At 45.4% G+C, this 66,710-nt stretch overlaps 14 protein-coding genes across 15 annotated transcripts; 7 read left to right on the forward strand and 7 right to left on the reverse strand.

Moving 5' to 3' along the window:
* Positions 1-391: 391 nt before the first annotated feature.
* On the reverse strand, positions 392-1,224 carry LOC142083326 (histone H2A-like). The gene has a single exon (XM_075152578.1). The coding sequence runs from the start codon at positions 1,084-1,086 to the stop codon at positions 697-699; it is 390 nt and encodes a 129-aa protein (XP_075008679.1). The 5' UTR covers positions 1,087-1,224; the 3' UTR covers positions 392-696.
* Positions 1,225-1,345: 121 nt separating this feature from the next.
* LOC142083331 (histone H2B 8) lies at positions 1,346-1,910 on the forward strand. The gene has a single exon (XM_075152607.1). The coding sequence runs from the start codon at positions 1,453-1,455 to the stop codon at positions 1,831-1,833; it is 381 nt and encodes a 126-aa protein (XP_075008708.1). The 5' UTR covers positions 1,346-1,452; the 3' UTR covers positions 1,834-1,910.
* Positions 1,911-2,117: 207 nt separating this feature from the next.
* Positions 2,118-13,573, forward strand: LOC142083324 (histone H3). Its single transcript, XM_075152562.1, has 4 exons — positions 2,118-3,706; positions 10,316-10,389; positions 10,750-10,842; positions 13,434-13,573. Exon 1 carries the CDS (start codon positions 3,129-3,131, stop codon positions 3,537-3,539), a length of 411 nt encoding a protein of 136 aa, XP_075008663.1. The 5' UTR covers positions 2,118-3,128; the 3' UTR covers positions 3,540-3,706; positions 10,316-10,389; positions 10,750-10,842; positions 13,434-13,573.
* Positions 13,574-21,840: 8,267 nt separating this feature from the next.
* Positions 21,841-22,278, forward strand: LOC142083348 (histone H4). The gene has a single exon (XM_075152644.1). It carries the CDS (start codon positions 21,884-21,886, stop codon positions 22,193-22,195), a length of 312 nt encoding a protein of 103 aa, XP_075008745.1. The 5' UTR covers positions 21,841-21,883; the 3' UTR covers positions 22,196-22,278.
* Positions 22,279-22,570: 292 nt separating this feature from the next.
* LOC142083317 (histone H2B 7-like) lies at positions 22,571-23,282 on the forward strand. The gene has a single exon (XM_075152548.1). It carries the CDS (start codon positions 22,632-22,634, stop codon positions 23,124-23,126), a length of 495 nt encoding a protein of 164 aa, XP_075008649.1. The 5' UTR covers positions 22,571-22,631; the 3' UTR covers positions 23,127-23,282.
* A 41-nt stretch (positions 23,283-23,323) lies between these two features.
* LOC142083345 (histone H4) lies at positions 23,324-23,779 on the reverse strand. The gene has a single exon (XM_075152628.1). The coding sequence runs from the start codon at positions 23,725-23,727 to the stop codon at positions 23,416-23,418; it is 312 nt and encodes a 103-aa protein (XP_075008729.1). The 5' UTR covers positions 23,728-23,779; the 3' UTR covers positions 23,324-23,415.
* Positions 23,780-29,083: 5,304 nt separating this feature from the next.
* On the reverse strand, positions 29,084-29,827 carry LOC142083328 (histone H2A.J). Its single transcript, XM_075152593.1, has one exon. The coding sequence runs from the start codon at positions 29,758-29,760 to the stop codon at positions 29,371-29,373; it is 390 nt and encodes a 129-aa protein (XP_075008694.1). The 5' UTR covers positions 29,761-29,827; the 3' UTR covers positions 29,084-29,370.
* Positions 29,828-30,065: 238 nt separating this feature from the next.
* LOC142083338 (histone H2B 1/2/3/4/6) lies at positions 30,066-30,542 on the forward strand. The gene has a single exon (XM_075152618.1). It carries the CDS (start codon positions 30,090-30,092, stop codon positions 30,468-30,470), a length of 381 nt encoding a protein of 126 aa, XP_075008719.1. The 5' UTR covers positions 30,066-30,089; the 3' UTR covers positions 30,471-30,542.
* A 1,185-nt stretch (positions 30,543-31,727) lies between these two features.
* On the reverse strand, positions 31,728-32,946 carry LOC142083351 (histone H1.01-like). Its single transcript, XM_075152656.1, has one exon. It carries the CDS (start codon positions 32,630-32,632, stop codon positions 31,967-31,969), a length of 666 nt encoding a protein of 221 aa, XP_075008757.1. The 5' UTR covers positions 32,633-32,946; the 3' UTR covers positions 31,728-31,966.
* Positions 32,947-43,727: 10,781 nt separating this feature from the next.
* On the forward strand, positions 43,728-44,102 carry LOC142085831 (histone H4). The gene has a single exon (XM_075158264.1). The coding sequence runs from the start codon at positions 43,735-43,737 to the stop codon at positions 44,044-44,046; it is 312 nt and encodes a 103-aa protein (XP_075014365.1). The 5' UTR covers positions 43,728-43,734; the 3' UTR covers positions 44,047-44,102.
* A 1,511-nt stretch (positions 44,103-45,613) lies between these two features.
* On the forward strand, positions 45,614-47,436 carry LOC142083355 (histone H3). Of its 2 annotated transcripts, none has more exons than XM_075152668.1 (2): positions 45,614-46,211; positions 46,966-47,422. In XM_075152668.1, the coding sequence occupies exon 1, from the start codon at positions 45,646-45,648 to the stop codon at positions 46,054-46,056; it is 411 nt and encodes a 136-aa protein (XP_075008769.1). In that variant the 5' UTR covers positions 45,614-45,645; the 3' UTR covers positions 46,057-46,211; positions 46,966-47,422. The 2 variants fall into 2 exon arrangements, 1 of the variants encoding a protein (XP_075008769.1); XR_012674031.1 differs by lacking the exon at positions 45,614-46,211 and adding an exon at positions 46,223-46,496 and having other exon boundaries at positions 46,966-47,436.
* A 3,213-nt stretch (positions 47,437-50,649) lies between these two features.
* On the reverse strand, positions 50,650-51,250 carry LOC142085875 (histone H3). The gene has a single exon (XM_075158401.1). It carries the CDS (start codon positions 51,224-51,226, stop codon positions 50,816-50,818), a length of 411 nt encoding a protein of 136 aa, XP_075014502.1. The 5' UTR covers positions 51,227-51,250; the 3' UTR covers positions 50,650-50,815.
* Positions 51,251-52,387: 1,137 nt separating this feature from the next.
* On the reverse strand, positions 52,388-53,285 carry LOC142083365 (histone H4). Its single transcript, XM_075152684.1, has one exon. The coding sequence runs from the start codon at positions 53,245-53,247 to the stop codon at positions 52,936-52,938; it is 312 nt and encodes a 103-aa protein (XP_075008785.1). The 5' UTR covers positions 53,248-53,285; the 3' UTR covers positions 52,388-52,935.
* Positions 53,286-62,661: 9,376 nt separating this feature from the next.
* LOC142083369 (histone H1.01-like) lies at positions 62,662-66,260 on the reverse strand. The gene is made up of 2 exons (XM_075152698.1): positions 64,667-66,260; positions 62,662-62,862 (listed from the first exon to the last, which is right to left on the reverse strand). Exon 1 carries the CDS (start codon positions 65,360-65,362, stop codon positions 64,670-64,672), a length of 693 nt encoding a protein of 230 aa, XP_075008799.1. The 5' UTR covers positions 65,363-66,260; the 3' UTR covers positions 62,662-62,862; positions 64,667-64,669.
* Between the last annotated feature and the right edge of the window lie 450 nt (positions 66,261-66,710).

Consider the following 66,710-nt stretch of genomic DNA (forward strand, 5'->3'; position numbering starts at 1 on the left):
TGTCACTGTTGCCTGAAAGCTATAGGCGGCAAACAAGCGAAGAAAGAAACCTCATAAGGCAGAAAAACAAAGCAACTGCTACGCACAAGGCGCTTGGACTCCTTTTCCACCCGCGAAATAGGGGCAGCAGCGGCTGCGCCGGGAGGAAAGCGCGCCCCACCCCGCCCTGGGTTTGAAAACCGCGCGCTCCCCCCGGATTGGCCTGCGGCGACCTCGCCCCTCGCCATGGGTGGGCACGGAAACCCCGCCCCCTGCCCCCACCCCACCCCCCCCCCACCTCCGGCAGGATTAAGGGTGCTACCCCCCGCTGAAGGCATGCAGCGGGGAGCACCGAGCTCACCCTTGCCGTGTTCTCATCTACTCTCCTTGCACCACGCTGCGGTGACTGATCTCAATCTTAAATGCTGCCTTTTATTGATTTTTGAGAAAAGTGGAGCTGAGAGGTTTACACAAGCATGTTAACTTCTTAGAGAAAGAAGAATGCAGGGACCTACACCGATCAGCAAAACAGAATTGAAACTGTATACAGAAGGAAGTTATATTTCAGAAACCTTCCCTCTACATCTAAAAAGTTTCCAGATACCAAAATACAGTTTCCAGAGAAGCGAGTATTTGGAGGCGCGTGTGTTCCTGCTCTTTCTGGGAAGAGGTGGGTGGCCCTGAAAAGAGCCTTTGGGTTGTTTGTTGAAAAGAGTTTTACTTGGTTTTAGCCTTGTGGCTGTCGGTCTTCTTGGGCAGCAGCACGGCCTGGATGTTGGGCAGCACCCCGCCCTGCGCGATGGTCACCTTGCCCAGCAGCTTGTTGAGCTCCTCGTCGTTGCGGATGGCCAGCTGCAGGTGGCGGGGGATGATGCGCGTCTTCTTGTTGTCGCGGGCCGCGTTGCCCGCCAGCTCCAGGATCTCGGCCGTCAGGTACTCCAGCACGGCCGCCAGGTACACCGGGGCGCCGGCGCCCACCCGCTCCGCGTAGTTGCCCTTGCGCAGCAGCCGGTGCACGCGGCCCACGGGGAACTGCAGCCCGGCCCGCGACGAGCGCGACTTGGCCTTGGCCCGCGCCTTCCCGCCCTGCTTCCCGCGGCCGGACATGTCTCAGATTATTTTAAAAAAAAAAAAAAAAAAAAAAAAAAAAGCTTACGTAAAAAATAATAAAAGCTGCGAAAACGGAAGAAATGCAGTGAGAGCTGCCACCCTGCCTTTTTATCCCTTCTTTCTGGGGTTCGGTGGGACTCCTGATTGGCGGAGGCTGCGATTGTGAAGTTAACCAATGGAAAGAGAGATGAAATAACGACCAATCGAAGGTGCTGAGTGTTTTGACATCACGAACTCGCATTGTCCAATAGGCAAGAACAGCCTTGAGTCATCTCATTTGCATACCGTCCCTATAAATACGGGGGCCGCCGCTATTGTATTTACGTCGTTCCTGCAGTAGACAGGTAGTGACAGACTTGTAAAATGCCGGAACCAGCTAAATCCGCTCCTGCTCCAAAGAAGGGCTCCAAGAAAGCCGTCACCAAGACGCAGAAGAAGGGCGACAAGAAACGTAGAAAGACTAGGAAGGAGAGCTACTCGATCTACGTGTACAAGGTGCTGAAGCAGGTGCACCCCGACACGGGCATCTCGTCCAAGGCCATGGGCATCATGAACTCCTTCGTCAACGACATCTTCGAGCGCATCGCCGGCGAGGCCTCGCGCCTGGCGCACTACAACAAGCGCTCCACCATCACCTCGCGGGAGATCCAGACGGCCGTGCGGCTCCTGCTGCCCGGCGAGCTGGCCAAGCACGCCGTCTCCGAGGGCACCAAGGCTGTGACCAAGTACACCAGCTCCAAGTAGAGCGTCGCAGATCGTCAGTTTTAACCCAAAGGCTCTTTTAAGAGCCACCCACGTACTCAGTAAAAGAGTCGTTCACACTGATTCGGTTCGGTGAGTGGTACTTGTATTTAGTGCTCTTTCAGTTCCCAGACCAGGGCGTACTGCTTAATAGTAGGGAAAATGTTTGTCACGTTAAAGTACTGGGAATGATTTGGATCGTCTTATATGGGCCCCACCCCGACTGTTCATTGGGCAAGTCTATAAAAAGAACGTTAAGCGCCTAATCTAAGCTCTAAAGCTATTAAAGTTTTCTTCCTTGTTTTAGAGTAATTAGCTCTTAGTTTTTTAGTAAGTACAGAGAAATATACACAATAGTGCTTAGGGTGTTTTGTTTTTTCCTGCCGTTCGGATATGAAATAAAGCAGTTTTTTTTTCTTACAATAGCAGCTTTATTCCAATGCAGTTCATGACTTTTCTAATAAAATGTCGTCGTTCTCTTTAAACATTAGCTGTCATTCTCGAACGACTTGGCCGCAAGCCAGAGCAGCTTGTTTACTCAGAGAGCTCCATAGGAATTAGTCTGTGTATGTGTGATATTTGGAAGACAGTGTTTCATGAAATTTATCACGCCGTGCACAGCGGAAGTGAAATGGTATAGCGAAAAATAATTTTGTTAGTCTCAGAGATGTCATATGGAAGTGGCGTAGTTTTTTTCTGTCGTCTCTTTAATTGAGAAAAAGCACGGCAGAATAAAGCGGTTCCTCAAAACTCTTTAAGTGACAACGTAATATAAGAATACAAATAAAAAATGGGATGCTTAAGGGATGCTTAAAAAAAAGTGAATGAGAGCGCTTTAGGGAACTTCAGGTAGCGCAGGATGTGCAGGGAAGGCTGTTTTTTTGAAAAAGCCTTTTGCAAGGGGGCTGAAATCCCGGCCGCCCCCGACAGAGGCGGTGATAAAAGCGTCTGCTGCGGGGCCGGAGTAAAACCTCCGCTGCCGGTAGCAGGTTACCGCTGTGGCAGAGCGCGTTGCTGCGGCTGCCGGCCCCGATCGGCGGGGCAGAGCTGAGGGATGAAAGAAACGAGAAGCGCCACCGCCTCCAGTGGGGGAGGTGCCTGCGGAGCGGGAAGCGGCCGTTACCCCCCCCGCTCCCCCGCACCGGACGGCGGGCTTTTCAAATCCTTCCCCTTGTCCAATAGAATTTGTCCCTTCCCGCTGGCCAATCACAGGGCGATGATGGCTATAAATAGCGGGCCCCACGGCTGCCTTTCGCACAGACACTGGTCGCTCGGTGCTAGGGAGCTGTTTCAGGAAGATGGCGCGCACGAAGCAGACGGCGCGCAAGTCGACGGGCGGGAAGGCGCCCCGCAAGCAGCTGGCCACCAAGGCGGCCCGCAAGAGCGCGCCGGCCACGGGCGGCGTGAAGAAGCCGCACCGCTACCGGCCCGGCACGGTGGCGCTGCGCGAGATCCGGCGCTACCAGAAGTCGACGGAGCTGCTGATCCGCAAGCTGCCCTTCCAGCGCCTGGTGCGCGAGATCGCGCAGGACTTCAAGACCGACCTGCGCTTCCAGAGCTCGGCCGTGATGGCGCTGCAGGAGGCGAGCGAGGCCTACCTGGTGGGGCTCTTCGAGGACACCAACCTCTGCGCCATCCACGCCAAGCGCGTCACCATCATGCCCAAGGACATCCAGCTGGCCCGCCGCATCCGCGGCGAGCGCGCTTAAGCTTCTAGCAAACGAATCTTTCAGACTATCGAAAACCCAAAGGCTCTTTTAAGAGCCACCACATGGCCACTAAAGAGAGCTGTGAACTCTTGGTCCTGTGTAGGAAGTGATGTTTCCCTGTGCTTTTCGGGCAGCTTTACAGTACCCGAGGGCCCGTATTTCATCGAGTAAGTACCAGACAAAATAGCTAAATCATGTTTCAAATACGGTTGAAAAGGATCCTGACCGTAGCGAAACAGTACGGTGTGGTAAATTCCTGTTGAGGTGATCGTGCTGGGACAAATCTCCCTTTAAGGCGAAAAAACTATATGTTTTTCTCAGATGACTTACCTTTTAGCTGTTAAGGAAAAATTGGCAATCGTGGGCTTTACTTTTCTGAAGGAGAAGACATCAGCTCTAAAAGATTTGGTGTTTTTTTCTGTTTGGCTGTGTGTCTTAAAAGCATTTGTACAAAATCCTTGAATTCGTAAAGGTGACCTCTACAGAAGTCTGCGTTCTCGATTAGAGAAGGTGTATTCAGAGGTAAGTATATCGTAAACGCCTCTTGCTATGCTGCGTTTACTTTATATTCTTATGGTAACAACATTACTGTTTATTGTCTCGAGAAATATATTGTTTTCCTTTCCAAACTCTTCTTTTTTTGTCTTTTTTTGGGGGGGGAAGGAAGCGTTTTGTTTCTGTTGGCGCAAGAAGTCCTTTCCCGCCCTTCCAGGAAAGGCTCGGTCGGTAGTTTTCAGTGCTTTATCACTCGCGGTCTGATTGTCCTTGTGAGCGACGTCCCCCGGGCATCTTCAGCCCTTCTCAAGCCCTTCTAGTTTATTCCTAAGATAAATGTTGTATTTCCAGACAGAGCTTAGGGTAGGGTGGTGGCAAGGGTAATTTCTGTGACTCCCGTTTTCAAATGAGGTGTGCTTTCTGCTGGTGGTGTCTCTGGGACACACTTGTAGCATCCTTGATCGTTCTGGGTATCCTGTCTGAATGATTAGAGACGCCAATTTGGATAAATTTTTTCTATCTGTGTTTAGGTTCCCGGAAATATTTGCTGAACTGAGTTCAGAGGAAGGGTTTTCAAAAGAGGATTAGTGATTAAAAACTTGACATAGATATCAGAATTATTGTTAAACGGAGACTCTTCCATATTTGTCCTATTCAGTGATTTTTGTGAACCTGGAAAACGGGTTTTTTCCCTGACTGTAAGTTTAGCTGCACAACCCCTTGCCCTCCTACTCAATAGATCCCTAATTGGTGCCTGAAATTTCCAAATTGGTGCCTGAAATTTCCAAAATTATCTCTGACTTCCCGTCGCCTTTAAATTTTTTTTTTATATACCGCACGCTGTTTGATGTAATTTGGGGAGCTTGGTGTTCCACTGAAGTACTGGCAATAATGTCTTTTTGGTTCTTAAATGCTACAAATGAGTAGCTGTGCCTTTAAGAAGCGGTTGGACTGAGTTGAATACAGCCTTCATTTAAACTTGGAAACAAGGAGCCAGAAAGAATTGCTTAGAGAAAACATTTCGTTTGGAAAGCCTAAAACTGTAAGACTCTTGCTTTTCTGTTAATTGCTGATACGCTTAATCTTAGGAAATCTTCCTTTCTCTCTGTCGGGAACTTGGACTCTGCAGCAAAATCTGACCAATCAAGTGCCTCGATACACCATTTTCTTTCCCTTGTTTTTCTCACTTTCAGCCATTTTCTGTTACTTAACCTCGGAGGGGTAAAAGGGAGGGGGGAAGGTATCGGGAATAGCACTTTAGGAATTAAGATAGTCTACGTGATTTATCTCCCCCCCTCCCCCATTTGTTCATTGATACAGGATTTGTTTTTCAGAACAGATTTTTTTTTTTTTTGCAGTAGATGATTACCGGTATGATTGCAGAAATGAGTTTTAGTGAAAGCAAAGTAATCTCCTATTACTGTCTGTGACACTGAGAGATCTATTTATTTATCTAAATCTGTTTACATATGTTTATGATAAAATTATTAATAATTAAATCACGTAAAATAGCTGTTTTTAATATTTCACATAGTGGATATTTAATACCTTATATAAGCCAAGGGTCAGAATACATTCCAGCAGAAGTTTGGGTCAAAAATGATGCTTTTTTGCATGTGCAAGAAATAAATGATTTTTGAGGAGTGAGAAAGGGAAACAGTTTTTATTGGTCTTGATCTCTACTATTTTTCTTTGTCTTTTGAAGACCTTGGACTGTTTTAATAAATATAGTATTACTTGGACTTATTCTGAGAGTTGCATGCTTCAGTCATAAAAAGCACTAACGCTCCATTAGCTAAGAAGGAAACATATGTGTAAGGTTTTTTGCAGGACAGGTGAGCTTATATGAACCCTAAATTATAATTCCTGAGTCTGAAGTAGTTTTGAAAGGACACCAAAAAAACCTTATCATAGCTTGTCCTAGTGGACCAGGCTAGCAATTCGGAAGAATTAACTGTGTGGATTTTGAAGTCTGTAACAGCTGTAGATGGTTGTAGTAGTGATATGGGGAACATGGTAGACTGACTATAGCTTATACAGTAGACTTTCCTCTTCCCTCCTTACACAAATGATAAATCCTATCTGGAACTCTTATCAGTTTGCAAATGGCGTTGAATCATTTAACTATAAAAGAGCGACAACAAAAATCCTAAATCAGATGTAGGTTGGGGGGAAAAAATCTTTCATAAGGCATCAATAAGAGCGGATATCAAGAATGTTTAAGTTGGGTTTTTTGAGCAAAAATAAATTACTTAAGGAATTGATAGACATCTTGCATGTGCTTTAAAATTCAGAGAAAACCTGAATATTGGTGAAGTCTGATACAGAATAGATCCTGGAAGGTATTTGCTAAAACAGAAAACCCAAACACACCATGAATGAGAAATAAAACTGATTTTTCCATAGACAGTTTATCTGATGTAACATTTCTTTAGTCCAAGACACACACAGGTGACTTAGTGCAAGATTTCCGAACTCAAAGTGAGAGTAAAAGTGTGGAGGCTCCTCTGGTACTAGCAAGGTCCAGCAGCATTTCTGTGCTTTTTGCAGGACAGCCTGAGCTAATGAATGCTGCCAGGTAGGAGCTGGCTGTGCACAAGACCAATGTGCTGACTAGGTGAGGACTGGCTTGCAAACAGCTGGTGCTTTGCCCTGTGTGGCTGTTGGTAATCACATAAGGTGTGCTTTTGCGGGTGACTTTAGGTGCTTAGTGAGACATTTGGCTAAGATTGTTCCTGGGTGTTTAGCTATCCTCCATGAGTGATCTGGCATTGTGTTTGTATGATCTGGCTCAAATCACTGCTTAAAAGAATGTACTTCCTATCAGCCCAATGGGTAAGGCAGAGCATAACCACTGAGGTCCTGGTGAAATACTTCCATTCGTCAGAAATATATAAAAGAAGGTCTGATGAAAGCATCTTTCTAGAACAAAAATACTTGAATCAGCCCTACTTGATACTTTCTGAAGTGAACTCTACTAGTTTCTGAAAAATTCTGAACAGGTATATCCATGTGAAAAAACAGGTGAGGTTTTCATTTGAATTAACTATTATAATGTAAAAACTTTGTAAAGGTGATACGGTGGCTTCCATACAAGCCAGTATGTAAAGATAAATCCTAAACATGCTATCACATTCTTTTCATTTGCAAATCTCTCTTCAGTGCTGCCTCACAAGTGAATCACCTGTTGATTACAGTCTTCAGTAATCACAAAAAGTGAAGTCTGAGCTGAACCAGCCTCAGCTTTCCTACCAGCCTGGGCAGTACTGCCTTGCTGCATCCTCTCATCTCTTGTCTCACAATGTGACTCGAAAGTGGATCTTCAGCTGGGTATAAGCATCTTTCAGACTGTAGATGTACAAGCATCACTGCCACTGTAGACTAATCAAATCCATATGTTTGGCTTAGTGTTTAGGTTATCTTGACATTGTTTATTGTAGGGATTAGATGCACTAAGGATGATGGATTCCAGGAAGGCTTTGAAGGAAGAGAAGAGCCATAGGTCAACATAGAATGATAATGTACATCCTTGAAACTAGGTAAGTGTTACCAACTAACCACGTTGTTTGTGAAAACTCAGCAAGTTCCTCTAAAGTAGTGTCCTAAAAACGAACGATTCTAATTATCATAGTTAAAAACCCACCCCCAGGCAGGAAAGCCCGCTACCCAACAAAGCCCCTTCCCCACTGAATATGCGCAATAAGAAGAGAGGACACTGTGACTTTAAGTGAAGACGAGGCACTGCAAGAACCAATAGAGGTAAGGATGACTGAGTGTAAACGTAAAAAGGACTGATAACTGTTGCTCGGAATGTATGTTTACCGTGTGTTAACTGAGCTGTGCTAGCTTTGTGGAGTTACCACCTAGCACCCATCTCTGCACAGATATGAAATAAACAAATATCTCGACTCTGTGTGTGAGACTGGCTTATTGCACACCGGGTAACGGACCCTGTTTGAGGGACAACAGCACAACCGTATGAATGTTTACAGAGTTTCATATCCTATATAGGTGAGCTTTAGGAAATACTGTTTGTCAGCTACTACGAAATTATATTCAAATGGGAAGCTCTATTCTCAGCAAAGCTCTTACTGAAGGAAAAAAAAGACTAATAATAAAAAGGCAACCTATTCAAGGAACGTAATATATACACCAATGCAAACCAAAACCATATTTGATAAAAACAGCTGGTAGTTGAAAACTGTAAGCTTAATTTGATACTTTGGCTTTAAGAGGTAAATTCTAACTATAAAATGGTGATGTTAGTGTTCTGTGTATTATAAAAGATGTGTTGCCCTAGAAGTTCTGAAACTGGGTCCAACAAGCATTTCCACGCCTTTTGAAAAGTTAGGAAAAATATAACGGTATAGACCACAAAGAACTGTAGCAGGTACTGCTTGCCAGCACATGAAGTTCTTTGTAATATGAAAGTCCAGGAGGTGAGACATTTCTAGCCTCTTTAATCTCCTTTATCCATGGACAGTTATTGCTTATAGGACAGCACTGTGGCAAAGTCCCTAAGCACCCAGGTTGCAGTCGGTGTGAAAACTCTCACCTCCCACTGTAGAAGTGTCCTAATGTCCTAGGTGATGGTACAGAGCTGCAGCGTGCAGCAGCGTTACAAAGGACACCTTCCTGATTTTTGGTGAACATTTCACTATTCTGTAACTGCTAAACTCCGAAGCCTTAACCTCTCAGAAAAGAGTCGTGGCCTTTACCACTCTGGTGAGTACTCATATAACATTAATAACTGAAATAGTGAGATGTGAAAAAATTCACGTTGATCCAGAAATGTGAAAAAACTGCACACATTCCCAGAACTCTGGAAACAGGTAGTATATGCAAGCACCAGAAAGAAGAGCAGAAGAATAGCTGTAAGTATGGAGGGTGTCAATTGCACCTAGATAGGAGGTAATCAAGATCCTAAAATATCTACCTGCAGCTTGTCGGGGACATACAGGCTGTGAAAAAGCACAGCATAAAACAAGGAACAGTATAAACTAAAGCAATTGAGAGAAGATGAGAGGAAGATAATGATTTGTCTTGAATCAATAAGGCATTCAGCTACAGAGACAACGGTGAGTAAATTCTAATGGTCACAGAAGTATTAGAGGTTGGAGAGACAGAAGAATAGAATTGCTGTTAGCTTCTAAACTGCACAAGAGGCCATTCAAAGACGAGCACGTTGTAGCCAACACCTCCCCCTCCCTGGAAGCCCGCTGAGGGCTCATAGCAAGCATTCCTTGTCCTGCCTCTCCCTGCAAGTAATACTGGCCTGCCCACTCGGAAACTTACCTGATGTTTTGAATGTGTGTGCGTGTTTTAGGATGCATGAGTGGAATCACTTTTGCTTTAAAATAAAAATGCCTTCCCTTCCTTGTATATTCTTGAGCTTTGTGGCAGCACATCAGTGTTGTGGTGGTGGTGGGGTGGGTTTTGTTGGTGGTGTTGGTTGTTTTTTTTCCTTCCTCTCCTTTTTCTTAACATCAGTTAATAGTTAAACATAGAGAAAGAACTATTTGTGTTACCCAGCTTTCAGGCAGTGGTAGCATATGGCTTCAGTTCCAGAACTGATTCCATGTCTTGTAGGTTGTTTTACCCCCAAGCACTGTGACAAGTTGCTAGCACAGGACTGTGAAGATGCTAAGGAAAATGTGTTACTGGGCTTGATCACCCCATCTTTATATGTGAGCAAAGACTGTGCTATACTGGGCTGTGTCTTCTGTTCTGAAGCCACTGATGCACATATGGAGATTAAATATAATTGAGATATTAAAGTTGCTCAAATCTGCTGTGTATCCTTTTCACTGCTATTTGCCCTTTATCTGGACCAATCGTTACACATCTCTGAAGACCTTCCAACATTTCCTTGCATGCCTGCCCCATATAATGAATATTTGAGATAGTTATATAATGAATATTTGAGATAGTTATGAACATCCCCTTTCTCTCTGCACCTCCATTTTTGTATGTTATCCTAAGCACACCACTCTGATCCATCAGGGATGGACCAGTAAAGCTATACAGGATGATGGCCTGTAATAGCTTCAATATGTGGGGCCATTAAGTTGGAGGAAATTTTTCCATAGGACATGTGCGATAATTTTCAGTAAGTGTTCAGTATGGTCCCATGGATTTTTAGCACAGTATGCCGATGTTGTAATGTACATCTGGATACATGATGTAAGAAGCATGATTGAAAAGAGAAGAAGGATAGTTTCTGTGATACAGCCTTTCATGAACAGCCAAAAATCAAATGCAAAACTTTCTATGTGTTTCAGATGCCAATTACAATGAGCTGAGCTCTGAACATTTTCAGAATTAATTCAGACTATTGATAGTCCATGAAAAGCAGGTAAGATCCCCACTGTACGAATGCATTGATAAGTAGCATTTGAGAATTTCTGTATGCTTTGCTGCAGTCAACCAGCTCATTGTCAAAATCACTGTCACACTGAAATTAAAGGACTTCTAAGCAAAGAACCACACTGGCTACAATTCAAGTTAGTTGTATAGTGAAATAAAACATTAAGGAAGCTTTTTTTCCCCCTCTCTCTCTCCCCCCCCCACCCCCCGCCCTTCTCCTAAATGAAGTATGGTGCTGGTTGTTGAAATTGAATGTTATTTTCCTTAGTTGTGCTAGTTTTGATCTTCCCATCAGTTCTCCCAAGCAGGTTACCTGACAGATTTGTTTTGTTGTTTCTTTTGTTTCTAGGGGAAAAGAACATGTCCAGAAAAAAAATGAAGCTCACTTACATGGATATGGACTAGTCCACTTCCAGGAGACATGATTTTAAAAGTCTAAGCGGTAACTATACAGAGACCGAAGAAAATGCGAGGGATGTCAAAGTAGCACTCTTAGGCTACTTTGGTAATCTCAGTCTAGGCCAATATAATACAAAAGTTTCACCAGACCAAACGTGTCATCCCACCTCATCCCATTTCATCCAATGCCTGAAAACTGTCACAGTGTCAGCAGCATTGTCAGGCCAGTTCTTGCTGTTTCACTGGTTGTTTAGGCACATGTGTGCAGAGTTTGAGTTCACCTTGCCGCAGCACAAGTGCGGTCTACGCAGAAATAAAATGAACAGCCAGTTTAATGTGAAGTAGTCGATACTGATTACATGTAATGAGGACTGAATAGCAATTGTTATATGTATATATGTGTGTGTACATGTGTATATGCAGTTATTATATATTTTCAGATATCTGTAACTTCTGGGGTCTTTAGACTTAGCCTAAATAAAAAGTCCTTAACTTACCCTACAAAATTTTTCTGGCTGGATGGCCCTGGAATGAATGGCACTAAGACAACATTAGAAGTATTTCAAAAAACATTGTATTTTATGAACACTTGTATATATTGTATTTTATAAACATTTCCAGACATTGTATTTTAAGAACACTTCCAAATACTGATACTTTGTATCCTCAAGAGTTTTTGGGGGTTTGTTTTTTATTAGTTTTTTTTTTAACACATTAGAAATAACGTTTAAGAGTTACTATTTATCAGCTATTTAACTAAAAGTGCAGTTTAACGTTCCTGCTAATTCACCGCACTGTCCCAGTATAGATGCAGAACTCTTCTAGTATACGATATAGCATAGCCACCCTCACCCATGTCCCCCAGAAATGTAAAGCAGAGCTCCCAGAGATTCCCTGAGACTCTTCTGGGTGTTTGCTGTTGCAAAAGGCGTGGGTTTGTACCCTTTCTCCTCCTTGAGATACCTTTCCATAACTGTTTCATTTATCCATCAATGCTGTGGATGAGTTTACTTAACATTCTGATTTGGGTTTTGGAGTTGCTAATTGCTTTTGCTTTGTAAATGTAAGAGGCTTATCTGACTGGAGGCTGACACACACATGCTAATGGATCTATTACTTAATTGTAGAAGACTCTAGTTTAAATGTAGGAATCATATAGGAAACTGACTGGTGGTGTTTATAAGGTGACTAAGCAGAAAAGCCAAGAGGGCCTCATATCAAGGGGGAAAAAAAAAATCAAATGGGCTATTACACTTCCCTGGATTCTGTAGTCACAATTCCAAATTCAGGTGGTTGCCTGAATTATAAAATAGATTCCATCAACAGATTTACACAATTTCATAAAAGAAGGCTGAAGAGTTTTAAACAAGCTTATGTCTGGTGAGGAGGGAAATGGAAGAAGAGCTAAAAGATAAGAGGTTTAAAGAAAACACTCTGCTGCCTTATGTTTCTGTGTTTGGAAAAAGTAATATATATATATAAAGATATATATAAATATATATATCTTCTGAAAGGATAGCAATTTCCTTTTTGCACATGTATCTAGTACACTTTCTAGGGGATGAGGGAGGGGTGGTAAAGGGAAAGAACTAGGTAAATTTCCTGCCCTAAAAATGGGTAAGCCATTTTGATTAATAAATAAGAAAGATGCAGAGGGGTGGGGGGCTTGCTACTGAAACAATTTTTTTTTCTGTTTTCCAAAGAAGTGACAGTGAAGATCTTTTATAATGATATGAGTTCTCAGAATATGAAGACTAAATGCAAATTAAAACAGAAACCACACCAAAACAAAATCCTTGAAAAGTTCTCCAGTAAATTCTAATTTTCACACTTCTTGAAGACGTATTTCTGTTTATTTCAATATTTCTCTATTGAATGGAGAAATATACTTATTATTACCATAATCACTAGAAATCTGTGAAAAAACTGTGCCTTTAAAAAAAAAAAAAGAGAAATGAAAACAAAACACCAAGTACCCCAAACCACTTTTTTTTTTTTTCCTTTTTAAATTGTGTTTAATCTCAGTATAAATTAGTTTATTATTATCTGTTTCAGGGAGTTGATAGGGATTGATAGCAAAACAGTGAATAGACATACGGTTCTTTGGTTGAAATGATGCAGATGGTTAGGAATGCTTTGTGAATAGACCGGATATCCAGTAGATAAAAAGGCCTTGAAACTTTGTATTCTGCATAAAATAGATAAGGAGGCTAACCTTGTATCTTGAGTAGAATAGATAAGAGGGTAGTGCTAGTTTGTGCTAATGAGAATTGTGTTAATTAAGCCAAGAGTTAAAACTGAGCATGCGTAAAGACTGAGTTCAACTAAAAGACACTGTGGGGAAGACTATGGACGACCACCAGAGGATGAGAAGACCCTAACCCTAATTTTACTGCGCATGCTTGGACTATGTAAATGAATTCCGGGAACTCATTACCTTAAGACTACCTTTTCTAAAGAGTGTGATGAATATGTATAATCTTTCTGTATATGAATGAAGGTATACTTCTGACCTGACGGAGCACTTGTGGCGGAGCGATCCCCAGTGCTGCCCGACGTCGCTATAAAGGATGCCTGCTTTCTAAACTCCAAATCGAGTCTTAGAGAGTTTTACTTCAAAAATTTTTGTTTCAGTTTGGCGACCCAGATGGGACCATCACTGTCCGGCTGCAGGAACCCCTGAGTCGGCGACTCCCTTGGCCGGCCCGGGAGAGAATTCTCTGGAGGGACTCAGCGATTCGGCGGATCCCCGCGGGGTCAGACAAGGACCTCTGGTAAGAATAAGGCATTCTTTTTGTTTTGAGACCGGTCATTTGAAGCTGCTCGTAAGTCGCGGTTCGTGAGAACCCCGCCGGGTGGCATAGAATTGCATGTACGATTTGTATTGATCCTTTGGTTACTACGTTGCATGGTCGTATTGACCCTTTGATTAGTACGGTCGTTTGTTTGTGCATTCGTATCTGATTTTGGTTCACGTATGCGTGTGTGATACGTCTGGTATACGCGTATTTGGAAGTCTTTGATTGACCAATCTATGTCGACATTTGTTATCTTGACTTGCGGAAACCGGACTCCACAATCTGTGAGATTGTAAAGTAGGTATGTTTATTCAGCGCTGGGCGGCACGGGGGGTAGTCCCACCAAAATCGTGCGCGCCAGTGCGGCACTCACCATAAATATATACAGTAAAATATTACATATTCATAAAGTTTTGTAATACGCCTATACATATGCATGACCTGTCCCCGCTTTGTATTAAAATGAGTTCTAAGAAGTCATTTCCATAGACCCCTCCCATCTGCGCTTGCGCATTGCCTCCTAGTGGTGGTCGTCGGGGGTCGTGGGGATGAAGGCTGATAGTTCCTCTTCGTCACCGCTAGTAACCTTTTGTTCTTGCGCAGGCTCAGTTGTCTTCTTACTTTTGTCCATACTGCAGGGTCAGTTTTAGCTGGCTTCTTGAGACAAGTTTTTAGTCTTTATCAGGAGCTGTCCTTGTGAGGCGCCTCAGTTAATTTACACCATAGCTAAGTCGGCCTTATCAGGCTGAGCTGGCCTTGTGAGGAACAAAGTATCAAACCCCTACCTACTGATTCAATCTTCTAACTACTATTAATCATTCAACTACTAAAATTCCTTAATCCCTTGTCTCAATCTGGGGTTAGTAATCGTTGTGTGTGGTGTTCGTCTCCCAGCCCCTGTCCTTGCGTTTATGTTGCATAGATTTCAGAATGGGGAACCAACTAGGCGGAGTTTTGGAAAAGAGCCCTTTGGGCTGCATTTTAGCTCATTGGAGAGATATAGGGGGATCACCTGGAGGGAGTGTAGATCGTAGAACCTTAATTAAATATTGTAATCAGTGGTGGCCTTTATATAAGCTAGAGGATGGCGAAAAATTGCCTTTTAACAGAATACTGAAGTACAACACTTGGTCGCAACTCATGTTATTTCTGCGCCGAGGAGGAAAAGTGGAAGAACTGGAAATGTTGATAACGCCCCGGGCTAGGTTGCTAGAAAGGGGGGCAGAGGGGGGTGTTGACTCATCTCCGGATGAGAGCGATTCAGAAACTGTTAAGAAAAAGGAACGCGGAGGTTTTAGCCCTGTGGCAGGGGGGACTCGGAACAAAGGCGGCAGGAATGCATTACCCATTCAGGCTCCTTTACGGGAGGCTGTGGGACCGGAAGGTCCGGTAAATCCCCTTTACAATCACAGATTTGAATAATTGGAGACAAGCAGCGGGCAATTATCGAGATAACCCTGAAAAGCCAGGCCGAGATTTTGAGATGTTAATAAAAACTCAAGATCCAGGTTGGAGGGATTGAGATGCTGGGATGGGAGAGGTGTTTGACTCCGCAGGCATGGATATGATAAAACGAGCTATAAGAAATCACGTACAGGGCCAAATGTTTACAGTGGTCCTACAAGGAGCAGTAGGAGATCACTTTCCCCTTGACAAACCTGCCTGGGACCCGAATATTCCTGCAACTAGGGCCAGGTTAGAGAGATATCAGGAATTAATATTGTTCGGTATTAGAGCTGCTATTCCGAAAGCTATAAATTGGTTTAAGTTATATGAGATAAAACAAGATCGGAAAGAAAACCCCACCGATTTTTTTGAACAGATTAAAAGAGGCAGCTAGAAAATATACGACCTTAAATGTGGAATCTGATGAAGGGCAACGACAATTAGTTCCTTTGTTTATGGCACAATCCTCTGATGACATTAGAAAGAAACTGCAAAAATTACAGGATGAGGATGCCCAAAACTTGGGAAAAACGTTGAATGTAGCGTGGACGGTATACCGAAACAGAGAACAAACCAAAGATAAGGTGAATGCCCGGTTAATAGCAGTTCTTGAAGGAGGAAATTGGAGAAATGGGAGACATTTTAGAGTAAATGGCAGAGGAAAAGCTACGAAAGATCAAAGAGATTTTCGATCACCTTTACCGTCAGATCAGTGTGGCTATTGTAAGGAACAGGGACATTGGAAAAATGAGTGTCCAAAATTGCAAGAAATTAAGTCCTCCACCATTGCGGAGGTCGAGTGATGGGGACCTGGGGAATCTATCCTAGCAGATCCACTGGTTAAAATAAAGCTAGGGAAGCAGAGCAAAGAGGTCGAATTTTTGGTAGACACGGGTGCCTCTTACTCTGTATTAAACCAAGAATTAATACCCGTGGATGTGGATTTTGTGACTGTGATAGGAGCTACTGACCAACAAGAGAAAGCTTTCCTTTTTACAGCCGCTTAAATACAAGTTAGGAAAACAAATAGGGATACATAAGTTTTTGTATATGTCAAATTCTCCAAAATGTCTATTGGAGCGGGATTTATTAGAGCAACTGGGAGCAGAAATAACATTCAAAAAGGATAAAATGGATTTTAAAGTTAAAAATTAACAATTAATTGAACTCTTAAGTCTGGCTTTAATGCAAACTGAAAAGGCAAAGCAAATACCCCAAGAAATTTTAGATCAAGTATATCCAGGAATGTGGGCCTCTGGGACACCTGGAAAGGCCAAAAATGCAGCACCAATAAAGACAGAGTTGAAGTCAGGGGCTGGTCCAGTTAGAATTAAATTCCTTTGAAGTTAGAAGATCGAAAGGGAATAAAAGAAATAATTGATAATTTCTTGCAATTCAGACTACTTGTGGAATGTGAATCAGAGTATAACACCCCTATCTTACCTGTGAAAAAGCCAGATGGCAAAAGTTACAGATTGGCTCAAGATTTGATAGCAATAAACAAAATTTTAGAAGACTTGCACCCTGTGGTAGCGAATCCTTATACATTGTTAAATAAATTAAAGAATAGTCAGGTATGGTTTACCATACTGGATTTAAAGGATGCCTTTTTCTGTCTGACTTTGGCAAAAAAAAGCCAAAAATTATTTGCATTTTAGTGAGAAACTCCTGACACAGGGAGAAAGACCCAATTACCCTGGACAGTGTTACCCCAAGGATTCAAGAATAGTCCTACTATCTTTGGTAATCAATTAGCATGAGAGATTGAAGCTTGGAATCCCCCGTCACAAGATGGCACTCTTACAATATGTAGATGACCTTTTAATTGCTACAGAAACAGAAGAAGAATGTGTGCAATGGACTGTACGTTTGCTTAACTTTTGGGGATTAAGCATATATCGAGTCTCTCAACAGGAAGCTCCGTTGATACAATCACAAGTGACATTTCTTGGATTTGAAATCTTGGGAGGACCAAGAGAACTCGGAGCAGAACGAAAAGAAGCTATTTGCCGCACACCAGAACCCAGGACAGTAAAAGAACTCATAACCTTTCTTGGAATGACAGGTTGGTGTAGATTATGGATATATAATTATGGACTTTTAGTGAAACCACCGTATAAACTACTGAAAGAAAATCCGTTAAAACTAGTTTGGACAGGGGAAACAAAGAGAGCATTTCCATAGTTAAAAATGGAACTTATGAGAGCCCCAGCTTTAGGCCTCCCAGGTATTTCAAAGCTCTTTTAGATATTTTCTCATGAGAGACAGGGCATAGCGCTGGGAGTGCTTGCTCAACGATTAGGACCCTACAAGAGAGCAGCTGCATACTTCTCCAAACTAGGTGAAGTGAATAAAGGATGGCCTGGATGCCTGCGAGCAGTGGCAGTGGTTGTCCTCAATATTCAGGAAGCCCGCAAGTTTACTATGGGTCAGAAAATAACGGTATTGGTCTCTCATACAGTTTCGGCAGGGTTAGAACAAAAAGGGAGTTACTGGCTTTCTCCTTCCAGATTTTTGAAGTACCAAGCTATTTTGGTAGAACCAGGATGATGTTAAAATACAGACTACTAATATTGTAAACCCAGGATGTTTCCTCAGTGGAGATACCTCAGAACCTGTGATACATGACTGTTTGGAAACAATGGAAGTTGTCTATTCTAGTCAACCGGACGTAAAAGAAGAACCACTGGAGGATGCTGAGGATTCATGGTTCACAGATGGGAGCAGCTTTGTGAAGCAAGGAGGACGTAAGGCTGGGTATGCTGTAACTACCACCCATAAGGTAATAGAAGCTAAATCTTTACCTGTTGGGACATCTGCACAGAATGCTGAAATAATTGCTTTGACTCGAGCACTAGAATTATCAAAAGGGAAGGAAATTAATATATGGACTGATTCTAAATATACTTTTGGAGTGGTGCATGTCCACGGGGCCATTTTGGAAAGAACGAGGATTAGTCACAGCCCAAGGAAAACAGATAAAACATGCAAAAGAAAGTGGCTATTATGCATTGCAGAGAACACCAAAGAGGTAACACTGAACAGGAAATTGGAAATAAATTGTCAGACTATGATGCCAGACAAGCCGCAGAAAGGACGGAAGTTGAGGCATTGGCTTTGATTCCAGACGGTAAATTTCAAATATTAAAAATAAATTTAGGCTCTAAAAGATATTCAAAGGAAGATAGGAATTTGACTGACGATTTAGGAGGGAAAGAAAAAGATGATGGATGGGTATATACACCAGATGGACTTATTATAATACTTTCCAGAATATTGTGGAAATTAATTTCAGATGAGCACAGCAAAACTCATTGGGGAGCAGATGCTTTGTACAAAGATCTAAACAAAAGAATAGTAGGTCACAATTTGTATACTGTGGTGAAACAAGTGACACAGCAGTGTGAAATTTGTTTGAAAAACAATCCTAATGCAACCAATAGGGTACAGGTGGGGACAACTGGAAAGGGTAACATCCCAGGGCAACAATGGCAAATAGACTTTTCTGAACTCTCAAGAAAAGGGGGGTGGCGGTACTTGTTAGTGTTAACAGATACATTCTCAGGTTGGCCAGAAGCGTTCCCTCGCAGAACAAATAAAGCTCGAGAAGTCATCCGAGCATTGCTGAATGAAATTATACCTTGATTTGGAATACCAGCAGTAATATAATCAGATAGAGATACTCACTTTTGCGCACAAATAGCTCAACATATTACTAAAATGCTAGGGATTGAGTGGCAGTTATATATGCCACATCGACCTCAAGCAAGTGGACAGGTTGAGAAGATGAATCATTTGATAAAACAACAACTAGCCAAAATTTGTCAAGAAACCAATCTATATTGGTATCAAGCGCTTCCACTTGCGTTGCTTAGGATTAGAACAAAACCGAAAACTAAGGAAAGCATAAGTCCTTTTGAAATCCTATTCGGAAGGCCATACCAATTGCAATATAGAGGAGAAGATTTGAATCAGTTAGGAGAAGGATATTTGCAACAGTATATGATTGCTCTAGAAAAACAATTGGGCCAAATAGAAAAAGTTGTTTTAGGAATCAGAGCTAGTGGCCTAGACCAACCGGTTCACCCTTTTAAGCCAGGGGATTGGGTTTATGTCAAAGTTTTTGCAGGTCAACCATTGGAAGAAAAGTGGAAGGGACCATTCCAGGTGTTGCTGACCACCTTTACTGCAATCAAGATCAAGGAGCAGACACCCTGGGTACGCTATACTCCTGTGAAGAAAGCTCCACCAGGAGAATGGACTTCTAAGAGGACAGGACTGTTAAAGCCGGGACTCTCTGGAATGTAGCAAATTGCACCTGGAATTTTGACGTATTATACACTGATATTAACTTTAGAGTAAGAAATGAAAACACTAAGAGACTTGATATTCCTTTGCTGCTTTTGGATAGAACTATTCCATGAGGGATCAGGGAATCCATGGAAAAGAAACTCACATATAGACTTGTTACAAAGAACAGTCCAGATCATTAATAAGTCAGATTGTTGGGCCTGTACTCATTTTCCGGAGCATTCAAAGAAGGGAGTTCCCTTAATTGGAATCCCTATACCAGCTAGTATATCTTGGCAAAGTGGTAGAATTTCTACTGCTTTAGAAGAAATTCGGAAACAGACAAAATTGCTCCATGAAATACAGAAAGATGACACTTCATATGGATTTGAGGAAACATTCAAATGGTTAACTTCCTGGATTCCCGACCGTAGTCAATGGGTGAGACAGTTATTAGGTATTCTTACGATTGTTATACTGGGTTTTGTTTGTATATATGTAATAATACAGTGTTTTTGGAAATGTTGTTCTATAATTGGAAAACAAAGCTGTGAGAGGGTGAGACTAATATAAGAAGAACTACAGTGAAGTTCTCCTTCTATAGTCTCAAAGGAGTTTGATTTATTGAGGGATATAGCTTTAACTATATATCCTCAAAAGAAAAGGAGGGATTGGTAGGGATTGATAGCAAATACAAAGGAACAGTGAATAGACATATGGTTCTTTGGTTGAAATGATGCAGATGGTTAGGAATGCTTTGTGCATAGACAGGCCAGACATCCAGTAGATAAAAAGGCCTTGAAACTTTGTATTCTGCATAAAATAGATAAGGAGGCTAACCTTGTATCTTGAGTAGAATAGATAAGAGGGTAGTGCTAGTTTGTGCTAATGAGAATTGTGTTAATTAAGCCAAGAGTTAAAACTGAGCATGCGTAAAAACTGAGTTCCACTAAAGGACACTGTGAGGAAGACTATGGACGACCACCGGAGGATGAGAAGACCCTAACCCTAATTTTACTGCGCATGCTTGGACTATGTAAATGAATTCCGGGAACTCATTACCTTAAGACTACCTTTTCTAAAGAGTGTGATGAATATGTATAATCTTTCTGTATATGAATGAAGGTATACTTCTGCCCTGACGGAGCACTTGTGGCGGAGCGATCCCCAGTGCTGCCCGACGTCGCTATAAAGGATGCCTGCTTTCTAAACTCCAAATCGAGTCTTAGAGAGTTTTACTCCAGAAATTTTTGTTTCAGAGTGAAGTTTTTTACTTTGAGCAAGTCTGCCTTAAGCCAGGAAAGTTAGTAATAATAGAATACAGATCTGTATTTTGTTGTGAACTGTTAAAAATACATGTAGCATTTATATTCTAATTGGCACATCTTTAGCACGGAGATAACCTGAAGATTAGTGTGAGACTATTGGAAGAGTCTTTCGTTTCCCTTAAGGTGTTGAGCAAGAACCAGTCTCTTGCTTCCTCAGTAGGAAGTATTCCCAGAACATGACCTTGCGACTTGTGCTGCTTCCTTACGGTCTGTTCTTTTAGAAGAATTCTTTAGGGTCCCAGCTTTTCTCGCAATGATCAAAAATATGTTTGATAGGTAAAGGTATGACAGATACGTGTGTGTGTGTGCACGTGCTGCAAGAAAGAAAACACAACACAAAACTGCTCATGTTTTAATCCACACGAAGGAAATACTACGTTACATTTTAAAAAGGAAAAAAAAACTTTTATCATGCGGCTTGAGCCTTTCCTTCCCCTCCTCTTTTAAGCAACACGTAGAAGGACTTAGCAACAGACAGAGGCTGTGGGTCGAAGAGGACAAGGCTGGCAGAGATTATTTAAATATACCCGAGGAAGGTGTCTATGCAGGCAAATGCTAGTAACTAAAAAATTAAAAAGCAACACATGAAACGTCCAAAGCATAAGCGGGGCCGGGCTGGACGGGAGGGGAGCAGCGGCGGGGCGGGGCGGTAGCGCCGAGCGCGGCCCCGGATTGGTCGGATTTTGCCGCAGACCCGCGGGCAGCGGGGAGGGACGCGCCCGGGCCCGGGCCGGGGCCGGGAGCGCCGCAGCCCGAAACGCGGGCCCGGGGCCGCCGCCCCCCGCTCCTGCCACCGGCGGCGACCCAGAGCTGCCCCGGAACAGTCACCCACGCAGGGGGCGCAGGGACGGGGCGGGACAGGAAAGAAGCAAGGAGACGCGCAGGCTGACAGCGGGCAGGGGCAGCGCGCCGGGCGGGCCGAGAGCGGGAAGCGCGGGGCGGGAGTCCAGCCCCGCTCCCGACAGGCAGAGCCGGCGGGCGCGTCCCGAGGGCCCCTGCCGGGGAAAGCGCCTCGGCCGCCGTCTCGCGGGAAGCCCGTGCCGAGGCGCGCGGGGGCCGCCCGGGGGCGGCGGGAGGGGGAAAGGGCGGAGACTGCGGCCGAGCCCCCGCCCCCCCGCCGCCCGCCTCCCGCTGCAGTCCTCAACCAGGTCGGTTCCCGGGGAATATACCGCGGCTCCGCGGCGCTGGCGCCGTGCAGTGCGAGGTTGTGGGCAGCGCTACGATGTCTGGCAGAGGCAAGGGCGGGAAGGGGCTCGGCAAGGGGGGCGCCAAGCGCCACCGCAAGGTGCTGCGCGACAACATCCAGGGCATCACCAAGCCGGCCATCCGCCGCCTGGCTCGGCGCGGCGGCGTGAAGCGCATCTCGGGGCTGATCTACGAGGAGACGCGCGGCGTGCTGAAGGTCTTTTTGGAGAACGTGATCCGCGACGCCGTCACCTACACCGAGCACGCCAAGAGGAAGACGGTGACGGCCATGGACGTGGTCTACGCCCTCAAGCGCCAGGGACGCACCCTCTACGGCTTCGGTGGTTAAACTCCAATCGCAAACCTTACACGGTCAAAACACCAAGGCTCTTTTCAGAGCCACCCACAAATTTCACAAGTAGAGCTGTTTATTACTGAATTTTGAGTTAAAATGTTTTTAATACATGTTACATTGAAGCACTTTTGCGTCATTAACAGTTATAGAATTTAAAAGCTGCTACAAAGTATCTCTCTAAACGTTCTGAAAAAACCGAGTACTGCAAAATACCCCTTGTACTGAGTTCAGATGCTTTAAATAATCTCAGTGAGTGTAAACTCAGTGCAGCTTTTATTACATAGTTAGGTAATTTTTTTTGCTAGTGAAGGAAGTACTGCCATCACCGTAACTGAAAAGCACAACGATTGTGTAGATGCAGCGCCTAAGCTGTGACGGTTACAGGACGGAAGTGCCTGTAATTACGTTGGTACTTTTTACTCCAATAGGAATGGAACTATTACAATCCTCTAATTTGCATAACGCCCTTATAAATAGGGGGGGGCAGGCGCCATTTTCGATGTTGTTGAGGTACAGTGAAGATCTTGGAAAGAAACTTTTAAGGATGCCTGAGCCGGCGAAATCTGCTCCAGCACCGAAGAAAGGCTCCAAGAAAGCTGTCACCAAGACGCAGAAGAAGGGCGACAAGAAGCGAAAAAGAACAAGGAAGGAGAGCTACTCGATCTACGTGTACAAGGTGCTGAAGCAGGTGCACCCCGACACGGGCATCTCCTCCAAAGCCATGAGCATCATGAACTCCTTCGTCAACGACATCTTCGAGCGCATCGCTGGCGAGGCCTCGCGCCTGGCGCACTACAACAAGCGCTCCACCATCACCTCGCGGGAGATCCAGACGGCCGTGCGGCTCCTGCTGCCCGGCGAGCTGGCCAAGCACGCCGTCTCCGAGGGCACCAAGGCCGTCACCAAATACACCAGCTCCAAGTAAAACAGTTCTAAACTATAACCCAAAGGCTCTTTTCAGAGCCCCCACATTTTCCTGAAAAGAGCTGTAATTGCGAATATAGGTTGTTCCCAGATTTTTGAATTAAATCCTTGCATACATAGCAAATAACGTATATTGCATGAAGTGAATTGCAAAACATTGCACGATTATGAACTTTCAGTTTCACTCAAATAATATTTTTTGTAGTAATAAACAGCTCTACTTGTGAAATTTGTGGGTGGCTCTGAAAAGAGCCTTGGTGTTTTGACCGTGTAAGGTTTGCGATTGGAGTTTAACCACCGAAGCCGTAGAGGGTGCGTCCCTGGCGCTTGAGGGCGTAGACCACGTCCATGGCCGTCACCGTCTTCCTCTTGGCGTGCTCGGTGTAGGTGACGGCGTCGCGGATCACGTTCTCCAAAAAGACCTTCAGCACGCCGCGCGTCTCCTCGTAGATCAGCCCCGAGATGCGCTTCACGCCGCCGCGCCGAGCCAGGCGGCGGATGGCCGGCTTGGTGATGCCCTGGATGTTGTCGCGCAGCACCTTGCGGTGGCGCTTGGCGCCCCCCTTGCCGAGCCCCTTCCCGCCCTTGCCTCTGCCAGACATCGTAGCGCTGCCCACAACCTCGCACTGCACGGCGCCAGCGCCGCGGAGCCGCGGTATATTCCCCGGGAACCGACCTGGTTGAGGACTGCAGCGGGAGGCGGGCGGCGGGGGGGCGGGGGCTCGGCCGCAGTCTCCGCCCTTTCCCCCTCCCGCCGCCCCCGGGCGGCCCCCGCGCGCCTCGGCACGGGCTTCCCGCGAGACGGCGGCCGAGGCGCTTTCCCCGGCAGGGGCCCTCGGGACGCGCCCGCCGGCTCTGCCTGTCGGGAGCGGGGCTGGACTCCCGCCCCGCGCTTCCCGCTCTCGGCCCGCCCGGCGCGCTGCCCCTGCCCGCTGTCAGCCTGCGCGTCTCCTTGCTTCTTTCCTGTCCCGCCCCGTCCCTGCGCCCCCTGCGTGGGTGACTGTTCCGGGGCAGCTCTGGGTCGCCGCCGGTGGCAGGAGCGGGGGGCGGCGGCCCCGGGCCCGCGTTTCGGGCTGCGGCGCTCCCGGCCCCGGCCCGGGCCCGGGCGCGTCCCTCCCCGCTGCCCGCGGGTCTGCGGCAAAATCCGACCAATCCGGGGCCGCGCTCGGCGCTACCGCCCCGCCCCGCCGCTGGTCCCCGCTTCCGCTCGTAGGGAGCCCTCGGAGGGACGTTTCCTGGGCAGTGCTCTCTTTGTTCGCTTCGGCCATGGCCGCTCCGCGTTTTCTTTGTCTATCCGGATACTGCGGTCCCGACAGTTGCCCCCTCCTCCGCGCAGCCCTGGGGGCCGAGCGCCGAGTGTTCAGCGCTTTCGTGTCCGCACGGAGCGACTTGCAGGTCGGTGCGAGAGGGAGCAGGGGGCGAGGCCCAAAGCGGCAGGGAAAGTAGTCAGTGAGGGGATCCGTTGGGAAACGCTTAGACCTGAGGCTCCTGTGAAGGCAACTCGGAGCGGCTGTTTGGAAGCATAGGAGGAACCGTCCACTTTTCTCCTCGTCAGCCACCCCCAGCCCCGCAGCGCGGTCCCATGGGCAGCGCTGGCCGCAGGGCGCCGGGCTCGCTCCCGGCCTCTGGAATAGAGAAATGCTCGCTGACGTGCAGCTGGATCCCACAAGCAGAAGAAAACATTAAAGACGTTACCATCCAGATGTCTGTATGACATCTCAAAAAATGAACATTAACCAAACATGTTTTCTTCAAATAAGCAATCCAGAAATTTTGCTGTATATTTCACACTTTTGCTAACAAACCTCACATACATGCTGCTTACAGTAGGTTGGACTGTATTTGTAAAGTGGATGAAAAAATACTGAAAGAGTTATGCGGCTGTATTTTTAAATTAAATGTGTTAAGGTTTTAAATGTTACTTACACACTCAATAGAAGTGATATGACTATGGTACTTGCCAATTATTATATTATCAGTATTTTGTGCACTTCTGTCTACCTTTTAAAAATGATTTATATCCTTTTAAATTTGTACAGTTGTTTATGTAATTTTATTCCTGAACATAATTTACAGAATTTAGGCAACATCTCCAGAATATTTCTTGGCATAATATATTCCCTAACTTCAGGGGAAAATGTGATTGAGGTATTCATTTGTTAAGTTACAGGTATCCAAAAAAGTACAAGTCTTTTCTATGATTATAATTATCACTGGAATTCCATTTTCATTCAAATGGTTATTTGAAACAAATTAAAGTGAAAGAATTGCCACTCAAATATATATGACATGAGAAGGCAACACTAGCTTTAATTTAGATTATGTTTCCTTTTGACTGAACAGAATGAACTAAAACTGTTTATAGACTGACTGGAAGGTTTGTCGCTGGTGGACCTGCCAGGCTGGTGCCTAACATCACCATTTGGCTCCACAAAGTCTGCTTTGTTCTTTATACCTGAATATCTGTGTCTAGATATGTTTCCTAAGGCAGTTATAAACAACCTTCGGAATACTAAAGGAAGCCTAAAGGAATTACACAAAATCTTTTAGTGTGTCAAAATCACCATTTCTTCATAACTCTTCCTAAGTGCAGGATGAGCATCCTAGTATAACTTTTCCCTCTAGCAGTATAACCCCTAGAAGACTTGGAAAATTATTTTCCAAAGCGTCCTGGCAGAAACGGTTGATGCAGAGGCTGAGATCAGTAGCTTACATATTAATTAGCTGTAAACCCTTTCCCCAAAGTGTGGAGCACCTTTGATACAATTTAATATCATGCTTTCTAGAAGGCTGCTTTGCCTGTAGGCTACAAGTGGCCACAGACATGCTTCCCGAGTGTTTCTGTTAGTGACATGGTAAGTTCTCTCATGGACCAGAGCATTTTCTTAGACAAAAATAATTAAAGCAGAAAGAAAACTTTGCTGCTGAGTATAAACCCTAATGAAGTTGCTTTTATTGTTGTTTGGAGACAATAATTATTATTTGGATCAAAGTTTAGGATCCAATCCCCAGATTATAGGTACTACATTTTGCTCATAGTTTGGACACACGGTACTAGGAGTTAAATAAGAAAGGAAACCTTTGCAAAACTCTGCTGCATTTTAAAAAAAAATCTGTAGCTTTTCAAGTGTGCTTTAATTAGGACAGTTGCCCCAATTCCTCATTATATTATAATGAGGAAATTGCATTTGTTTGTTGCAGTAAGGCAACACCTCACCATGACTGCACAAGAAAGTACATAATTTGTAAAAAAATCATCACATCAGTGTATTATATACAGCTGCAAAGTTGCTCTTAATTTTCTTGAGAGCTTATATGGCAATTTAAATCCATATCTTTATCTGCTACAACTGTAAGAAAAATAATAATAATATGCTAACTGAAGTCATGTAAGATCTTCTTAATAGAGTACATTATTCCTAACATTGCAAAGTAAAGGTGAAAAGGGATAGAAAAGCCTTTCATCTAACTTTTTAACTATGCAATTCTGAGACTTTTGATATATAGACTAACATTATTGAGTTATCCCTAAACACAACTGTGTTCTATAACATTTGAGGGAGCTTGGTTGGAGTTTTTTTTGCATCACAAGTTCTTTAGAATGTGAAGGTATATTGGAAGCCAGTGATACAGCTAAGGCACCATATGGTATGGATTTCCTCTTTACTACTGTTTGTTGTATATGCAAACGAGAGAAATCTCATTTATTTAAAGTTGATTTGCTACATTTCTTCATCCAGTGGAATTTGCTTGAAAGCCACGAGTCTTTAATACCAGTAGATTTGTCAGCATTCTTATAATATAATCCATCTGACTTATAGGAATTTACATTTACATTTGAGGCTTCATCAGTGTGATGGCAGCACAGGGTTCGCAACGGGTACAACCACTAGTGGCTAAGACCAAAATAGGGAATGCTAAGAAGTGGACCTAAGTATCACAGAGGGTGAAACTCCAGTTACTGAGGTGAGCAGAGTAGTGAGTGAGATAAGAGGTGTTTGGAATGAAATTCTGAAGAAAATAATGAATTTCTGGTCAGATGACAAGAAGAATTTGGAGAGAGGTGCTGGAATTACCACCACACTCAGAGAAGGGCAGGGCCTTCTCCTGTGGTACCAATACGGATTTCCACATATAGGAGTTTGTTCACAGAGAAATCCCACTCCTGGATACAGATAACCCCACCCCTATGGGCTTTCTCTGGAATTCCAATGCTTTGATCTAGAGATGCATGCTTGCAGCCCAGAAAGTCAACCTTATCCTGGGCTGCATAAAAAGCAGCCTGGCCAGCAGGTTGAGGGAGGTGATTCTCCCCTTCTACTCTGCTCTCGTGAGACCCCACCTGGAGTACTGCACCCAGCTCTGGGGTCCCCAGCACCAGGAAGACATGGACCTGTTAGAGCAGGTCCAGAGGAGGGCCACAAAAATGACCAGAGGGCTAGACCACCTCTCCCATGAAGAAAGGCTGAGATAGTGGGGGTTGTTCAGCCTGGGGAAGAGTAGGCTCTGGGGAGACCTTGTTGCAGCCTTTCAACATAGAAAGATGGAGAGAGACTTTTTACCAAGGCCTGTAGTGACAGCACAAGAGGCAAGGGTTTTAACCTAAAAGAGGGTAGATTTAGATTGGACATAAGGAAGAAATTTTTTGCAACGAGGGTGGTGGGACACTGGACCAGGTAGACAAGAGAATTTGTGGATGCCCCAGCCCTGGAAGCATTCAAAGGGGTTGACAGGGCTTTGAGCAACCTGATCTGGTGGAAGATGTCTCTGCCCACGGCAGGGGGCTGGACTAGATGATCTTTGATGGTCCCTTCCAACCTAAACCATTCTATGATTGCGATCTTCTGACACACACATATACAGGGATCTGTTCTGGAAACTAAATATAGAAGATTTGTGCATGTTAAAACACAGTTTTTATCACAGTTCTTCAAGAAGAGAAGTGCTAGGAGATATGTAGCTGCAGCTAATGAGGATCAATAAACAGCATAATGAAAACATTACAGCTCTAAACGTACCCACTTACAAACAAACCCCTTAGGCACAGATACTGTCATCGCATCAGAATAGCCCGGTGCTCCAGACAGCTCTCTTCGTTTATGTGTCTCTTCACAAATGATCCCTGATGTCCCACTTTGGCCATGATACAGTCCTACCTAAAAAAAGAAGCTCTGCTACAGCTTGGGGGTGGGGTGGGGAGGCGCAGGGCGTGGTATCTTGCTATAGGTAGTATTTTCTTTCCTCCAGGCCCACAGGATTCCTCCTTCTTCCCGGTGGATGGGGAGGGCAGAGGCGCTGCACAGGTGGGAGCTACAGCCCCAATGCGGCATGCTGCAGACCCTCAGCTGTACACCTTATGGGAACATCCTAGCAAGAGGAATCGGCTAGACAGTGTTTCTCATAATTTATAACAGTGAATCTAAAGAGCTTTAACGCTATGCTCTTGGGTGATACTTGTACCAACAATATAGAAGATTAATTCAAATAATATTGCCCGCTGTTAACTGATGTAACAAGAATAGCTATGCACAGCGAGGGAATTTAAGAGTGGCCACTTTTAAAACCCCACTTAAACCAGGAACATACCAGAGCTGCAAGGAGTTTCTTCTGAATGGAAAGACGCTACATTGTTGCTTTACAGTGCAGGTCTGACTCGTTACAGGTCTAGATCAAAATGAGCCATTTCCCCTAAAGCATTTCTCATTTTATTTCTAAATAAAGTCACAGAGAAGGTTTATATCTTTTAAAGAACAAAGGCCTACAAAGGAAGCCTTTCTTCATTCTTGGATGGTTATATGGATTTAGGATGATCTCCTATTTTTTTTTATGCTGCATAACTTTTTCCACCCCCCCACATATTTCACACCATAAGCAGCCTATAAAGTCATGAAAGTTGAGCAGATTTGACATTAAAAACAAGTGTTTTACCAATTTTGTTACAGGAAAGACAGAAAAGAATCAATAAATCACTACAAGTATAATTAAGTGTTCTTTCATTAAAAAGGGTAAGGACTTAGAAAGCAGATTTATCACCCTCTCAGGGAGAAACCAGAAGTTTAAAGACATTGCCACAGAACATGGTTTTAGCTCTATAACAAGAGCAGCATGTAAGAAACACTTAGCACCAAACCACTTTTGTAAAGAAAGCAACACAACTCTTTTCTGACTGCGTGGGTGGCTCTGAAAAGAGCCTTTGGGTTATAAAGTTATGTTGTGAAAAGTCTGAGCAGTTTTGCTTGCTAAGCTTATTTACTTTTAGCCTTATGACTCTCAGTCTTCTTGGGCAGCAGCACGGCCTGGATGTTGGGCAGCACCCCGCCCTGCGCGATGGTCACCTTGCCCAGCAGCTTGTTGAGCTCCTCGTCGTTGCGGATGGCCAGCTGCAGGTGGCGGGGGATGATGCGCGTCTTCTTGTTGTCGCGGGCCGCGTTGCCCGCCAGCTCCAGGATCTCGGCCGTCAGGTACTCCAGCACGGCCGCCATGTAGACGGGCGCTCCAGCCCCCACCCGCTCCGCATAGTTACCTTTCCGGAGCAGCCGGTGCACGCGGCCCACGGGGAACTGCAGCCCAGCCCGCGACGAGCGCGACTTGGCCTTAGCTCGGACTTTGCCTCCCTGCTTGCCGCGGCCTGACATACTTCAGGCGCTTCAAAAACTACAACCTCCCCTCCCGACACAAGACCGAGGAAATCATACTGACGCAACGCCTCTTCCCCTTTTATCCCTTCCCTGGGCGTGATTAGCGCTTGGTGATTGGCTGGAAGCAGTCGTTCCTTATACAACCAATGAGAAGACGGATCGTATTGTAACCAATCAGAGACAAAGATACGCTCCCGTGCGGGAAGGTCCAATCGAATTGTACGAGTTAGAGGTCTGACATTTGCATAACAGCCCTATAAATAGAGGGCGCTGCGGCCATTTCAGCGCGTCATCTTGTTCAGAAGGAGAGGAAAAGCCCTGTCAAAATGCCCGAGCCGGCCAAGTCTGCCCCCGCGCCCAAGAAGGGCTCCAAGAAAGCCGTCACCAAGACGCAGAAGAAAGGCGACAAGAAGCGTAAGAAGAGCCGCAAGGAGAGCTACTCGATCTACGTGTACAAGGTGCTGAAGCAGGTGCACCCCGACACGGGCATCTCGTCCAAGGCCATGGGCATCATGAACTCCTTCGTCAACGACATCTTCGAGCGCATCGCCGGCGAGGCCTCGCGCCTGGCGCACTACAACAAGCGCTCCACCATCACCTCGCGGGAGATCCAGACGGCCGTGCGGCTCCTGCTGCCCGGCGAGCTGGCCAAGCACGCCGTCTCCGAGGGCACCAAGGCTGTGACCAAGTACACCAGCTCCAAGTAGAGCGTCGCAGATCGTCAGTTTTAACCCAAAGGCTCTTTTAAGAGCCACCCACATACTCCCTGAAAGAGCTTTAACACAGTAGTGTCTCAGTCTTTCTAGTTGAGAAAACGTGCTGAAGAAACGGTAAATAGAATTTGAAATAAATCTGTTAAATCACAGTTATCAAAGCTTGAAATGATATAACATCTGTCTCTGAAATCCTTGACGAGTATTTTACGGCTTCAAGCAAATTCAAATGTGTTAACTATTCCTTCATAAGTGTAAACGTTCAAATACTCACTTTTCCAATAAATGTAAGCAGTACTGTTGAGCTTTTTTCAGCAGAGATATGAGATGTACATTATACTACGCGTTCCATTATAAAGTAGAAATTCACATAGCTTCCAATAGATACATTAACACACCCGACCCAAAAAATTAGGATGAGGGGAAAATAAACACCCTGATGACTTTTTTTTGCATAGCTGTCCCAGGGTAGTCTAAGCTTAAAAATTTTCCCTTCTGTATGAGGAGACAGGAAGCAGCCTTGTTAGATCGGAAGACAAGGACAAGAAGACTAGGAGAAGCGACGACACCTCTAAGGCGGGGTAGACGCTTTGGGAGGACGAGCTGTCCGGGGACGCGCGGACCCGGGATCACCGGCAAGCGCGGAGCCGGCGCGGGCAGCGCTCTGTGTCGCGGCAGCAGCGCGGGCTTTTCGAAATTTTTTAATCGTCCAATAAGCGGCTGCGGCTTCTCGCATCAGCCAATCACAACCGGCCACATGCTGAGCTCCCGGAGCCACCGGTGCTGGGGGGAGCTCCGCGCCGCTCTGCCGCTGAGCTCCTACCGGGCGCAGAAGCCCCGGGCGCAAAGCGCCCTGCCCGCAGCGTCTCGGGACAGCTGCCCGGCAGAGCTCCTGCCGCTCCGGCTGCACCGCCACCAGGCCGGCGGGTTGCGGAAGAGGATGGCTGGTAGCTCCACCCGCTTCCCGCCCCGGCAAACTCCTTCTCAAAAAGCAGGTCGGTGAGATCACGCAGAAATTAAGACCTGCCCCACGACAGCGTTGCCAAGCGGAAAGGTCATTGCCAAGGAAGTGGAGGAGCCGTGCTGATAGTTCCCCGGCTACGGTCACTAAGAGGTGTGGCAATCGCAGGCAGGCTGTTAGGAACCGCGCAGGTTAAAGCACCGAAAGAAACCTCCGCGCCCCAGAGCGATACCCGCCCTAAGCAGTCCCTTTAACACATACACCCTCTTGCGGTGCTCAGAAAAAGTCAGCCTTTAGAAAGCGTTTTCGAAGGGAATCTAAACTTTATTTTTCCAGGTCTTAGCGCAACCACGGCCGGAAGTTTAGCGTCCCATCCACTCCACAGACGAACGTCCCACACGGATGATGGCGTGTGGTTAGCTCTGCTGCAGGCACGGAGCTCGGTGACGGAGTGTATCAGCCCTTTTTCGGACAATAGTGGGTGGCTCTTAAAAGAGCCGTTGGGTTTAAGTATTTCCACTTCAACACTTCACTTCTTGGGCGCCGCCTTCTTCGCCTTGGCCGCTTTGGGCTTGGCCGCCTTCGGCTTGGCAGCTTTGGGCTTCACCGCCTTCGCCTTGGCCGGGCTCTTCGCTGCTGCCGCCGCCTTTTTGGGCTTGGCAGCCTTAGTCGCCTTCTTGGGGCTCTTGGCCGCTTTCTTGGCCGCGGTGGCCGCCGGCTTCTTGGCTTTCTTGGGGCTCTTCTTCACCGCCGCCGCCTTCTTGGGCTTCTTGGCGGCGCTGGCGGGCTTCTTGGCCGCCGGCTTCTTGGGCTTGGCTGCGGCCGCCCGCTTCTTGGGGGCTTTTTCCTTCACTTCTCCTGGCTTCTTGCTGAGGCGGAAAGAGCCGGAGGCGCCGGTGCCCTTGGTCTGCACCAGGGTGCCCTTGCTGACGAGACTCTTGAGCCCCAGCTTGATGCGGCTGTTGTTCTTCTCCACATCGTAGCCACCGGCGGCCAGCGACTTCTTCAGGGCGGCGAGGGAGAGCCCCTTGCGCTCCTTGGAGGCGGAGACGGCCTTGGTGATCAGCTCGGTGACGCTGGGGCCCGCGGGCTTGCGGGCTTTGGAGCCGCCCGCCGCCTTCTTCGGCTTCTTGGCGGCGGCCTTGGCGGCGGGGGCCGCGACAGCGGGAGCGGCGGCGGGAGCGGTCTCCGACATCGCTGCAGAGACTTCTTCCTAATCAAAAGAAAGTAATTGGGCTACAGTAACCCCGATGCCTGAATTTATAGCGAAGCGGTGATCTGTGATTGGTGCTTTGCAGAGCCCGCCTAACTGTTAGCCAGGAAGAGCTTTTCGTCCTCCGAGTCTGTGTTTCTTCGGAGTTATAAATTCATATTTTTTGTAAAATAAGTGCCACGAAATCACCCCAGTTTCTTCGGAGATTGAAGAAAAGACGGTGGACTTTCATCCGGGGGAGTTTCTTGCTGTTGGGACCTCAGATGAAAGAGAAAAGATGTGTTTAACCCCGCGTTGTGAAGCCAGAGAGACCCCGGGAACGGCGAACTTTTGTTTTTCCTTCTAAATTAAAATAAAACCCGTAGATAAAAAGTCTCCCCCGTAATGCAGTTTTATTCTTTAGGGGGTTTTCTCCAGATTAGGATCGAAACCGAGGGGGCAGCTTCAGTAATTTTGTCGTAAATTGATTTCAAAGAGAAGGAAGTAACACAATTTCGTGGCTGAGCTTTGAATATGGATAAAGATTCGGCTCCCTTAACCATATCTTTAACTATTAAGGATACAGTATTTCTACAGAATTTCGTGTTTTGGGAAAATAAGAGACCTTCAGAGGAATATATATACTGTTGAAAAGTGTTTGGAACTTGCCAGGGCTCTGCATTTTTTGTGGTATTCTGTAAGTGAATAGCAAGATTTTGGTATTTTTATAAATAGTTTCTGTTTATAAAATGAAGCTGTCAATGCCTAGTTAATGCATATAAATTCCGGATAAACTGCTAGTTTAACGCTTTCTCAGTTACAGAAGTGTATATTATTATTCTTTAAGACTTACAGAAGTCAGAAGCAGACTTGTAGGGGAAAAATGTCAAAGAGGTATGGATACACTAATATGTATCGGATGCTACTTAAACATTAATGGAGCCAGCTGAAGCCTCGGTTCTCCCCAAATAAATTAAATAACATGGAAATCTGGCCTGTGTGAACAGAATGCTTCAGCCTCAATATTACCTGTAAATATTTGGACACAGATTGTTGTTTTTTCTTTCTTTTTTTTTCATTAGTTTCATAAAACCTGCCAGTCTCTTCTTTAAAGGAAAAGGAAAACACTCACCAGTTTAAGTTTTCATCCAAATACTCAGAATATTGAAATACTTTCCAGACAATCCTCATAAATCAGAATCAGCTTTAATTATTATGATCCTACTTAATTATTAAGTCTCACAAAGTGACATCAGAAATTAATTAAATTTTTTAAGGACTGCTACGAATTGTTTGGGATAATTTTTTATTAAATCCGAAGACAAAAGCCTCGATTGGCTTCTAATTAAAAAGCAGCCAGATTTTTTTTCCTTGCTTGAAAAGAACAAATTAAGCCCAAACATAATATTTTGCCCCATTGTACTTTGTAAAAACTTGTCATGCAAAACGTCAGTGGACTATTTCAGCAAAGGAGCGTCTCTTCTAGAACGGATGAATTTGAGATTCTAGAAGACAAGTAGTATGTTGCAAAAGGCCCTGGCATTTATTTTCATACATTAAATGTTGAAGAGACAATTAAGTTATACTTAATAGTAAGTAGTTCTAGTTGAAAGGAGATAGATTTAAATGGCAAGGATAAATGAGATACATTAGAATAACAAAAGTGAAAACAATGAACTGCCACTTTTTCATCTTCTCTTGTAGTTCTATTTTTATTTTGTTGTGTCTGCATGCAGGCCAGCTAATAAATACTTTGAAGAAGAGAAGGAGAGGAAGGGAAAAGCAGAGAAAAAGAAAAATCAGACTTTTCAGTACCCCACAGTAAAAAACATACTAAAAGGCATTCTGAATTGGGCTGTGAAATCTGCCACGCTTCTCGTGAACTGGCATTGTTCCCACATAAACAACTCGACGAAATCTACAGTAGCCATAGAGTTTGAAGGCTCAGGCTGGTAACCCAAATGAACAGTAGGAATATTTTTCTGAGAGGTAAAAAGGCAGTTACTGGTAGCAAGATGAGGGCATTATGCTTATTTTCCAGGTTAGGTGAACGGTGATGGCCATAAAGCAGAATCTGACTGTAAGTAATACAAAAGACAGAGCCGGGAAGGGTTGTCATCTATCCGGGTCTGTTTAGTGTAACACACATTCTTCAGGGAATAAGGACTGAAAGAAGCTTAATGTGCCTTGATCTCTGTAGCTTTGACGATTTAGTGTTAGATCCCTACGACTCTGGTTTATTACACTTGAAACTGGTCAGGAAGCTGGGAGCAACTGGGAGTGGACAGTAACTGCTGGTGCAAGAGTGCAGCTGCAGCCCCAGGGGTGGGTTCTCTTTACCAGCTCCATCCCTCACATCCACACACATTTGGGCAAGTTTCCCTTCAAGCTCGCTCCTTGTAAACCTGTTCTCAGTCCACCAGGAGAGGAGAGATTTCATTCCCCTCCCCCATAAACAGGCTGCAGGTTAGAGATAAAGACAGGAGGTAAAAGAGGTGGGAGAAGAGCTCTCAGATGTTGCTCCCTAAGTAGTGGCAGTCACTCGAACTCCATCCACAGCACGTAGCGATTGCTGTCCCTACCCTGTGACAAGTTTTAAAGGGGCAAGGTCATCTCTGTTTTTGTAAGGAAAGCAGAAGAAAGTGATACTGATCCAAGGATTTCAAGGAGCAGAATTTAGGACTTCTCCCACTTTTAGTTCTGGATGGGTCCCTGTAAATCTGCATGTCGTTTAAAGAGTTCCCTGCTCTAGGTGCTGACTATTTTGAGTCGCACTTCTGAAATTCTTTGCTTTCCCCTAATAGTCTGAGACACTGGAAGACTTGGCAGCTGGCCTCCGGCATTATGTGTCAGAATCCTTTATTGTACCTATTCCTCAAGCATCAAACTGGCCCCGTTCTGCACGGAGTATTATTATTCCCGGCCTACTTCTGAGCGGTGAGAATTTTCCTGGTCTTACCAACCATTTCTGCAAAAGGCGATTTTTTTTTTTTTTTTTAAAGAGAGGGGCTTCAAAGATATGAGGTGATGTGAAAAGGGAGGCTTTTCTAGGGTTATTTCCGCCCCCCGACCCCAGCAACGATATTTTCTAGTTAATTGGATAAAATAAGCTTGTCAGAAGCTCTGAACAATTTTCAGGTTAGCATTGCTGGAAATAGCTGTTAAATGCGACACAAAATAACAATTCTCAGTTTTTAGAGAGACCAATCTACCTTGCAAATAGCATTGATATTGCCCTGGGCGTTTTACAGATAAGAGTAAAAGACAAAGCAAAACAAGCATCCCACCACATAACTTAACAAATCGGTGGTAGAGTATGGAACAGTTTTTCAACTTGACAGAGAAATTTTCTTACTGCCAAGCAACATTGCTTGAAAAAAAAGTTTTGAGAGTGAGCTGGTAATAAAAATTGTTTACAGTTTCCATGTGAAGAGGCAAATATTTAAATGTGAGTCTTTTTATACTAAATTGCAATCAAAGAGCAAAGATTGAAAGTTCTCCCGTTTTTCCTTTCCAAGCACCCTGTCCAAATGCAGGCTCTGTTTATCTCCTGCTCAGGATGTCAAACCAATTTCTTATGCCTCCTTAAAATGCATACCCTTACTCTCCAAAACAGAACCTCATTTCCACGCATCATCACACAACATGCCCTGGCTTCCTTTCTTGCCTAGCAGTATAGGTGCTGGTGCAGATTACAGAAGATCCTAAAAAATGCTGGTGCATTTTCCAGTGCAAGGATCTTCAAAACAAAAATAGTTCACATATAACATAAGAAGTCATTCCTAAAACTGAATAGCGAGAAAACACTTGATTTTTTTCTTACACAAGCTCTATATGGAGGAGAAACAGATTAGACATTAGACACATAGATTAGACATTCAGACTTCAGGAGGCAAACAATCCAGATAAGATGATTAGTCAAATTTAGCTAAAAGCCTACACTCATTTAATTACAATTACTATTTTTAGCATGGGCACCCTGTTCCAAAAAAATTCTTTCTTATGTTTAAGTAGAATTTCCTGTGTTTCAGTTTGTGCCCATTGCCTCCTGTCCTGGCCAGTGCTGAGAAGACTCTGGTTCTGTCTCCTTTATTCCCTCCATCAGGTATCTGAACACATGGATAAGACTCCTCTGAGACTTCTCCCAAGTGAACAGTCTCAGTTCTTTCAGTGTCTCCTCATATGAGAGATACTCCAGTCCCTTAATTATCTTTGTGGCCCTTCACCCGTCTCATTCCAGTTATGTCCATGTCTCTGTTGCACTGTGGAGCCCACAACTGGACACAGCACTCCAAATAGGTCTCACCAGTGCTGATTGGAGGGAAACAATCATTTCCCTCAGTACTATTATGCAAATAATACTTCTCCAGGTTAATTTGTGAAACCTATATACAGATTAACCCTGAATGGCACTCCTGCCACTTTTAAAATTTTGGTAGTTAAATAAAGGTAGCTTCAAAAAACATTGTGACCTCTCATACAGTCTTTAGTTTCAAGGCTTGTCAAGACCAGTTTGAGCTACCCTGATTTGGCTCAGTGATCATGTTGTCCATGACTGTAGGACTTGTTAAGGCTAGTTGGAGTCTCAGCAAAACTGCCACTTTAAAAAAAATCCCTAGATTCTGGGGTGATCAAAAGGTGGGGAGAAGTGACTCTCCTGCCTGCCATAACTGCTAAATATTTGCTAACCACCAAAAAGAAGGGCTGTGCGTTTTAGTGAATCAGCCTCAAAATCTCCGTATCTGCCCAGAAGATGACAGCCTAAAGCATCAAAATAGTCTTTCCAGCTTCTGAAAGCCTGTGGATCAGAGATCCTCTTGCAACCAAGTTTTACTTCACCCATCTCTGGGACTGAGAATTATCATTAGTAGTAGTAATATTAAACATAGGCATCCCAGTTATAAGCAGGATTTTGTTCTACTAAGTGTAGACTATAAATTTTGTATTGTTTTCAGTCAAAGAAAAAAAGGAAGCAGGTAAATATAGAAAGACAAAGAAATACTAGGGACCTACACGCAAAAGCGTGGACATGTAACCCTCCCTGTAACTCTCACTGAGAGCCTGGAAAAAATTGAAATGTGGTATCTGAACCTCTGTCACACACTGTCTATTCTCCCAGGCACACAACACAGACAAATGACAATTCTTTTTTTTTTGAGTCAGATTGCAAATACTGATTCAATCAGAGATGGAAATCGAAACTAGGCCATCAATATAGAAAATCTACATCCCACCCCTTCAGTGGCACTCAGGATGTACATGTTATTAGATGCCATTTCCTAAGCTGTCAAAGGTAATTCTAACCCTTCACGCTGCGTGAGGGGAAATAGGATGCTGAAATCTTACCTATGATAATATGATATTATTTGGTGTTTTCTGGAACGACCTGGATGATAAGACAGAATGTACCTTCAGCATGTGTGGATGATACTAAGTTAGGAAGGGTAGACAGAGTCAAAATTAAGACATTCAGTTAAAAGGGACTGCAATAAACTTGAGGTACGGGCCAAAAGAAATCTTGTGCAGTTTGTCAAAGAGAAGTGCAAAGTTCTGCACATGAAGCAGAACTGCTACTTGAATCAGCATGAGCTGGGAAATGACTGGTCTGACCTGGACAGAACCTGGGCGTTGTGGTGGCTTCCTTAACTGCTGAATCCTTAAAGGCAAGCCTGCTGCTTTGTCCAGAGCGTAAGCATAAATAAAACCCTGTAAGCAGCTGGGGTTTCCAACCAAAGTATTTGGTTTTCCAACCAAGTATTACTGTAACAAAGACAAAGCACAGCAGTAGTGTCTGAAAACACCGACACAGTGCACGTCATTATTTTCCAGACTTGGCTTCCTCCAGAAACACACAGCCCAAGACAAAATTCAATACATTCCTACAGGGATGCCCACAGTAGATTCATTACTTGGAAAACTATGCCTCAGAGAGACTGTTTGGACAGGGCAGTACTTCAGCTGCTGTTAAGTACTTACAGCTCTATAAGAGTTGGCAGAGTTCAATGGGAAAACTTACTGCCCAGTGCAGCTCTGCAGGAGCCCAGGCAAGGAGAGGAGCTGATCAGTCTTGGCTGTGCAGGAAACATTGTGCTTACAATACTTTCGTGATATGTCTTTCCAGCTTAATCAATGGTCAATGTATCAGGGGACCTGTGCTGCTTCAAATGCCAGTTTAGAAAGCAGAGTAAGGATTTAAGAGAAGCAGTCAAGTGTCAGTTGTGGTTGCCAAGTAGCTGGTTTGCTGTTTGCTGTCCCTTACCCAAATGCAGGAGTAGATTTGCATGGTGTGCTACAGAGCTCTGAACTCCATGGGCCACCCTGTTCCTGGGAAACCACTTGGTGGAGGTCTGACTAGGCTTTATCCTTTATGTCTTCCTGGGAGAAACCCAGTGCCAAGGGAGGAACTCAACATGGGCAAAGGGATGCCCCTGCCCCCGGTTACAGGTTATCGTCCCTGTCCCTTCTCTCCCATGTCCTAAAACATCTTCACATGAGGAACTGGGTATATTACTATCTTCCCAACACCTCAAACCTGGTCTAGGAGTTTCTCCAGCCTTTCTTCATAGACCTATTCAGCTATACCAGCTGTTCAGTGAGCCTGCCAGCACCCTGCCCATGTCGAGGGAGCCGACAGGCTGTAGATGGGGGGAACTGCCAGGCTGCAGTCAGAAGTCATGAGTGGATGTTTCCTAAAGCTTCGATGATGGGGGAAAGAGAGACCTATGTATCTCAACAAGGCTGCAACTTGTGCATGGTGTGGTGGGGGATGAGGCCCAAGCAAGCCTTCTTCTTCCAAGGCAGAGTGAGACACATCACACTCACTACTCCAAAGTCATGCTAGGCTGGCCATGAACAGCTGTCCTGACAGCTGGTGCGTTGTTGTGTGAGAGAAACACTCCAGAAAGTGTATTTTTGCAATTCTAGCACAAACAACATTGCTTTGAAAGGAACCCTGAAACATCTGGCCTGGTGAGCAGGAGGTGTGAGTGGTGGCAGAGCCATGTGAGTGCTTGGGTGTTGGTGCCTGCCAAGCACAACATTCCTTCAGAAGTGCGTGTGCAGTGTCCCTTCCTGAGATCCGCTGTTGCGGAGACTAATCCTGTGATGTCGTTTTCCATGAGGAAACGACATACAGCTCCTGCTGGTTTGCAGAGCAACACAGCAGTGACTCAGACAACATGCACTTGCCCTTGCCCGCAGCTGGCATGGCGCAGGGGAAGCGGGACGATTTCTAGAAGATTTTGCCCTTCTGTGGATCACCTTCTAATCTGTAAAAAGCCACTCTCTCTGCATGGCAAACTGCATCCTCAGCCCAGGCTGCTGGGCCACGACAGAGGTCTTTTCTTGATTCCCTGTGTAGTTCCTGAACTTGGCAGCAACAAGAAGGTTGGAAACAGTCCAAACCAGGGCTGCAGCCCCACCTCTTGGATCTCTGACTGAGGGGAGCCTTTAAACAAAAGATGAGAATGGGGCTCTCCACCTCTGATTGTCTCAGCTAGCAGGGAAGGGGGAGAGATGAAATTAGTTATCAGAGTACCAATTATTAGACTATATTCATGATCACAGTACCCCCAAATCTCTTGTCATACCTATCAAATAGATAGATATGATCAACACACTGGGAAGCTGTAACATTTAGACATTTAAACATTAGGTGACATTGTTTGCTAGTTTTACTTAAGCGGCATAAACCGCTTCTACAACCGTGCTACTGCCAGGAGATTCCTTCCAAATGGCAGATCCACACATGCAAATGTTGACTTGGGCCTCAGTCTCAAGGTAAAAGCTTTCTGTGCTTAAAGTATTTCTTACCAAAATTATGTGGTCTGCTCAATCTCAGTAAGCACAGCTTTGTAGCGTGGCTTACATGCTGAATTGAAGGAGGGGTATGTGGGCACAGGGATATAGAGAACAAGGACCACTGGAGTAGATTTAGAAGCCTGAAGTGTGCCAAAGAAGTCAGATCTTGTGCAGTTTACAGTCTTACCCACATGTAGAGACAGGTCCCAGCTGACCACATTTCTGTGCTGTCAGAGTTGAATACTCTCCAACCAGGTTCTTTTAGATATTACGCATGATGAGAGTTTAATGTTTAATATCAAATTCCCTTATTGAGCATATCTGGCATTACATGGGATTTTGATTCAGCAGAGTGATACAGCAATGTACTGAAATTGAATCACAAGCATAATATAACATTTGCAATATACAGTTGAATCACAGTGCAAACATGATTCTCATTACCGGTCTCTATACGTTCATTGTCACGATGCTGGGCCTCCCCAGGTGCTGGGAAGGAATATGTTGGTTGAAACCATCTCAAGCCCATTGCTCTCTTCAAACTTTGTTTTATTTGATGTCCAGCTTTTATACTTCATGTTGGGCTGAGCCACATATACACGGCACCCCCCTCCCACCCCTTGTGCTGGTCTGGCTTGCTCAGGAAGACATTATTCTTTGTTAGTTGTCTGAGGGAACCTGATGACTCACTGGTGCATCTGTCTTACCTAAAAGCATGGTAACCCTCCAGCCTCCCTGGTTTTGAGATAAGTGCAGCTTTCTTTACAGTACACTGTTCCTCAAGCTCATTGTCCTTTTGCCCTTCTCAGAGCTCTCCTCCACTCTTGGTTCTGTCAAAAGCGCCAGGTTTTCAGTACAAGGGAACATTTGGTTTCATTCGCCCAGATAGTCCAGATGAGATCTAGTATGTTTTCAGCATGGCAGATCACAGAAGCATGATAACAGTGCAAAGCAGGGGCCTGTACAACCTGTCTCATTCACAAAGGACAGATTGCAATTCCATTTTTCCTTTGAAAGTGACAGAATATTTTGAATAGGAAATGAAGCACCAGCTGCCAGTGAGTGGAAAGCACAAGGAATACGAAAACCTGTCCAATACCCTACAAAATTCAAAACTACTAGTTTGAAAAATATGAGTACCCTTCCAGGTGTTTATTCATATATATTCTTACAATATAATGGCTGTCAGTAGGTTTTTTGCCTAATATTGATCTAAGAGTTGAAGCCTTAAATTCTATTTCCATTTCATGAATTATGTTTTTTACGTCAGGATTAAATTAATAACTGTGTATTCTAATTACTCACCCTGATGTTATCGATACAGACACAATACCCTACAGGAGCGATATCTTATTGTGCTAGACTTTAAGCACATATGAATTAATTACCTAGAGGATGCAAACCCGAAATATAAGCAAGGCAGCTGAAAACTTACAAATGGAAACCAAAAGCTGGGTGTAAAAATTATGGGGATAGACAGCAAGTGTTCTCAGCACTCTAGAGGCTTAGTCATTTGCCACTGTCTCGCAGAAGTAAGTCTTTCTTGATTCCATCTTGTTGTGAATCTGTCTTTAGCCTAAATATGTGCTAAATGTACAAAATTTGAAGTGCTCTTGCTTGAGCACTGTCATTATTAAGTATGGGCAAGGGGTTGGGGCGCAGAAAGGAAGGAGTACTGAAATGTGATGTTCTGCTGCTAATGAAGCACTAGTGAGTGAAGAAAAGAAAGTCATAATTAAGAAAAAAGCCCCAAAACTATTCGGGAATCCTTCTCTAGGCTAGTAACAGCAGAAAAGGCTCGAGTTTGTTTATTGTTTTGTGACTTGTCAGTTCGGTATAAATAAGAACAGTAGCAAGCATAATACATTTTTTAAACCCCAGTATCATAATCAGCTCACCTGTTCACTCCTTCCAGGAAAAGAAGGGAGGTATGCTTAAGACTATACCAAATCTAAGTGAGTCAACCACTTCCCTGGGCAGCCTGTTCCAGTGCTTGATAACCCTTCCAGTGAAGAAATTTTTCCTAATGTCCAATCTAAACCTGCCCTGGCGCAACTTGAGGCCATTTCCTCTTGTCATGTCACTTGCTACTTGGAAAAGAGACCAACACCCACCTTGCTACAACCTCCTTTCAGGTAGTTGTAGAGGGCGATAAGGTCTCCCCTCAGCCTCCTTTTCTCCACGCTAAACAACCCCAGTTCCCTCAGCCGCTCCTCAAAAGATTTCTTCTCTAGACCCTTCACCAGCTTCCTTGCTCTTCTTTGGACGCGCCCCAGCATTTCAGTGTCTTTCTTGTAGTGAGGGGCCCAAAACAGAGCACAATAGTCGAGGTGTGGCCTCACCAGTGCTGAGTACAAACGGACAATCACTTCCCTAGTCCTGCTGGCCACACTATTTCTGATACAAGCCAGGATGCCGTTGGCCTTCTTGGCCACCTGGGCATGCTACTGGCTCATATTCAGCTGCCTGTCAACCAACACCCCCAGGTCCTTTTCCTCTAGGCAGCTTTCCAGCCACTGTTCCCCAAGCCTGTAGCGTTGCACGGGGTTGTTGTGATGCAAGTGCAGGACCTGGCACTTAGTCTTGCTGAACCTCATACAGTTGGCCTCGGCCCATCGATCCAGTCACAATCTAAGATACAGGAAATAATATAAAAAATATTCTATTCCACCTTCTGCTCAATATGTGTTTACGCACTCAAAATTCCTTATGTAAAAATCAGAAAAGAGTATCAAACTTCCCATTTAAGAAATGAGAGGTGAAAAGCAAAATACAAACCCAATATATTAGAAAACCTGACAGCACAGAAATTGTGGAAAATCCCCTAAAACTGGTAAGAGATTTCAAAACATTAAAAGTTCTAAAGCAAGGTTCTAGAACTTTGAATACAAATAAAACAAAACAATAAATGAACAACAGCGTGAAAATAATGAGAATTTAAAGTAATTCAAACAGACCTCAGTCATTGCAAGAAAATAAAATACACAAACATATGCATAGCAAATGGGTTTATACAAATCCAAGCGAGGGGGGGGGAAGCTTTCTAATTGTTACGAACATGTACGTCGTTGGGATTTTTTTGGGGCGCAGGGGTAATTTTTTGTTTACTTCGTAGACTTTACAGCAGTGTTTAACAGGTAAGAGCAAGCGATGTTCCATCACGACCTGTGACGGAGCAGGAAAAAATGGCGGGAACCCCGCCCCTCCTCGCTGCAGTCCCCAACCAGGTCGGCTCCCACCACATAAAAGCCGCCGCACCGCCCCGCTCTCGCTACACTCTTTTCCCGGACCTCAGCAGAGGCAGCATGTCTGGCAGAGGCAAGGGCGGGAAGGGGCTCGGCAAGGGGGGCGCCAAGCGCCACCGCAAAGTGCTGCGCGACAACATCCAGGGCATCACCAAGCCGGCCATCCGCCGCCTGGCTCGGCGCGGCGGCGTGAAGCGCATCTCGGGGCTGATCTACGAGGAGACGCGCGGCGTGCTGAAGGTCTTTTTGGAGAACGTGATCCGCGACGCCGTCACCTACACCGAGCACGCCAAGAGGAAGACGGTGACGGCCATGGACGTGGTCTACGCCCTCAAGCGCCAGGGACGCACCCTCTACGGCTTCGGCGGCTAAAGCTCTCCGCTCCCGCACCATCTCGAGAACCCAAAGGCTCTTTTAAGAGCCACCCACTTAAACTGGAAAAGAGCTGTGTTGCTTTAAAGCTGGTCAAAGCAAAGTGAATGTATTTACACTTTATTTCCGTTAATTAATCGTATTTTTTAGCGGTAAAATACTATGTAAATAGCTCTTAAAACGTGGTTAAGTACTTACTAATTAACTAAATGTGCGTTGCTAATAATTGTGGACTATCCTAGTTAAGTGGATCAGAGAACACACAAAGCTATTGATTTCGGTATCGGCATAATTGGACTCTAATGAGTTTAGGACTTTTTTTTTATTCTCCGAAAAATCGAGCTGAATAGCAGAACACCCTAAACTTTGGCTCCTGCTTTCAGCGGGTGAGCTGGCCCGGCTCAGAGGCAGGTACGCATCGCCCTGTGGGTATCTCTCGTTGTAGCTTGTATTTTTTCCCTAATTGAGTAAACAGTAGCAGAAGTAGATACCTATTGGTATTTAAATTATGTTAATCCCCGTACTGATGCTCGGCAGGTAGAAATGTATACGGGTGCGGGGTGGGAGGTGTCACAGCCGGCCGCCCCCGAACTCCTCCTTGTAAAATTTTAAATACCGGAATGATCGCAAGTCTGTCCTCTAGAAGTGATTTTTAGGGAGTCATCCGTTATTCTGTGGGTGTCCGGTGTGTTAAAGCTTAGGAAGCTTTTTCTTTCAATTTAGGGCTGCTGAAGCCGGAGCAGTTCTCCGTATCCAGTGTCAGTACCCATCCTCCCTTTGCCCGAAGGCCCTTCTCTACTCAGGCTGTGAGGACAACTCGCCTGCCTAGGAAAACTTAGCAGAAATATGCAGAGGGAAAAATGGAAAGCTCACGGACTACAAAGTTTGTATTTCAGCAAGCAACAGCCTGGGAATACTTCTTGTGCTGAAAGAAATTCAAAGTCGTTGAAAACACTATCCCTGGAATTAGAGCATTTTCATGTACAATTTGTCTCAATCCAAAAGCATTTACCATACCAGCTATGGTACTACTTTCTACTATTTCCAGATTAAAGTTACTCTACGTTTAAAAAAAAAAAAAAAACAAAAACCAACACAAAACCACCAAAAACCCAACAACCCCCTCTCCCCCCTGAAAAAAAGAAAAAACCTCAAGCCTCAAAATACTGTTATAAGGATACCTATTGAGGAAAACCTGCACAACACTTATTTTTTTCAAAGGTCGAGCCTCAATGAATTAAAAGAAAACAAACATGAATCCCCTGTGCATTCAGGACAGTGTAATTTACAATTAACCATTTCCCTTTTGAACACTTTTCGCTAAAGGTTTTCATTTTTTAGACAGACTGTAGAAATTGCTATAAGAAATGGACAAAACCGAAAACGAGCGGCGAGTGCAAGACGGGGGGAGGGTGAGGGCGGTTGGTAAAACGGCGCGCTTTCGAGGCGGGCTTTTCGCATTTGAAAGTATCCAATAAAAACGGCGCATTGCTGCCAGCCAATCAGAGAGGAGAATAGGCTATAAAAGCCGCCACGGCCAAGGGAACGTTACCATTCCACAGCACCGGTTCGAAGAGGCAGCCGGCTTTTCTCAGAGCGATGGCGCGCACGAAGCAGACGGCGCGCAAGTCGACGGGCGGGAAGGCGCCCCGCAAGCAGCTGGCCACCAAGGCGGCCCGCAAGAGCGCGCCGGCCACGGGCGGCGTGAAGAAGCCGCACCGCTACCGGCCCGGCACGGTGGCGCTGCGCGAGATCCGGCGCTACCAGAAGTCGACGGAGCTGCTGATCCGCAAGCTGCCCTTCCAGCGCCTGGTGCGCGAGATCGCGCAGGACTTCAAGACCGACCTGCGCTTCCAGAGCTCGGCCGTGATGGCGCTGCAGGAGGCGAGCGAGGCCTACCTGGTGGGGCTCTTCGAGGACACCAACCTCTGCGCCATCCACGCCAAGCGCGTCACCATCATGCCCAAGGACATCCAGCTGGCCCGCCGCATCCGCGGTGAACGTGCCTGAGGCTCCTGCCGCAGTTCCCCCCTCTGTGATCCTGAACTTCGTCCTTGCACCCTAAAGGCTCTTTTAAGAGCCACCACGTTGCACAAGAGAGCTGTGACACGGTCGTTCTTGATACTTGCATACAAGACTAAATCATCCTGAAGTTCTTTTAAGGTGTAAGTTTTTGGGACTGTTTTATGAGTACTAGTATTAGCTTGTTTCCTTCACACCCTCTCCAGCTCTGTGCTCAGCTTATTTCTCTGGACACTTGTCAATAGCCCTTTGCAATCAGATACCGCAATTCCAGTAAAAACATGTTTATGAGCCTTCCGAAGCAGTCGTCTCAAACTGCTTGATCGAGCAGACTGCTACATGCTGTTACAGTGAGAGGTTTGGAAATACCTAATCGACTATACAGAAAAAGAAACTGTACGAATCAGAACAAGGAATGCTCAGATAAGGTAAATGAAAAAGACTTTTCATTTAATATGAAAGGCAAGAACTATAATCCTTAAAAAAAAAAAGTAGAGTAGGACAGAAAGCCTATGATAATTCTGCCCCCTCCCTAGACTTGATACTTCCTGTAAAATATTTTATTTTGTAATGGTTTTATGGAGCAGTGCAGGTTTTTACTTTTAAGCAATGTGGAAGGCATAACCTGAGTTAGTGTTGGAGGATAAGCTTCAAACAGCTTTTTATTAAAAAAAGTTGATGTAAATATACTCTATCATTACTCTTACTAGGATATACTCTAAAAGTCCTAACGCTGTATTAGATATCCGAGACCCCTACCTCTATAAGTATGAGATAAATAAAACAAAAGTGCTAAGAAGATAAGCCTGATGCAAGGGATAAAAATGGGAAGTTCAATGAATTAGTCTAATTGTGATTTATATTCTCAATTTTCTTTGTTTGCTTTATGACTTCGAGGAAAGGCTGGAATAAAGGACGAAGAAGAGCTTGGAAAAAGCAAAGAGAACCTGGTGGATGCTTCTGGGACATCCTCCCTCCCATTTTCCAAATACATGGAGAGCACCGGCACAGGGGAAAGTTTCGTGGCTTTTGTGTGGGACCAAAAGGACTGGGGAAAGGAAGCAGCTGTCAAGCCTTGGCAGCTTTGTAACTGATGAGAGGCCTGTAGGAAATATGCTTATATGTTTTTGACAACTGAGGATAAGTGTTTTGTGTTTGATGATAAAAAGAAGGTGGAGTCAGTAGAGGAATACACATGGGAGGATCAGAAGGTCAACATTTACTAGAATTTAGTTGTTTCAATTAAGTTTTGTAGTCAGGAAATCACAGTTGGCCTTTAGTTCACTTCAATTTCTTGATTGTGTCAAGTCTTGCAGACTCTAGCTGTTTTAGTATTTCAGAGAATTCACCTTTTCTATTCATTCACAAATAAAACATTCAGATTCCTATGGTTTTTGCTTCTTTGTTGTTACAGCATCTTTTCCTCTGCCCCTGATAGTGGAGTCTGGCCTATCCAATACGCTTCTGTAACAGCCAAGTCAGTCTGAAATTAAAATTCAGATATTTGAGCATGGCATCTGGGGAACCCTGCAAGAAGTTTCATAGGGTGTGTTTCAGAAACACTACACAGGAGGTAAAACCTGGTAGATACAACTAATATTCACAGCATAACGATGTAGATATGAATGTATACACACACACACACGTACATGTTCTATATGTATATACACACATCTGTATGCTTTTCCCTCACTCACAAATTTAAATTCTTCTCAGTATCCATCCACCTCTGTCTCTTTCCCAGTCCCCTCTGCCCCAGCACCACCCAGCTTTATCCATCTGGCTTTATTTTTTGTGGTTCCAATAATATGATATGTTAGATCAAATGAAAGAAGCTACTTCGCATTTGGACTAGATGATTGTTGTAAGTCCCTTCCAACTCAAATATTCTATTCTATTCATCTCTTTGTACATCACCTTACTTGCAGAGTAAAGGGTGACAATTTTATAAAGTTGAAAGTGGAAGTGCTCCTGCTGGAATAGCACAGAGACTGTGCCTGTAAGTGCAATGTGAAAGGAATTATATGATTATAATTTTGAAATTAACTAGATGTCTGGCTACACTCTAAGACTTCAGCAGGCTCCATCCTGATTGTAACTGTTGTTCCACATTGGCAGTGTATTATTAACTGAAATGACTTAAGTTTGTAGCTAGGCACTGCTTCGAGGTGTTGAAGTTTCAAGGCCAGGTCGGACGGGGCTTTGAGCAACCTGATCTAGTGGAAGGTATCCCTGCCCATGGCAGGGGGGTTGGACTAGATGATCTTTAAGGTCCCTTCCAACCCAAACCGTTCTGTGATTCTGTGAGGTTAGCAAAGGTTACAATGGCTAAAACCTCAGACTTGTTACAATTGTAAATAAATAAAGAGTGAGGTCATGGGGTGAACAAAAATGACCTTACTGAAACAGACACTGGTGCCTGCTTACAGTGCACACCCATGCTCTCTAAAGGAGCCCTCGCTGATACCAGACTGTGGAATCTGCTCTCAAAAGTGAATGAGGAAATTATTCATCGTGACTGATAAGTAGTTAATATCTTGTTTGTGTTCCCAGATCTTGTATCAGTGGTCTCCAGTAAAATTGCTAAAAAGGACTGGGTAGGATCTTACCCAGGTGGTACTTGTTAGAAATAAGACAGTTCCTTCCCCCGCCCCCGTTAACATTAAATATGCTCTAGGACAACTGAAGCAGCAGAAGCAAGGAATGAAGTTATGCTTTTGTCATCTGACTTTTAAGAGAACACAGAACTTTTATGGCCTATTGGAAGGTTTTGTTTACTCCCGAGGCTGTCAGTGCAAAGTCTCTTCTCACATTATGCTGCCTCTCAAGACAAGGAGAAACTTAGTTATGCTATAGTATAAAACTTCAATTCCAAAACATGCCAGTATTTTTTTTCCATATCATCTGGGTTTCTTTTATTCTGATTCACTACAAACTCAGAAAAGTTTTTAATTTACATACAAATAAATAGAAGTGAAAACTATCTTAAAAAAAAAAAGTATACATTCTGTTTGCAAGAGACAGAATCAGAAAATAGACTAGCTCCTCTGTTTGCTACAGACTGCACAGCTGTTCTATTCATCACTTGGTAACACTGCAGCTCTCTACTTCCATTGTAACCTGGTTTCAAAATAAGGCCATGAAGATCAACAAACTCATTCAGGGGCCTTTATGTGGGAGGGAAAAAAAGAAGGGGAAAAAAAAAACCCAACAAACAAAAAAAGGGGAAAGAAACCCCCAAACCAACCTAACCTGGCCTGATTGCTACACTCTGCAAGTCTTTCCACCTTCTTTTCTCATCCATCCGAGTGCTGTCTCTGACAAATTGTGTCTATAGCGCAGCAAGGACCTCTAAGAGGAACCAACTGTGACCTTTCACAGCCGGGGAGAAGCCAGGAAGATGTTTCCAAAAATTATGGTAGAAACTGTTATTACTCTCTGTTATGAATCTGAGGCTTAATTTTTAACTTCCTATTTTAATGATCAGGATGTTATTCGGCTGGTCACTCCTGTTGTGCATGTCTCATAGAACTCGAGCAAAGGTGGGTCCTTATAAGGAAGGCTGAAAGCTCTGTACATATATACATGTATCCTGCCAGTATCTTCTGAAGAATCCTAGAAACCTGACTGCAGAAATCTGACAATTGAGCATATTTTCTGACTGCATAAAATCTCGTAATCACTATCTGGGGAAGTGCAAGTTCAAAGACAAATATATGTATACTCATTATTGGAAGAATACACAAATTTCCACTCCAAGATTTTTATAAAACTCTTATTAAAAATACCCCCCCATCCACCAAAAAAAAAAAAAACTCAGGAAATACGCAAACTTTATTCCACAGTTTTGTATTATCAATGGTAAGAAATCCGGACAAACTTGATAGTTATTCCTGCATACAGTACTTTTCAATCATAGTTTCTTGGCCTTTTTAGGTCTGTTTCTGCACTGTGAGAAAGCAGCCTCACACTCCCTCTCTCTTCAGCGTGGTCATCCATCGTTTTGAGGCCGGCCTCAAAACCCATCTTTTGAGACAGATATTCTTGCTCCCGGCGTTCACAAATGCTGGAGCAAAGCAGCAGCCCCCTTTCAAACAGACTGCCTTAGACGGGTTCAACAGTAACACAACTCCCGTGAGCGGCGGTAAGTTTCTGCTCTTGCCTAGGCCCAGCCAGCCGGGAGAGTTGGAGGCGCAGAATTCCTGAGCCCGGGCCCGCCCCGGACAGAGCCGTGTCCCGCCCCTTCTCCCTCAAAGCTGTTTCGAGTCCGGCATAGTCACGGCGATGTAAAAACCTCCATTTTGTCTGATGTTCTCTACTCGCCGTCCTTAAACTGGTACATCGACACACACCCCCGCCTCCAATTTTGTCTCTCCTCCCCGCCCAGTGTTCATACAATACCCGTTACTCCCCTTCAGTATTTGCAAAGCACTCGGCGAATTGCAGAGCAGGAAATTTAGAGCCTGTGGGGTTTATAAGAATGTTTATAAGCAGGCAATGTAGTAAAATATGAAAAAAAAACAAAACAAAACAAAAAGAAACCCCAAAAGAGGACCTGGCGCCGTAAAATCAAATACTACAGCGTAGAAAAAAATCAACAAAACATTGTTATTTCTAAAGCGTGCCCGTTTAACAACAGTGCTACAGCTCCTTTTATTGTGCACGTAGTGGCTCTTAAAAGAGCCTTTGGGTCTGTGTGGGCTGCCTCGGCGTCTGCCGGAACCGGGGAGGGGCCGCGGCAAGAGCCTCAGGCGCGCTCGCCGCGGATGCGGCGGGCCAGCTGGATGTCCTTGGGCATGATGGTGACGCGCTTGGCGTGGATGGCGCAGAGGTTGGTGTCCTCGAAGAGCCCCACCAGGTAGGCCTCGCTCGCCTCCTGCAGCGCCATCACGGCCGAGCTCTGGAAGCGCAGGTCGGTCTTGAAGTCCTGCGCGATCTCGCGCACCAGGCGCTGGAAGGGCAGCTTGCGGATCAGCAGCTCCGTCGACTTCTGGTAGCGCCGGATCTCGCGCAGCGCCACCGTGCCGGGCCGGTAGCGGTGCGGCTTCTTCACGCCGCCCGTGGCCGGCGCGCTCTTGCGGGCCGCCTTGGTGGCCAGCTGCTTGCGGGGCGCCTTCCCGCCCGTCGACTTGCGCGCCGTCTGCTTCGTGCGCGCCATCGCCAACCGCCTACAACCTCTCCCGTGAACCGAACAGGAGTAAATGAAAGCGAAGGGCACGGTGCCGTTATTTATAGAGCCGCCTCGTCTCTGATTGGACGACGGGAAACGCGACCTCATTGGGTACCGTGAAAATCCCCGCCTGGGTCCAAGGAAGCCGAATTCGCCGCTGCCTGCACCCCCACCCTCCCCACCCCCACCCCGCTCCGAGTCAGGGCTCCCGCGGCGCGAGTCCGAGGCCTGGGGGGCGGATTTTTCAGACGCGGCGCTCGTATCCCTTCTGCTTCTCCGGCTTTCCCTCTCCGCCGAGCTCCTGACAGATTAAAAACCGTGTGGAGACTCAGGAGCTATTCTTAAAACCGCAAATTCAGGAGCTATTCTTAAAACCGCAAATTATTTTAACAGATTTTTTTTTTTCTGGTGGGCTGCTAACAAAAGAAGAAAAAAGTTCCTTCAATGTCGCACAAAGCTCCCTCTTATAGTAACAGGCACATTATCACCGAGGGAAAGATCGCCTGATAAATCAAAACACAGAGAGAGACGCTTAAGAAATCCTGTAATGCAAGTTTGTGGCTGTAGCAAGTATGTTACAAGCTGCAACAATCGAGATGCACCTTTTAAGCTATTTTTCTCATGTTATTTTCTTCCCTCAAGGAAAATCGGCATGAGAGATCATAATTATCGTCAAGTAAAATCGTGACTTTGAGAATACTTAAGTCAATGAACTGATCTGTGAAATGAAGAGCTTAAAAAGGAATACGGAGTTACTCAATTATTTAATTTGCCCCTACTTGTTAACGTTGTGAGAAAACCAGGAGTGACCGCGAATATTTATTGATCGCCGTTGTCTGTGAGTGGTCAATGACTGCCGATAGTTTTATATAAACCTGAAAAAATGTTTTTGCCATTTTTTCCTCCGATGATGAAGGAAACAGAAGACCACTGCTTTAGAAGCGCTCCCCGGACGAGAATGGGGGAGAACTGCAAAAAAAGCCTTCGCGCAAGACTCCTTTTGACGCATTTTCTTAAAATGTGTTGCCAGGGACGCAATTTTCGGTCATGTGTCGTGTCGTGTCAACCTCTCCTCCAATATGTACTCTAGAAATCTATTAGTTTTACTCCTGAAATTGCTTTTAGAAAAAAAAAAAATCAACATGAAACTGAGGACAGGTTGTAGTCAAGAAAACAGTTTATTTAGAAATATCAGAAAGAAAACGTTCATCTCAGCAACTTTCATATTTTTCCCTAGGTGATACGTTTCCCTTTCTTCCTTGCAGTAGATTATCTATTCTTCGGTTACATGAAAGTTTTAATGTACAAGACATTTAATAATATTCCAGATAATTATGCTTAAATCGGCGAAGATTTTAAAAAAAAAAAAAGTAAAGAAAACATTGTTTTGATTACAAAGAGCACTTGAAACGGCTTTTAGGGGTATTTAAGGAGTACACAAAGGCAAAACCGTGTCTTACACAGCAAAAACAACTTCACCAGTAACAGCTAAATTAAAAGATTAGATTGCATTTATCTAATCAGAAAGCCTTTTAACAGTATTCCGTAATCGTCAGTTTTAACAAGCTTTGGAAATGGTATCGTAAATGCTTCAGATGTCCCTCCAGAAAAAACAATGCCACAGCTCTTCTTAGAATGAAGTGGGTGGCTCTTAAAAGAGCCTTTGTGTTCTTGAGATGGTGCGGGAGCGGAGAGCTTTAGCCACCGAAGCCGTAGAGGGTGCGTCCCTGGCGCTTGAGGGCGTAGACCACGTCCATGGCCGTCACCGTCTTCCTCTTGGCGTGCTCGGTGTAGGTGACGGCGTCGCGGATCACGTTCTCCAAAAAGACCTTCAGCACGCCGCGCGTCTCCTCGTAGATCAGCCCCGAGATGCGCTTCACGCCGCCGCGCCGAGCCAGGCGGCGGATGGCCGGCTTGGTGATGCCCTGGATGTTGTCGCGCAGCACCTTGCGGTGGCGCTTGGCGCCCCCCTTGCCGAGCCCCTTCCCGCCCTTGCCTCTGCCAGACATGCTGCCTCTGCTGAAGTCCGGGAAAAGAGTGTAGCGAGAGCGGGGCGGCGCGGCGGCTTTTATGTGGTGGGAGCCGACCTGGTTGGGGACTGCAGCGAGGAGGGGGCGGGGCTTGGGGCTCGCTCCCGCCCGTCCCCCCACTTTCTCTGTCTCGCGCCCCGCTGGCACAAAAATGCGGGTTTCATGCGAGTTTCCCTTCTCGCGGCACAAGCGGTTCGGTGTTGCTGCCCTTTTTCTGTACGTTCGTTTCTTTCAGATAGCAAAGCCGTTGGGTCTGCGTGTATAATAGTTTATATATTTTTTTAAATCTTTGATAACGTCGTGATCATTTAGAAGCAAAACCTCGATTCTAGAAAGGTATCCCAGTTACTGAATCACTTAAATTAGTCTTTAATTTTTTACTATAATTGTTATTTTAAAATACGGCTATGTGTTATGTAGTGCAGTTTCACCTGGTTGCATTGATTCTTACATGTGGCTTCAGTGTTTTAAACAGCTGCTCCTCATGTTTTTTTAATGGAGCATGTCGGAGAAAAATCTGTCCAATCGTGTTTCTCAGAAATTCTACTCCCCCTTGAATTTCTTTCTCATCTCCATTTCCCGCCCTTTCTGAACGTTTTCTCAAGGAGAGTTTAGCAGTAAAGGTACCTAATCGAGAGTTTAACCCTTACGTGCTCCACTTCATTTTTTTTAAGGTAAAACGGTTCTTTTGGACGAAGATTTTTACTATTTTTTCTTGAGGTGGCATAGACAATAACGTGGCTATTTTTTAGAGAGATTGAAAAATGAAATACGTAAAAAGAGGGGTGGTTTTGTCCTTCAGGGGAAGGTATTAAACTCTGGTTTTGCTTTCTTTTGAGAGGGAAAATCTTCTGAGGTTTTACTGTTGAAAACAAGAAACAATATTTAACAAAAATCATTCGGTAGCTGGCTTTCGACCTGAAAATGATCAGGATGGGTGAAAAAGGTTTCCAGTATTGAGCATTTGCTGCCCTCTCATGGACGTTGTTTGGTTTTTTTTTCCCTTACAAGCTGAGGGTCTTTATATAATGCATCCTTTCATAAAGATACTACATAACATTAATCAATAATCAATCTCTCTCTTCGTATAGGCCACAGATACAGATGTTCCATCTGCTAGCGGAGAAATCACTGTTCTAGTGGCCCCTCACTGGCAGATGAAAATAATGTAGCCTGCCATGTTGTTCATGCACAATCTTTTCAGCATAGGCCCAAAGGAAACTCAAACGGGGCAAGACAAACACCAAGACTCTGAAGGAGGTATCCTAAAGGCTCAAACCAGTAACAAACGTCCTGTTCCACAAGGACCTTGACAGTATTCTAGGTTGGGCTATGGAGATAATTCTGGAGTATAATGGGGATGCCACGGCTAAGTTCATGGTGTTCCCTTTCCAAAGGCCAGTTTGCTCCTTCCAGGGAGGGAAGTTCAGTGACCATGGCTGGACTGCTGTGGGATACCAGGCCACCGTGAGAAACTGGGCACTCCATAGTCAGGTCCTCAGTCATTCCCAGGAGATTTCGAGAGCAAGGTAGCTATATCCTACACTGGTAAGGAAAGACACTTGGTGTAACATTTGCTGCAGGTTTATTCTTCTCTGAGTACACAGGCAAATCCCCAGGATGTTACTAACAGGGTAGTTCAGCACTGCCTGCTGCAGAGCTCCCTTAACCCACTCTGCCATGAAAATCCAGTTCTTCAGTCTGCTCAATCCTTGGAATCTGACTGGATCACAAGTCCCTCCTGGGAGTTATTACCACCTGCAGACGCCTACCATGAGGTTACCAGATAATCCCGGGCTTCACCAAGTCACCTCCCCATGCAGTCCCTGATGAGTTCTCCCGCTCTAGAAAGCTGAATTTTTGTTTCTGCTTTTTTTCATGGGATAAAATTAAGTTAGAGCTTCATTCTATGACCCTGCTCCATAATGAGCTGCTTCTGCCCAGGAATCTGTGACTAAATATAGTATTTCCCCCTGTCTCTTGCTGTCTGTCTCCTCATCTCCATGCTCTCCTTGGCAAAATGTCACAATACATTTGGAAATGGATTTTTTAAAAATAAGTAGATACATACTTGTTCATAGCACTGTTTTTTAACTCATGACAGAAATTAATCTAATAAAGTGAAGCAAGGCTGGAGCCTAGTTCCCTCTCTTCTTCCCTCCCAGGTGATTCCAAATTATATATGAAATTTCATCTGGTCTACTAGGTCTGTCTGATAAAATTAAACCTGTAACTGTAACTTGAGATAGAAGTGTAATATCTTCTGGAAAGTTGCTAAGATTCACAGAATCATTTGCATTGGAAGGGACATTCAAAGATCATCTAGACTAACTCCCGTGCTGCGTGTAGGGACATCTTTCACTAGATCAAGTGAAAGCCCTGTCCAACCTGACTTTGAGCATTTCCATGGATGGGGCATCCACAACTTCTCTGGGCAACCTGGTCCGGTGTCCCACCACTTTCATCATAAAAAGTTTCTTCCTTGTGTCCAATTTCAGTTTAAAATCATTGCCCCTTGTCCTGTGACTACAGGCCCTTCTGAAAAGTCTTTCTCCATCTTTCTTATAAGCTCCCTTCATATTGAAAGGCTACAATAAGGTCTTGCCAGAGCCTTCTCTTGTCCAGTTAAAAACCCAACTTTCTCAGCCTTTCTTCATGGGAAAGGTGTTCCAGCCCTCTGGTTATTTTTCTGGCCCTTGATGGGGTTCACATGGGCCCACTCCTCAAGCCTGTCAAGGTCTCTCTGGATGGCATCGCTTCCCTCTAACGAATTAGCTGCACCACTCGGCTTGGTGTCATCCACAGACTTGCTGAGGGTGCACACCATCCCACTATCTTTGTTACTTATAAAGATATTAAACAGTATTGGTCCCAGTACGGACCCCTGAGGGACACCACTCGTTACTGGTTTCCATCACTCGTTACTGGTTTCCATTTAGACATTGAGCTGTTGGCTGTAACTCTTTGGATACAGCCATCCAGCCAATTCCTTATCCATTTAACAATCCATTCATCAAATCCATACTTCTCCAATTTAGAAGTAAGAACATTGTGGGGGACCATTTCAAAGGCCTTACAGAAGTCCAGGTACATGACATCAGTTGCTCTTCCCTTATCCACTGATGCAGTCATTCCATTGTAGGAGGCCACTAGATTAGTCAGGCATGATTTGCTCTTGGTGAAGCCATGTTTGCGGTCTCTAATGACCTCCCTGTCTTCCATATGTTTCAATATAGCTTCCAGGAGGATCTGTTCCGTGATCTTACCAGGCACTGAGGTGAGGTTGACTGGTCGGTAGGTCCCATGGTCCTCTTTATCATCCTTTTTAAAAATGGCTGTGATATTCCCTTTTCTCCAATCTCTGGGAACTTCACCTGACTGCCATGACTTGTCAAATATGATGAAGAGTGGCTTAGCAACTATGTCTGCCAGTTCCCTCGGGACCCTGAGATGCATCTCATTGGGCCCCATAAACTTGTGTTTGTTCATGTTCTTCAAATGGTCTCAAACCTGATCTTCTATGATGGGAGGGACTTCATTCTCCCCATCCCTGCGTTGAGGTTCAGGGACTTGAGATATGTGGGAAGAGAGATTGCCAATGAAAACTGAGGCAAAAAAAAAATGTTGAGTATCTCAGCCTTTTCCATGTCAGTTGACACTAGTTCTCCTGTCATATTTATTGGGAGGAGAGGGGCACATTTTTTTTTATCTTCTTTTTATGAGGAAAAAAAAAGATTTTTTACTGCCCTTGTGTATCTTGTTTTTCCTGCCCAGGCAACTAGGATTTTTGGGATAGTTGTCACATGGAATATTTAGTCAGCTTTTCTTTGACACTGGAGAAGAGGAAATATGTCTGAAAAACACCCGCTTTTAATGAGAAAAGTCTCCTGTCTCTGGAGTGCACGAACTCACCAGATCTGGTCCTGACAGGAGAGAGATGCTGGTGATACTAAAGTGTTCTCTCTGACAGGATAAAAATATTTAAGGAGTTAAGAACCAAATGGCCAAAGGCAGGCAACCAGGAAATGGGCACAGAATTCTTTTATGAAGATGGTAAATCTATGGTGGAGAAAACAGAGAAGCAGGGAAGAAGTGGCAAAACACCACAGTGGCAAGGGCAATGTGCATTTTTACAGTGACATACAACTGAGCATGAATGTGCAGTATGCAGACCAAGTATATACTTGGTTGACTAGTGCCAGCATACACTGGTTGCTAAAAGAACAACAGGAACTCCTTCTTTTATGGCTAGTGCAGGTCCTGACCTATGCTTTGTTTATTTTTCTTGTTTTCAGTGTTTGACAAGAACAATAATCCTATTATTATTTTTTTATATTTCATTTTTGCCACAGCTCCTGGCAGCCCGATCCTGAAATCGTTGAAAAGGAAACCCTGCAGTCCTTGGGAAAACCAAGCACTGGGGTTTCACTGATGTTCCAGCAGAAGGCCTGCAGGAGTGATGAGAAAAGCTTGCGAGGCAGTGGAAGTGCAAAGAGATCACAAAAAACAATCTGCAAAGTGAAAATTTGAATGAAACACAACTCCAAATCTAGAAAGAGTTGTCCAAAATTGAGTATGGAGAGTGAATGGAGATCTCAGGAGGAGTCACACCAATGACTTTTTTGTGCTTTGACAACATGTTCTGGAGAAGAGGGATCTCAAATCCCGACAGAGAAACGTGGCTGGTATCCCAGAGTGCCCAGCACTGGTCTGGGCGCATTGTGATCTAGGTAGTAAAAGAGAAATTTGTGGCAGAAAAACTCCATCATGTAACCTTGCTAAGTCAAAGGTGTCCAGGTGAAAAGTGGTTCTGTACCTGAACTCAAGCTGCCCCAAATCTGTACTGCCATGTGAGCAGCAGAGAACAGGTCTGGTATTAATGATAATCATATTACACTCTTACTTTCAGGGACTCCATTCCTGTCCATACACTATAGCTGTCTCCCCACTCAGCTCCATCCTTTTGAGAACCTGTAAACTTAGTCTTGAAATGTACGTATTTACATCTCTCCATTTATTCAGCCCAGGATACTACGAAGGGCTTTTTTCTGCTTTATTCAGCTTGAGGTACTCACTACTGCTGAGGATATGTAACAACAGCATATCCCTATTTTAAACATCTTTGCACCTGAACTAACATGGTTCAGCCTTTCATAGAAGACTAGCTTCCAATTTTCTCTAACAAATTCTGCTTTTTTATGTTAGTATTGGAATAGTTTCACTTGAAATATAACTCCAGCTTTGATGTTTTTAAGAAGTGAGCCTCTAAGAGAGACCTTTTTATTGTTTTTTGAAGACACACTGAGGCCATGCAGAATAAACTCTTACTCTCACATGACAACAACTACAGTAAAAGACACAGAGATACACAAAAAGCATGGGAGTAACAGAACCCACTAAGAGAGAACAAAGAGATAAAGAAATACATGTACAGAAATTACCTGGTTTTGTGATAATCTGACAGGCAATCTGGCTTTGTGGCGAGTAATGCCGGTGAAAAATTCTGTAACCCCATAAGACAAATGTGTTCAGCAGTACAACATGATTTATTATTCTGTGAGGGAGTAACTTCAACAGAATTCTTTCCAGGTTGCTGAGAGTCTGTTCTGCTGTCTGTAGACCTTTATCTAACTTACGGATTAATTTGCCGTTATTTTCTTTCTTCATTTCTACTTCCAGTGCTGGAACGTCACAGATTTTTGATATCACCATTTACTAAGTAGGTAAATCTGTAAAATAAAAAGTTGACCCTATGGAAGAGAAAACAAATGAAAGCAGGTCTTCCTTGTACTAATTTGTAATTCTGAACTCTTTTTTTTTACTTTCCTCCTAATTTTTGAGCAGCTGTGGTGGGTTGACCCTGGCTGGATGCCGGCTGCCCACCAAAGCTGCTCTATAACTCCCCCTCCTCAACTGGACAGGGGAGAGAAAATATAACAAAAAGCTCATGGGTCAAGATAAGGTCAGGGAGAGATCATTCCCCAACTACCGTCATGGGCAAAACAGACTCAACTTGAGGAAATTAGCTTAATTTATTACCAATCAAATCAGAGTAGGGTAATGAAAAATAAAACCCAATCTTAAAACACCTTCCCTCCCACCTCTCACTTTTTCCCAGGCTCAAATTCACTCCCAGTTTTCTCTACCTCCTCCCCTGCAGCAGCACAGGGGGACGGGGAATGGGGGTTGCGGTCATTTCATCTGTCCTGGTTTCGGCTGGGATAGAGTTAACTCTCTTTCTGGTGGTTGGGGGAGATGCTGTGTTTTGGATTTGGTATAAGAGGAGAATTGATGGCCCATTGATGTTTTGGTTGTTGCTGGGTGGTGCTTGCACTGGGGACTTTTCGGCCTCCCATGCTCTGCCAGGTGCATAGGAAGCTGCAGGGGGAGCATAGCCGGGGCAGTTGACCCAGCTGGCCAATGGGGAATCCCATCATGCTCAATATAAAAACTAGAGGGGGGACTTCCGCGTCTGGGGACGGGCTGGGGCGTTGGTTGATGGGTGGTGAGCAGTCACATTGTGCTTTGTATATTCTATTATTGTTGTTGTTATCATTGTTATTCTTACTACTCTACTTTGTTTTATTTCAATTATTAAACTGTTTTTATCTCAACCCATGAGTTTTCCTACTTGTGCCCTCTCAATTCTCTCCCCCATCCTACCGGAGTGGAGGATGTGAGCAAGTGGGTGCATGGGGTTTAGTTGCTGGCTGGGGTTAAACCACGACATCATCACATGTCGTCTCTGCAGCTTCTTCCTCCTCAGGGGGAGGACTCCTCACGCTCTTCCCCTGCTCCAGCCTGGGGTCCCTCCCACAGGAGACAGTCCTCCATGAACTTCTCCAACGTGAGCCTTTCCCATGGGCTGCAGTTCTTCACAAACTGCTCCAGCGTGGGTCCCTTCTATGGGGTGCAGTCCTTCAGGAACAGACTGCTCCAGTGTGGTTCCCCCGCAGGGTCACGAGTTCTGCCAGCAAACCTGCTCCAGCGTGGGCTCCTCTCTCCACAGGCTCACAGGTCCTGCCAGGAGCCTGCTCCAGCATGGGCTCTCCACAGGGTCACAGCCTCCTTTGGGCATCCACCTGCTCTGGCATGGGGTCCTCCACGGGATGCAGGTGGATATCTGCTCCACTGTGGACCTCCATGGGCTGCAGGGGGACAGCCTGCCTCACCATGGTCTTCACCACTGGCTGCAGGGGAATCTCTGCTCCGGTGCCTGGAGCACCTCCTCCACCTCCTTCTTCACTGACCTTGGTGTCTGCAGGGCTGTTTCTCTCATACATTCTCACTCCTCTCTCTGGCTGCATTTGTGCAGGTTTTTTTTCCCCTTCTTAAATATGTTATTCCAGAGGCACCATCACCGTTGCTGATGGGCTCAGCCTTGGACAGCAGCGGGTCCCTTTTGGAGCTGGCTGGCATTGGCTCTATCATACATGGGGGAGGCTTCTAGCAGCTTCTCACAGAAGCCACCCCTGCAGCCCCCCCGCTGCCAAAACCTTGCCATGCAAACCCAATACAGCAGCTTAGCATTTAAAATCATAAAGTGGATACTTGTGTTTTCTGTTGAAGTATGGCCACTCCCGAAACACTGGCCTTTTTTTGCCTCCTGTTAAGCACCTCCTCTTTGACCACCAGCAGCTCAGTTCTCCATGTCAAATTGTTGGGAAGAATCACTGATCAGCCTGATTCCAATCCAATTCCCAGGTAAGAACTATTCACAAAAGACAAAATGTGTTTTGTGCCTGAGATACTAAACCTCTGCTTGCCATATTACCTATGTTCCAGGCAGTGGTATTCACATTCCTTAGAGTCTATAGTGTGGGGAAAGGTCCATGCCGTGAGGGCATTGTAGAAATTTAAGAAATCTGCTATTAATCTCAGAATATGCATTAGTCTGAGCACTTTGCAAATGTGGAACAGGCTAGGAACATGACATAGCCTATCTAAAAAGTTCAATAAATAGAAGCTGCATGGCCACGGAGATGTCCCGTCATAAAAGTTTTGTTGGAATCTTATTTTGGGATATTAATACAACCCCTGAATGTGCTAGGAAATGTCTGGGGAAGTTTCTGCTTATTGGTTCTTAGAAAAGAACACCCAGCTAAGAGAGAAATGGAGATAAGGGCTTGACAGGCAAGGAAGATGTTCCTTGTAACAAATGTACCCAAGATCCAGAAACTGACCAGTTCATCAGCATTACAAGAAGACAAAACAAAACAACATTAGGCCCTCTTAGTTGTTTTGAAGTTTGATTTTTCGTTATGAGCACATGTCCCAAGTCCTTTTCAAGCTGCCCATCTTAGCACATGGCACATCTTGGAAGAGCTAATCTCTTTTCCTTCTCTCCCCAGTTTCATGAGGCATCTTAACAGGTTTGAGAAAAAAAATTAATGCCCAGATGTCCAAAACGGATGTCATCCAACAAAGTGAGATGTGTTCCCTTTCCACTGCAATCATAAATCACACACTTGAACCTCAGCTCAGCAGGTTAGCTAGAAATTTGAACCATGACAGCAGAATAGTATCCCCTGATTTTTTCTTAGGATATCAACTTCTCTTATGTCCAGAATAGGAAATTGCTTAAGTAGCTGGAGAGCGGCCTGTGAAAGATGATGTGGGGCCCTGAGGAACACATGGTGATCTGCCACTGTGGCAGTGACTCGGTAATTTAAGACAAGCTATTTCTGAGGGAGAATCAGTCTGGAGTTGTCACACCTGTTCCCACAGCTGAGATGAGCTGGCATCCACAGGGCTAGCAGTGCACAGGCTGAGGGGGAAGGAGGATGAGAAATTATGAATTAGGGGTACTGACTGATATGCCAGTGGTGCAATTGGCATAAACGTGACATGACACTTGTCCCTGCAAGCTGATTTTTCTCAGGCCACTCTTGCTCTTTGTCACTGCACTCCCTTTTTCCAGTTGAGGAAAAAAATTTCCAGTAGGTATCTATGCTATGCTACCCAGCTCAGCTTTACAAGTTTAACAGGATTTTTTGGTTTGATGTTAATTTTGTCCCTGTACTGGACAGTATACCCACTGGAGCCTATATAGCTGTTCCATTCAGTGTTCCTGTACACACATACACTTCTTTTCTGTAGTGTGGAACAACCTCTTAAATTACTTGGCAGCTATCTCCAGCTAAGGACTATAAAGTCTATTCAGCTGAAGCCACAGCTATACGCTCTTTGCTTGCAAAGGTGTTCTAGACTGATATTATTATACATAGGCCAGTGCTCTCCATCACCACTTGTGTTCAGTAATGCACTAGTTTTCTAAATCTCAACTACTGCAATATCTGAGGTGGGTAACTGTTCCAACTGAATTTTCTTAAAAAACAGTTATAGTAATTTGAGTTTTCCCTCTTACCTCTCAGAAAAGAGAAAGAAGCACCCTGATGCCTCCCCCCAGTGAGCAGGGAAGGTAAGTTGCAACAGGCCAAGAGTGAACTGCTGTCATTACCCTGACTCAATCCAGAGGCCGAAATATTTATTCCAGGGCCGTCCTGCCAAGGTCGGTTCAATTAGCAGGGATGTGTGTGATACAGTTTTGCCCATGCCTCTGCAACTGTTTGCGTTTTGCCTTTTCGGGGTCAGCTGTAAAGAAAAAAATCAAGCATGAATATCACGTTTGCTACAGCAGTATACCTGTTGTTTGACCGTACCCAGTCAAAATCTACTCCTTTCCAACTAGTTGTGGCAGAGGGGTGGAAAATCGCAGTTGACCCACTCTCCTCGGGTAAGTGTACCTAGCTGGGTGAAACCCCTTGAGAATTAGTGGGTGTGACTCCCAACATCCTTTGCTTATGGTAACTGTGAGAGTCTGGTAGGCATATCTCCATCCCAAACAGGGGCACAGGCATGCGAGCTTAGGAATTTGGGCTGCCAGAGTGCAGGGACATGGCCCGATAACTGCAGAAAAAAAAGTGGGATGTGTATGCAGGTTTGTATTTTACATAGAGGAAGAGGTCGTAAACCCGAGCAGGGACCAAAAGTCGGATGCACCCTAAGCCGCAGTGCAGAGGAAGAGCAAGAACAGCGTTTCAGGAATAGGGCTTAAAAATAGAGGCTCTGTTTTGAATTTCTTTCCCTTTTAGTTCAGGGATTTAGGTCATGGACAGTCTTTGCGAAAACACGAATACCAGCGAAATCCGATCCCACCAATTCTCCTCCAAACTGCAGGGACCCCGTTTCCGGGTAATCCCTTCAGATATACGAGGTTAACAGCTACGGACTTGAGATCAACCGTTTTTGTTGAGAGCTGAACAGGTAATTCCACGAAACTCCCCGTTCTCCTGCCCGCTGGGGAAGGGGTGGTACCAGCATCGTGACCAAAGCGAGGAAACGGCCTCTCTGCCCCACTTCTCCCCGGCGGCTTCTCGCTGCTGGCACCCGGGCAGAGCTAAACGGAGCGAAGGGCATCGCTCGAGTGCTGTAAAGGCGACGGAAGGAGGGTACGGTCGAGTGACTGGGAGAAGGAGGCGGCTGCAGGGTTGGGAGGGCAGGCGGGGGGAGACGCGCGGGAGGCTCAGACCCCCGCGGGTTCCAGCGCTGTCTCCGAGCGGCTCCGTTGCCGAAATGAGCCCCCGGCACCCGACTAAGAACCCAGCCCGGCAGCTCCAAGGCGCGAGAGGTTCAGCACCGAAGTCGAGGACCGGCGGGCAGCACCAAGGACTGCTCAAAAGGCAGCTCGAAACACCCGTGCCTCTCGGATCCCGCTCGCCCTACGATTTGCAGGGAAGGAACGAGTTTGCAAGGGACAGAACTGAACTGGGAGTGACAAAGCCCATCGGAGGGGAGGCGAGCGCGTACCCAGGAAGTTCACAAGCCTCTTCCGTCGAGTGAGGAAAAAAAAAAGGGGAGCGGCTGTTTAACCCGAAAACTGCTGTGCACCAGAAAAGCCCCAGAGTCGCGGCCAATCTCTGCGCAGCGCGGGCTTTTCGAAATCGGTAGAGCTTCGGCAGGCGGGCGAGAGCGCTTCCGAGCGCGGCTCTTTGTCCCCCGGCTGACCGGAGACAAACTACGGGAAGCCGCAGCACCCCGAGAGCCGGGGTGACGCGAGCGGTGCCCAACTTCCACGGGGACTTTGGGCTCGCACCGATTGCTTGCGGCTAACGGGAAGCGATTTGCACCAACGCCCGCGGGGGTGTGCTGAAATGGGCTGTACCGCGGTGAGCAGTGCTGCGGTGCTACCCGGCACCTGTGGAGAGCAAGCGCGCGGAAGCTTGTTCTGCTCTCGGATAGACCTTAATTAAGCAAAAGCAGTGCTGAAGGAGGGAAGTTACACACAATAGAGACGTAAAAAAAAAAAAAAGTGTTTCAGCTCTTTTTGGGAAAGTTTGGGTGGCTCTTAAAAGAGCCGTTAGGTTTGTCTGCAAGGCAGACGGGATTTTTTCAGGACCATTTATTTCTTTTTGGGCGCCGCCTTCTTCGCCTTGGCCGCTTTGGGCTTGGCCGCCTTCGGCTTGGCAGCTTTGGGCTTCACTGCCTTTGCCTTGGCCGGGCTCTTCGCTGCTGCTGCCGCCGCCTTTTTGGGCTTGGCAGCCTTAGTCACCTTCTTGGGGCTCTTAGCCGCTTTCTTGGCCGCGGCGGCCGCCGGCTTCTTGGCTTTCTTAGGGCTCTTCTTCGCTGTCACTGCCTTCTTGGGCTTCTTGGCGGCGCTGGCAGGTTTCTTGGCCGCCGGCTTCTTGGGCTTGGCTGCCGCCGCCCGCTTCTTGGGGGCTTTTTCCTTCACTTCTCCTGGCTTCTTGCTGAGGCGGAAAGAGCCGGAGGCGCCGGTGCCCTTGGTCTGCACCAGGGTGCCCTTGCTGACGAGACTCTTGAGCCCCAGCTTGATGCGGCTGTTGCTCTTCTCCACATCGTAGCCACCGGCGGCCAGCGCCTTCTTCAGGGCGGCGAGGGAGAGCCCCTTGCGCTCCTTGGAGGCGGAGACGGCCTTGGTGATCAGCTCGGTGACGCTGGGGCCCGCGGCCTTGCGAGCTTTGGAGCCGCCCGCCGCCTTCTTCGGCTTCTTAGCAGCGGCCGTAGCCTTGGCCGGGGCCGGAGCGGCGGCAGCTGCGGAGACCTCGGGCGCGGCGACGGGAGCGGTCTCGGACATGGCGCCTCCCCCGCAGTCACCGCGAACAATAGCGGCGGCGGCGCCGCCGCCCCCTTTTATAGCGGCGCCGCGCGCGCTGATTGGTGCGGTCCGCCCCGCCCCACCGCCCGCCGCCGCGCCCGCTGTGTTTCTTCCCGGTCCAAAAAGGGCTTTTTCCTCCCGAAATTTACTGTCAGTGCACCCCGTTTCTTCCCGGGCGGGGAGGGGGGCGTCTGTCCTACCAGCTAACGGAGTTTCCCGTTGGAAGGAGCAGAAATGAGGGAAAAGCGACCCCAGAAACTCCGCGGCGTGGAGCCTCAGACACCTCGGGAGAGAGAAACTTTCGTTTTATCTTTTAAATTAAAATTATACCATCGGCTAAAACGGCACAGCCGGCGTGCAATCTTGTGCTTTAGAAGGTCCTCTCCAGAGTAGAGCAAAAAACAGAGTGGTTTGAACGGTTGGTCTCAGGGTAAATTGATATTAAAGCCGAGGAAGTAACACAGCTTCGCCCCGTGGTCCCGGACGCGGATGCAGAGCTGACTCCCTCGGCCGACCCCCTTCCCTCCGAAACCACATCATCCCGCTCAGCGTCTCTTCAGCGACGACGGTGTCTTAGCTAATGTCTTTTGGGGAGACGTTTGTGCTTTAGCAGCGTGTGTGAAAGCTGATGTTACTTTACGTCTGCTTAGGTATTTCAGTGGAACAAAGCACCGACGTGCCTCTCTGAAGGCTGATGTTCCTCTCATTGCACTTCCAACGTAACCTTAACGAAGTCGCTTTCGTTTGTTCAATTCAGGAGTCAGGATAGTTGCAATTGCAACATATCGGGTTTTAGTCTTAAACCGTATAAATGTTCCTGTCTTTGCATCGCGATTTGTTAAAATTGATTGGGAAATAAAATCTGAGGTGTAATGAAATTTGAACTAGACGGGGAGTTAAAGCTGAAAATTCGGTCCTTTGAGGGTATGTTCTCTTTTCTAATGAATGAATGTTGATGCTGTAAGTGGTTTGCTTTGATAACAGCATCTGGTGATTCACCGCTTTGCTCCTTTCAGAAGTAAGATAAGAATTTACAGCTTTTCAAGAGGGTTCCTTCCCCGGGTCAGCGGCAGCTACATATTCCAAACAATGGATGAATTCTCACTTTCTTCCTTCTTTTTCAACGGCATGTTGTTTTCTTTTTAATACGAAACAGTTAACAGTCTGTCTGCAATAATTTTGTGTTTCATACACTCGTTACCAGGCTATCATCAGCTCCTAGAAACTGATGAGCAGATCTGTTCCGGGCTAAAAGAATGTGTAACAGGGTGAATGAAGTAATGGTACAACGTAAAGCTCCCGCTGCCTGGGACTGTGAAAATATACA

This window comes from Calonectris borealis, chromosome 1 (assembly GCF_964195595.1).
Source record: "Calonectris borealis chromosome 1, bCalBor7.hap1.2, whole genome shotgun sequence".
NCBI lineage: Eukaryota > Metazoa > Chordata > Aves > Procellariiformes > Procellariidae > Calonectris > Calonectris borealis.

Bases quoted from the DNA above. Each gene is read 5' to 3' on its own strand.
- LOC142083324 (XM_075152562.1), top strand. From the start codon at position 3,129: ATGGCGCGCACGAAGCAGACGGCGCGCAAGTCGACGGGCGGGAAGGCG.
- LOC142083351 (XM_075152656.1), bottom strand. From the start codon at position 32,632: ATGTCGGAGACCGCTCCCGCCGCCGCTCCCGCTGTCGCGGCCCCCGCC.
- LOC142083326 (XM_075152578.1), bottom strand. From the start codon at position 1,086: ATGTCCGGCCGCGGGAAGCAGGGCGGGAAGGCGCGGGCCAAGGCCAAG.
- LOC142083369 (XM_075152698.1), bottom strand. From the start codon at position 65,362: ATGTCCGAGACCGCTCCCGTCGCCGCGCCCGAGGTCTCCGCAGCTGCC.
- LOC142083365 (XM_075152684.1), bottom strand. From the start codon at position 53,247: ATGTCTGGCAGAGGCAAGGGCGGGAAGGGGCTCGGCAAGGGGGGCGCC.
- LOC142083331 (XM_075152607.1), top strand. From the start codon at position 1,453: ATGCCGGAACCAGCTAAATCCGCTCCTGCTCCAAAGAAGGGCTCCAAG.
- LOC142083317 (XM_075152548.1), top strand. From the start codon at position 22,632: ATGGAACTATTACAATCCTCTAATTTGCATAACGCCCTTATAAATAGG.
- LOC142085875 (XM_075158401.1), bottom strand. From the start codon at position 51,226: ATGGCGCGCACGAAGCAGACGGCGCGCAAGTCGACGGGCGGGAAGGCG.
- LOC142083355 (XM_075152668.1), top strand. From the start codon at position 45,646: ATGGCGCGCACGAAGCAGACGGCGCGCAAGTCGACGGGCGGGAAGGCG.
- LOC142085831 (XM_075158264.1), top strand. From the start codon at position 43,735: ATGTCTGGCAGAGGCAAGGGCGGGAAGGGGCTCGGCAAGGGGGGCGCC.
- LOC142083328 (XM_075152593.1), bottom strand. From the start codon at position 29,760: ATGTCAGGCCGCGGCAAGCAGGGAGGCAAAGTCCGAGCTAAGGCCAAG.
- LOC142083338 (XM_075152618.1), top strand. From the start codon at position 30,090: ATGCCCGAGCCGGCCAAGTCTGCCCCCGCGCCCAAGAAGGGCTCCAAG.
- LOC142083348 (XM_075152644.1), top strand. From the start codon at position 21,884: ATGTCTGGCAGAGGCAAGGGCGGGAAGGGGCTCGGCAAGGGGGGCGCC.
- LOC142083345 (XM_075152628.1), bottom strand. From the start codon at position 23,727: ATGTCTGGCAGAGGCAAGGGCGGGAAGGGGCTCGGCAAGGGGGGCGCC.